Source organism: Pleurodeles waltl, chromosome 4_1, assembly GCF_031143425.1.
Source record: "Pleurodeles waltl isolate 20211129_DDA chromosome 4_1, aPleWal1.hap1.20221129, whole genome shotgun sequence".
In the NCBI taxonomy this organism is placed as follows: domain Eukaryota; kingdom Metazoa; phylum Chordata; class Amphibia; order Caudata; family Salamandridae; genus Pleurodeles; species Pleurodeles waltl.
In genome coordinates this window covers 788666543-788738631 of record NC_090442.1, presented here as the reverse complement: position 1 = coordinate 788738631, position 72089 = coordinate 788666543, and the positions used below count along the sequence as shown (strand labels likewise).

The 72089-nt window shown below is 43.2% G+C and overlaps 1 long non-coding RNA gene across 2 annotated transcripts; it reads right to left on the bottom strand.

Moving 5' to 3' along the window:
- Positions 1-28310: 28310 nt before the first annotated feature.
- LOC138288584 (uncharacterized) lies at positions 28311-57905 on the bottom strand. 2 transcript variants are annotated; one of them, XR_011202474.1, is made up of 4 exons: positions 57120-57189; positions 51950-52020; positions 49385-49429; positions 28311-29951 (listed from the first exon to the last, which is right to left on the bottom strand). It is a non-coding gene; the product is annotated as an uncharacterized lncRNA (long non-coding RNA). The 2 variants fall into 2 exon arrangements; XR_011202475.1 differs by lacking the exons at positions 51950-52020; positions 57120-57189 and adding an exon at positions 57831-57905.
- Positions 57906-72089: the final 14184 nt, after the last annotated feature.

Genomic DNA, 72089 nt, shown 5'->3' with positions numbered 1-72089 from the left:
GCAGGATTTGGGTTTGGTGAGTTATTTGATGATGGCAAAGAGTTCCTTGCTGTTGTGTGTGTTGTTGTCTATGCGTTCTTTGTAGAATGATCGTTTGGTGGTCCGGATGAGCTGGTGGTGTTTGCGCATGGCTGTTTTGACGACGGAGAAGTTGCTCATTGAGGGTTCTTGGCGCCAGGCTTTTTCAGTTTTTCGGCATTCACATTTGGAAGATTGAAGTTCAGTGGTAAACCTGGGGGCAGACTTGGTGGTGCGGGTGTTGTTGTTTGTTTTCAATGGGGCAAGGGAGTCTGCGCAGGTTTCTAGCCATCATGTGAGGACGTGGGCGGCGGTGTTGGGGTCATTGGTGATGGCCGGTAGAGTTTGTGAGAGGTTGGAGATCAGATGTTCCTTGGAGATCTTGTTCCACTTGGGTGTGGTGAGTTGTTGGTGGTGGGTGGTGGGTTTCATGAAGGAGAAGTGGACGCAGTGGTGGTTAGTCCAGTGGAGTTTGGTGGTGTGAGTGAAGGTGATGTGGTTGCTGGAGGTGAAGATGGCGTCTAGTGTGTGTCCTGCTGAGTGGGTGAGCACAATTCTGAAAATTATACTTTCAGAAATCTGACATTTTCTTGTGTAGCTGACAGCTGGGCTTTGTGTATGGCATCCTCAATGCAGGGCATTGCATCACAAGCTCACTCATCAATGGCCTTCTCGTCTGCGATGTGGGACTTCACATTATAGCCTTGCAGCTCCTCAGAACCGACAATGTGCAATGCATCTCCAAACAAGACCTTGCATCGCCTTGGGTGTGTGGCATATCCTTAATGCGGGACCTCACAATGCTCCACAAACAGGCTCTAGTGTACTCTAAGATTATTGATGATCTACACATGAAATATGGGGGAGTCATACCTGTTCCTGTACCTGTGTGTCAAACCTAAAAGGAACTTGCATAAACATGAAGGACAGTGCAGCTACATTCCAAATATTTTATTACCGATAGATGCTGGGAATGTGATAGTGACATCCCAAACTTTTTCCAGATCATGATATAGAACCATGAAAGAGTAGAAATGACATCTCAACATGTGTTTCTGTAAGAGTGTGAGTGCATTTAAGGGAGCATGGATAATTCAGCTGTTGAAAATGTATCTGAGCTATGGCTGTTTTAATCCTGCCTCAAGGTGACTGAGCCTCCCCCAGAGAAGTCCAGGTCATACCTATGTGAAATGGAATGACATAAGAACAATTACACTGATGCCCTAGATGCTGCAGGGATGTACGGATGCTACTCTATTGTTCCATGGTATTGTATAAATCATTACCTCTCTGACTGACCGTTGCACATTGTGGGTGTAGATGCCGATAAGGCTTTTGGTCCTATAGCTTAGCAGCTGTAAACTAGACGCCAATTTGCATATTTCAGTGAAATGTGTATTTTTTCATCACAGTGTACACATTTCATGGTTGTTAAACCAATGCTGCTCCATTAGGTCTCAATACATGGATACAGTGTAATTGGCATGAATGTGTGCAGCTGGACAACACATTAGTATTTACATGGTTTGGCCTTCAGATGTCAGCCTCACTACTCATATTTCCCGTTTGTGCCATTTCTGTGAGGCATTCATGCATTGCAAGGTGGGCAGTCAAGTTGCAGCTCTGTGTAAAAGTTAAAAAGCAGGAAAGCACAGTGTTAGCAGGATTCAGCGCCTTACATTACTTATCTACTGGATGGGTAATTTTGGCTGTCTGTCTGACACAAACACAGGCACCTTTGCATCATGATGTCCTGCATCATACATAACATAGTATTTTCTAGATGAGTACACCTGCAATGCATTTTTATTTGTGCCTTGATTAATGAAGGCCAGGAAGAATGATTGTACAGATTAGTGATTTCATGGTTTTGGTACACCAGTATACAAGATGCTTTATGTCAGCTTTCAATGTTTTCGACTGATGCTAAATTGGTGAGGCGTTCAAAAGTAAAGTCATGCAGGAGTGAGACACCCACATCCCATCTATGTATTGTCGACCTGACGCAGAGTAATTAAATTCAGGTAATGGATGCTGCCTTGTGTGACTCCAGATGAGTAAATGCAATGCAGAACCACACAAGCTGGACTACCTTTCCTTATCACCACTCTCATAAGTTTTTGACCAACTTCGCTCCCCCTTACATGATACAAGACCAACACCAAAAGTATACATATCTGGACTATGTCTAAAATTTCCTATTGACACATCATCGTGAGTGAGAATCACTGGTATGAGTGATATGCTTGTCATCATATTTTGACTACATTTCCACATTGAACACCTACACTGACCTCACTTGGGTCAGTTTACCATTTGTACCGAAGGAATACTGTCCATATTGTTATCTCAAATTTTGGTGTAGGTCTCGACTGGCACTTATGATTGTATGACTGTCAGCCGAATTTAAGAAAACATTATGTACATGTTCAACTTGAGGTAATATGTGTTTCCTTTTCCTCCATAGATAACATGACCACAGATATGGCAAGGACATTTAAGGTGAGAGGGAACTGCTATTGGCACATCTGCAAGACAGCGAAGTCCTAGAGGAAGGTGGCTTGCATATATGAAAGGGCAAAGGCAAGTGATTATGGAAGAGTGGAAGCATATCAGATCCTCCCCAAAACAACTGTACCAACACAAGCAGTGGGTGGCAAAGAGCAGCAGCAGGTCAGCACACAGGCCACAACGGGGCCATCAAGTGGATCTCACCAAACAGCCACACAGCAAAGGAGGCCCAGCTGTGCAGGACAACCCACATTTCATTATAGATTGGTCCAACAGATGCATAGATTAAACAGGAGGATGGCTGGTATAGAACAGGAGCAGGCCAGTATAACAGAGATATTGTTAACCTGCTAGGAGACCTTGGGAAGGATTGCCAGACAAATTTGACTTTCTCCTTAAGAACTTTCTCTTTCCCTTTATTTGTTTGGAAAATGATTATTATTTAGTAGTCATAGTGTTAGTTATGGGTTAGTATAGGTGTAGGTTTATTGTAGGTAAGTTTTAGCTGATTAATATTTTGTAGGTAGTAGTTTTCATGTATATTTTTACTATGATAGTCTTTTAATTTTAAATGGGTGGTGGTTTAACGTTCTGTGTGTTTAAAGAAAAAGAACAAAATACAAAATAAATATTTGTTTAGGATAATATGTGTAGTTAGTATATGTTTAGAATGTCGTTGATGTTTGTATTGTACCGAGCTATGTGTACGTAAGATAGATTGAGGGGCTGATTATGAGTTTGGCGGGTCTCAACGTGGGACCTCCAAACTGGCAGGGAGGATGCCACCACTATGGGGTTTGCATCGCCCCTGCCCTATTACAGCATTCCTACCAGTCTGACAGGCGGAAACATTGTGATAGAGCATTCCCGCTGGTCAGATCAGCAGGAACAGTGCTAAGGGATAGCACTCAGCTACCTTAAAGGACCAGAGTGCTATCTCATAGCACAGAGGGGGCTGACCAGCACCCTCTGAATGCACACTGTCTTTGAAGCAGAAAGTCTGCATTCTGATGGTGCTAGGCAGGGGGACCTCAGCACTGCCCATCCCATCCCATCCCATCCCATCCCCGTCAGCCATCGGGAACTATGTTATCTGTGGAGACAGCCATCCCCTGGTGGGTCTGCCTACCAGGGTTTTAAGTGGGGGGATCGGACCACCCAGAGTGCGGCAGTCCGAGGACCGCCACACTTGTAATCAGGCCCTAAGATAAGTTAAGATAGTATAGGTTAGTCTTAAGGTTAGCTACTGTAGGCTAGGTAGGTGTATGTAGTTTTAATAATTAACAGCGTTTATACATTTAATAAAGTTTGTTTATTCTATAGTTGGTTATCATTCATTTTGTAAGAGGCCGTACCATTGTGTCAGGTAAGTTGGGTGCATAATATACCAATTGATCTGATGCCTTTTCAGGTATATGTAGCTTTGTCAGAGGCCTTTGGACAATTGTAAATCTTCCTTGGATATGACATTTTTAGTGAACCATTTCCATACTTAAAACACAATAAGTGTGACTCACAAATTGCTGTCATATGCAGCACAACAGCGTTTTATTGGTATATTTGGCATATTTCACACACAATGCTGCTCCCTGTCTGCATTTTTGCTGAAACTGCTGCATAGCACATACAGTAACACCCTTGCACCATTGTGCAAGGAGCTTCGCTTTGTTGTGAGGATTTGTAATGGTGAGGCAGTATCATATGGCTGGACAACGTCCATCATAATTTAAAGTTTCTGCTTGCTTTGTGTGCCACATCATGCAGCTCTTTAATAATTTAGAAACACAAATGCCTTACTTACCATATGTCTACCATTCACCCCTCTCCTGGGGTGGTGTAGCATGTATATGGGCTCACTGGTATCCAACCGATGTTAAGAATGTATGTGCAAATATTTTGATATGTGGATGCACTCACACCCAACACATGTGAGGCCTCTCTGTGGCAGGGTATCAGCATACATTTATTTGAACCCATTTTGTGGTATACCCAGGTGAGGCAAAGTTCACCTAAATGTCTTGGGCATAGTCATTTACAGTATTGGCACATCCTTCTGTGGCACACGTACAGTGCTTAGTCATGTCTACCATAGGCATAGCTATCTGGCTAGTACAGGTATGACAGTCAATACTTTGTTGTTGTTTAGTATGATTTAGGAGACAAGTGATGTTTACACATTTTGAAAATATGTAGTACCCTAGACATTGCTACATTGTTGTTGACATTAGTCACATTGATTTTACTTCACATGCATCACACATCTCATGTATATGTGGAAATAGTGTGAGTACTTTGTGAGTAGGTTCTCACTGTGTGTTTATCCCAAAACTCCATCTTGTTGATACATTCTGACATGACATTGCTAAAGTATACATTGCTAATCAGGGCATTGCAATGGGTTGAATTGGTGCACATGCACATACTAAGGCACCAAGTCCAATTATGTTTAGATAAATTTTCTTTAAATTCACAAACGTCACATTGGTGATTCTATATCCAATATGTTTTGTAGAACTTTGGGGCACACCCATTCAAAACTCAATATGGTTATGAAAAACAACAGATTTATTATCGTGTGGTGGTTCTTATCCTCACATTACATCATGTGAGTAGGTTCAGCCTCATACAGTAGAATATACCCATAGTTAAAAAAGACAATTATTGGGTCTATTTACAATTAATTGCACCTATGAAATAAAAGATTTACATTTGTATCATGATTTCAATAAGGAGGCGAACATTGCCAGTAGGTGGGTGTTGCTTTGGATTTAGGGGCCCAAGTGGACAAAAACACAGCTGAACAAACAATGAGTACTGTTGCGGGTTCACAAGAAGGTGGCATAATATCTGATACAAGACCGATTTGAAAACTGGCCAGGCTGCAGTCACAAATTGGCATTGGGACTTTCTCCTTTGAAAACTGAGGAAATAAACATCTTTCCCCTCTGATGCAATGGTGTGCCTCCTTTTAACGCCTGCTCTGAGCAGATGTTAAAAGTGCAAAAAAAATGGCGCAAAGAAATCTCTTAAATTTCTTTGCACCATTTTTTAGGTGCCCCTAATGGGGGAATGCTCCCTTTGCATGCATTATGACTGATGCAGGCATAATGTAGCGCAAAGAGTTACAAAGCGGCACAATGCATGCATTGCGTCACCTTGTAAATTTGGTGTAGCGATTTTGACCTCGTTGGGCCACATTAGTATAAAAAATAAAATGATGCTAATGTGGTGCAAGGAGACACTAGGGGCTCTTAAATCTGCCCCTAAGTGTCTGAGCTGGGTGTCATCAGTGTACGAGAAGTACAGTCCCTGGTTCTCACTAATGATTGCCAGAAGAGTCATGCATATGTCCAAGAGAGTGGGACAGAATGAAGTGATTTGATGGACTCTGAAGATTAATCTCTTGGGTTCTGTAGGAATAGATTGCGTGGAAAACAAGCGGATCAGGCACAAATAGAAGGCAGCAGAGGGTAGAGGACTGCAGGCAAGCTGGACAATAGAACTGTCACGGGGGAGCTGGCACAAGGACTTGCTCCATTTTTGCACCCTATTGTGCCTTTTTCTGCTTGTTTGTTTTGCCCTTTCTGCTCGCTTTCAGCTCATTTTTCTGCTCCTTTTCTGCACTAAAGTTTGCCTTTTTCTGCTCATTTTCTGCACTTTATTTTGCCTTTTTCAGCTTGTTTTTTGCTTATTTTCTGATTTTTCTGTACTCTATTGTGCCTTTTTTCTGCTCATTTCCTGCTTGTTTTTCTGCATTTCTGGTCCTTTCTTGCCCATTTTTTCTGCCTTTTCTGCACATTGTTCTTCGTTTCTTGTCCCTTTTATGCACTCCATCTTGCTTTTTCCTGCTCATGTTTCTGCCTCTTCTGCTCCTTTTCTTCTTGTTTTGTTAATTTTTTGTTCCTTTTCTGCTCCTTTCCTGCTCGTTTTTCTGCCTTTCTCCTCATTTTTCTGCCTCTTCTGCTCCTTTTCTTCTTGATTTTCTGCCTTTCTGATTCTTTTCTGGTTGTTTTTCTGCCTTTTGTGCTTGTTTTTCTGCCTTTTCTGCCCCTCTTCTGCACTATAATTTACCTTTTACAGCTCATTTTCTGCTCATTTTTTTGCCTTTTCTGCTCATTTTCTCCACTCTCGTTTGCCTTTTCTCTGCTGTTTTTTCTGCCTTTTCTGCCCCTTTTCTGCACTCTATTTTGCCTTTTTCTGCTCGCTTTCTGTTCGTTTTTTTCTTTCTCTGATTGTTTCCTGCACTCTATTTTGTTTTTTCTGCTTTTTTTCTGCCTTTTCTTCTCCCTTTCTCCCTGGTTTTCTCCAGTCTTGGTTTGCACTTTCCTGCTCGTATCTTCCCTCTGTTTCACTCCCAGCACTCCACTCCCCCAGGGTATACATAATGGAGGCCACCCCATTGAGCAGGTCCTCGCCCCAGCTCCCTCTGAGACAGTTTTCCTGTCCAGCTTACCTGCACTCCGCTACCCTCTGCTGCCTTCTTTTTGTGCCCTCTCTGCTCATTTTCTGCTCCCTTTTTGCCCATTTTCTGCCTTTTCTGCTCCTTCTCTACTCATTTTTCTACCTTTTTTGCTCCTTTTCTGCATTCTATTTTGTCTTTTTTCTGCTCATTTCCCGCTCTCTTTTCAGCATTTTCTGCTCGTGTTCTGTCCTTTTGTTCTGCCTTTTCTGCTCCTATTTTGCTTCTTGTTCGGCCTTTTCTGCACTCAATTTTGACTTTTTCTGCTTCTTCTGCTTTCTGCTTTTGTGCACATTTTCTGCTCCTTTCCTGCTCATTTCCCGCTCCTTTTCTGCTCACTTTTCTACTCTTTTTTCAGAGTTTTTAGCTTTTTTCTGCTCCTTTCCTGCTCATTTTTCTGCCATTTTTTACTCTTTTTTCTATCTTTTCTGCTCATTTTCTTCTCACTTTTCAGCCTTTTTTGCGCCTTTCCTGCTCATTTCCCACTCCTTTCCTGCTCACTTTTCTGCCTTTTCTTCTACTTTTCAGCTAATTTTTCTGAGTTTTGTGCTCATTTTCTGCACTCTATTTAGCATTTTTGTGCTTGTTTCCTGCTTATTTTTCTGCTCCTTTTTTGCTCTTTCTGCATTCTATGTTGCCTTTTTCTGCTTGTTTTTCTGTCTTTTCTGCTCATTTTCTGCACTGTCTTTTGCCTTTTACTGCTAGTTTTCTGCTCATTGTTCTGCTTGTCTTTTCTGCTCCTCTGCTGTCTGTTATTCTGCTCCTCTTCTGCTTGGTTTTCTGTCTTTTCTGCTTCTTTTCCTCAGTTTTCTGCTCCTTTCCTGCACTCCATTTTGCTGTTTTCTGCTCTTATCTTCCCTCTTCCTGTTGTTTCCCTCCTGTCACCGCCAGCGCCCCACCCTCCCCCCTAGGGCCCACTTAATGGAGGCCGCCGTGCAACCCCATTGAGCAGGACCTGCTGCTAGCTCCACCTGCGATAGTTCTCCTGCCTAGTGGCCTGTGGGACAGGCTTTCAACCGAGACGTTTTTCTCCCACAGCGCCCAGATACCCTATGGGTGACAGTGTCGGGCTATACAAATGTGGATTTATTGATTGACCTTTGCTGCCCCTTAGCTGACTGGGGGAAGCTATCCACTGCTAAATTCTTTTAGAGCTATTGAGTGACATGATTGAGCTCTCAGTGCTAAAAGCTGGGCAGCTGCTCCTTGGGTGGCAGATGTCTTGGGTTGGTTGGGGGGGTTCCTGACCACAATTCGCTGGACATTTAGCATCGTCACTGCAGGCAGTTCTAACTATACTGAACTGATCAATTATTCTGCCATAGCCCACTAGGGAGACATATTGACAAACTATAGAACAGTTATCTGTGGGTACAGAAGGTGGCAGCATAACCAATGAGTACCAGGAAACATCCTTTATTTGTTCAGGCACCAAGAGACACCTCTTGGTAATAGTGCGCTCCAAAAATAAGCCTTTTGTGATATGTTATGGTGTGTTATTTTCGAGGCAAAAACAAAAATAAAGCATTTATATCACTTTCCCTTACTTTCCCTGCAATCTCCGTGAGAGGCATACGACACACGCGATGGCAGACAGACCTTGTGCTGCTACTTGAACCAAATTCACATTTATGTGCGAAAAGGGGCATCCTGCAATTTTTTTTTATAGTTCACCCTTTAAAATTCATTAAAAAGAAATAGAATTCAGCATATATAATTATATGTCATAATATGTTGAAGCCCACACCAGACAAGATAACAGAACAGCTGTTTGATAGAGCACCTACAAACTGTATTTGCATACCTCGATCCCGACCTGTCCCTTAGAACTGTGGTGAAATCACTGAACGGAAGAGGAGCTAAAAATCACCAGTGTATCTTCTCATCTAGATTGTGGTTTTGCAGAAAAGGCAACATTGCTGAAAATGCCTGCTATATGTTTTTATTGACTATCACTTAATATGAAAAGCAACACACACCTTGGCTTAGAGGGATAGAGTGAAAGGCTTGTTGAATGTGCCCTTTGCATCTCCTTACTGCCTCTGTCCTTACTTGTTTATGTGGCAGGAATGCTAATTACCTTTTCAAATGTTTGTTAAAGCTGTTTTTCTTAAAAATATGTTGTATGGTTAAAACATGCAAATTCAACTTACCAATGAGACTACACCTTTAAATGGAAATGAAGAATGATACATTTAATTTAGCGATTGATGGTCATTCAGCTAAACGTGCACCTGACAGAGCTTTGGTGCAATTTCCATCGCAAGCTGCACTCGAGGCTGATGGATCTTTTATTCCAGAAAGAGGCATGCAACAATTATTGAAATTAAAAAAAGCCAGTGAAGCACGTGGCTCCTCACTGATGACAGAGAATAGTAGATTTTAAACCATGAAAGTTACACCTTAAATCGTTCAAATTAGTCATGAATTAATAATTATTAAGATAAAAAGATAAAAAACTGGTTAATATAATTCAAGCGAGTCAAAATCAGGAAATGCAAAGAAGATCATAAAACGATTATCATACGCAAATGGAGTAACCTACGATTTCTTTTGAAGACAAGTTTCCTAAGAAATTGAAACTATAGTTCGGGGGACATTTAAGCAGGCGTTGTTATCAAAATCAGCTTCTACCAAAGAGCCAAATGAGGGTTTCACTAGATACAGAAGAAATATGTTTGTTCATGAGATTAATTATGCAAAGCAATAAATTAAGCATAGAGTCTCAACAGAGGGGCAGCTGTCTCAAAGGTGGACAGGAGCACCTCTGACTGACTAAGTTAGCAATGCACAATTAAAACATAAGATTCAACAAGTTGAAACTCATTCTCACAGTTCCCGAGAAACGGGAGCCAATCAAAACTAGGGGCCTGGTTATGATCTTGGCAGACAGAATTACTCTGTCACAAACGTGATGGATATTGCGTACTGTATATTATGATCCCATTATATCTTATGGAGAGTGTAATACGGCGGGCAGAATATCTGTCACGTTTGTGACGGAGTAGTCCATACACCAAGATCATAACCAGGCCCTAAATATTTGCAAACTCCTGGTGTTGGATCTTTTCCCATGGATCATACAATGGGATTTATTACAATGGAAGCTTTGTTACCTTCATGGATGCCTTGCAAGGGAGGAGACATCTCAGCCAGTCGGACTCACACACCTATGTTAAGATTTACCCCTCAGCTCATTGAAAGATCGATTCAATGACCTTCAAGCAGAATTTGAAAATAACAACACAGTCCTAATGAACACACTGTTATAAAAATAGATTCAGAAATAAGGAAAATAATATGCGCAGCGAGTAGAAACATAACATTTCATTTAACATGAGTCTTTTAAATCGAAGCATATACCGACTATGGCTAATTTAACTTGAATACACACTATCTTTGATTAACCAATAATGTAAAATTCACCAAATTAGGGTCCATCTTTATATAGAATCATACTTGAATTCCAGTAAACAATGAGTATATGTGATGTACATTAGCATGTTATCAAACAAAAATGAAAAATAGTGACAGAGTGTCATCTGTGGCAGGATAGGTGTTGCAAGGATACTTGGACAGAAGACAATGAATGCTGTAGCTTTTCAGAGCTCTATTTCTGTTAACCTTAAAGCCCTCTGAGGAGGTAATAAATAAGTGCATAGCCCAACATTTTTCTTAAGAGCTTGCTGCCTCCTTCTTCCACCACACTACAATTCCTGTCTCTTTATTTCACTTTACCAGGTTTCTTCTCTTAGCTACTTTCTCCCTTTGGGATTGCTTTCCTACCATTGTCTTCCTCCTTCATTTTCCCCTTTCCTTCTATTTCTTGCCCTGGGTCAACATCTGCTGAGGGAAAGATAAGTCCCAGTCCTCAAAAATCAGGGTCGAGTCCATCACCTGAAACTACCAGTACAAATTAAGTAATGGAAAGTTTACAGGCAGAATGATGACAGATGGACCAGCTTTGCCTTTGCAAGACCCCCCGTCCCTCTCAGCTATGTTTCATTTTGTTATTGCAAGCATATGCCCATCTTGATTAGACAGCAGCATGTTTTCTTTTTCTACTTGTATTCTTTTAAGTTATCTTGCATATTTGTTGTGTTTGTGTGTGATGTATTGCAATTGTGTCAAAGGGGGAAAGTAAGAATTAGTCAGTGGATGGATGAATGAATGGATGAGTGCAAAGATGAGTGCCAGAGTGCATGTAGGATGACTTACTGAGTGCCTAAACACACCGCCACGAAAGGCACTTTCATTCATAAGCCAGACATATTGGGCCTCATTGCAAGTTTGGCAGAGGGGATTACTCCATTACAAACATGACACATATTTCGTCCACCGTATTACAAGTTCCATTATACCCTATGGAACTTGTAATACGGCAGACAGGATATCCGTCACGCTTGTAATGGAGTAATCCCCTCTGCCAAAATCGTAATGAGGCCCATTGTCATTTCTACTGCTTGTTAGAAGAGTGCTCGCATCTGTAGCTCTCCCCCAATCCTGCTTGGCATTACATTCAGAATATATTTATTTTCTGTTGGAAATGTTTTCAGCTAGCCCTGACGTTTTTGTCATCAGCACATGTTTACAATGCTAGACAGCCAAACTACAAGTCCTAAAATGTAATTCACATTGCTGATGCCTAAAAACGCCAATGCTGGCAGATGTTGCTAAAGCTGGAGCCACAAGATAGCTATTCATGTTAGTGCTTGATCCTTATCTGCTTGGAAGAGGAAAGGTATTTGTAGCTCCAAATGTTCACTAACAAAAAAATGTTAATTAAATGGAAATGTTTTCATTATTTGATGTTCCATTTGAAAATGCGATAAATCAGTCAATGCCTGTTTATAATGTTAGTAAAGCCCAAACCATATCTGCCAAGTGGTCAAGTTTTCTATGACTGACAGCTTTCATCCCTAGCTTTCCAGACAATAGCCTTTTGTATTCATGCAGAACTCTTTAGGGACAATGCAGTTGGTTAAAGATAAATTTCAGGCTAATACTGTAAGACATTTCTGCTTTATTTGCCTCTTGATCATGCATAATTCATTGAAATGTTACACATAAACACATGTGAGCAAACTTGGCAACTGTTTACTAGGCATTCTCGAAACTGATTTCTTATTGGCTAGTGGCACTTGATGTATATTGTTGAAGAACAACTTAATAAAGAGAAAGTACGAAGTGCACAGTCACACACACTGAATCGCATCACAGAATGTATTGGCCGGCCCTTTATTTTGTATTGTTGCTTTAATTACTGTATATTCAGTTTTATCTTCGATGGTCGACATGTAAAATGGCGATAAATCATCTCAATTTGACTTATGCCTTGGTATCCATTCATCTTCACATTGTACAGACTGAAGGTGTCAATCCCTCCAGCTTCAGCAGGGAAAACTGTCCACCTCCCTTGATTTCCTAGCTTGCCAGAGGAAGTTCCATCACTGCAAAATATTTCTATATCCACCATACCACGGTTATTGAAATTGAATTTGACATTATGCACTTACACTTTTTTCGTATCAATCTCATGCAAAAGTCCTCCACTGTGATTTCCAACAAATCTACCCCAGGAGCCATTATAGAAGAATTTAAGCCCATCGATCAGATTCCACTCCCTCACATTTACCTGGGTGACCGGGTCCTCAGTGGGATTATCTTCATTTGGATATGAGACATAGCAGTTTTCGCCACAGTTTCCAACAATACTGTCACATGAAAATGGCCCAAAGAAAGCTGTCATCATGGAAGGATCTGGTTTGGAGGGATTGTCTTCACTCCCTGGCATAAAGTTATCCAGGAAAAATGTGGGCAACAAGGTTTGCAGTATTGCACCATTAGACTGATTCCACATCATTGTCTTGACTGTGTTGCAGATCGCTTTGTAGTAAGTGGGGTTGGACACAGTAAGATAGGGATATGCTTTAAAGTATCTGTCTTCCCCAGAGACCTTGTCATTCACAGCACCGGTGTAGACGTACCAGTAAAAAGGTGGAATGGTTGTTACGGTCTTGTACTCTCCCAAAGTCACAACACTGCTGTCGCTTCGCCACTTTTGCCATTTAGCATAGACCTCCTGAAAATCTTTCTTCTAAGTTTCAATCTCTTCCTTCAGTTCTTTCCGCCAGGTTGGTGTGTTATCCTCATCGTAGATTTCTTTACCATGCATCAGTCTTTCCTTAAGGTTAGCCAGATGCATGTAAGACAATGTCACTGTCAGAGGAACAAGGCTCACTGCATTATCTGAGTGTCAAGTCGGCTATGAAGATCATTGCAAACAGTAATGATGGGGGACATCAGTGACCCTTTCTCGTGTGGCTTTGCTGCCACATACTGCTCCATGGTTCGGCGAAAGCCATCGAGGCTATTTCTCAGCTAGGTTACCTCTGCAGCAAGGATCTTCTTGTCCATCATGTACTCCATTTGATCCTTCCTTAACAAGCTCCCAGATATCCACAGCAGTGCTTGGCCAGAAGAAGCTGATGAGCACACTAACAAACTTCCCAACTGGGATACCTTCCACGTTAATAAGACCAACCAGACCAGTAACCAACTGCGTCATTTGATCATTCCATATGTCTGTCAGTTTATCAGTTAGAATGACAGACGGGTCGTCCAGCATCAAACGAGGCTGCTCTGTAGAGAAAAGATACTAATGAGACACATGCTATGAAAAGACCAATACCTAGGGACAAGGTTTAAATTATTAATAGTAGCACAAACATGATAAGGCGGTATAAGGGCACCCACACAGATTTTTAACCAGAAGTGGAATGATGATGACTCCTCAATAGTGGCCTGCTACAATTATGTTTTATTTGTCAGCTGCTGTGTTTTGAGTGACCTTGTCCTTGTCAATGGTTTTAGCTGGGGAGAGGCAACACGTTGCTGGACTGGCATTCTATGCTCATTGTATTGCAATGTATCACATTGATAATGATCCAAAAGATATAACTAGTCAGCTTATCAATAGACTTGAGCAAAGGCTTGGCCTAGTATGACTGTTTTACTCCACAGGAACACAAAACAGACATGCGGTCTACAGTCTCTTTAAGACATCAGAAAAAGGCAACTGTGGTGTAGTGTAGTACTCCTCAACTGTGCCCACCTGCTCTGTACAAATTTCCTGTTAAAGGTGATTGTGTCTGGCATAGAGCACCCTGGCTCCTTATGGACCTTGATCCAACTGGTACTGGGCAGACCTGGTTGAGGCGTACAGTGAAATTCAAATAGTGGTCACTATCACATTTGCAGCCGAGTCTGGCAGAATGTTACTCTGAACAGAATAAAAGCTGAAAGAATAATCTGTCCATTGGCTCTCACTTGATCATTTTAATTCATGAATCCATTAATAAAAACCACCAGTTGAAGAAAGACAAAATAAGGAGAAACCAGTATTTTTCTATGCAAACAGAAAATGAATGGAATAGTCGTGCCCTCATGATAGAGGCCTCTAAAGTAAAATTCCTGCTGACATAGCACTTATTACACACTGGTTCCCTTGCCACCACAACCAGCAATACACCTCTTCTCTCACCTTACCTTCTAACAGAGCATCTGCTCCCTATGCATTAATCACGGCCTACGCACCTGATCCATCCTCATACTCACTCGCACTGCATATGCTCCTTCCCCAAGACAAACACTGCACCTGTGTGCCTCACATGACTATTGTCAGTACAACTATTCCTTTCCTTTAACTATTAAAAGAGATTATGTTCCTCATCCATATCCAGAAACAGATCTCCGGAGGTCTGATCATTTTTTATTCCAGTGTTGTAAAATCTGAAAACACACAGATTCAGGTATCCAACAGAGGAAAACATAGGTCCAAAGTGAGATGTCTTGCAACTTTTCACATGTTTAAACTTTTATTAAAAGTCCAAGAACTCCATAAAGTGAGAAGATTTACCTTTCAGAAAAGAGGGCAGATGTACCTATCCTTTATGGCAGAAGGAGACCCCTCCTATTGCACGAAGGCTGTTTAGTGCTGCTTAGCAGCCATCTCACATCAGAGCCTCTACCATAGGGCATGTCCTCTCCTCTTATAATTCTCTGCTTAATTAGAATGCAGAGATCTTGTGTTGTGCACTCTTCTCCCCCTTATCCACTCTGTCCGTAGAGCCCCAAATATGGCCTAGCCACTACCCAGTCCCTGATGCATCTTTCCATTTCCTCGCTACAGGACGTCAATTTCCTCGCTACAGGACATATGGGAAGCCGTTCATGTCAAAATTACAGCTCCCGATATAGGACAACTCCTGAAATACAGTTTGTTTCAAAATGAATATGATACACGCCAGAATGAATGTACTAAGTGTCAATATAAATATGATACCTGGCAGAGTGACTCTGACTTGAACCAAAACAAATATTAAACTTGGCAGAGTGAATGTGCTACTTAGTGATTAATATGAATAATTCACACTCCGAATTGAATAAGAGATATACTGAGATATATATCAATCATACGGAAATAAATTTGGCCCACGCTGTAAACAATAAAGCAATCACTGAAATAAACAGAATATTCATAAAAAAGAATGGGACATTTCTTGAAATGACTGACATATGCCAAGAGGAATATGACATACATTGGAATGGATATGACAGATTGAAATTAATATAAGGTACTGAAATGAAAATGTATTATTCTGAAAAGAATATATTGTGCAATGAACATTCAATTTCTTAAAGTGAATATGGCTTGCATTGAAAGAAATATGATAAACATTTACATGATTATGATATGTGTTGTAATGGGTATGATTCATGTTAAATTTAATATGATGTGTTAATATGAATGAGACATCCATTGAAAGGAATATGACACATGCTAATATGAATATGACAAACTTTTAAATGACTATGAGCCCCTTCAAAATTAACTCAACATGTCCTAAACTGAATATGACCAATGCTGAAATGAAAATGAAACTTGTCAAAATAAATATGTTATGATTTGAAATTAATATGATACACATCAAAATGGATATATAATATATTGAAATGAATAGGACCTATGTTGAAATGGATATGACCCATGTTAAAAATATTATGCCAGATGTTAAGGGGAATTTAACATCAATTAAAATGAATATGACATTCTTTGAAAGCAATATGACACATGTTAAGATGAATATGAACAACTTTGACATGAATGTGACATCTGGTGAAGTTAATTTGACCCATATCAAAATGAATATGAGATTCATTAAAATTAATATGACACTTTTTTAAATGAATATGAAACTATGTGAGATAAATGTAGTACGCTTCGAAATGAATAAAGCACATATCAAAATGAACACAAGCCATGTTTAAACGAATATTACCCCGTTTAAATGAATATGCATCGCATTGAACTGATTTTGTTTTGCTTTAAAATTAACATTACATTTTGAAATTACATATTCTGAAAGGATATGATATGAACAAAAATGAATTAACTAAAATTAATATATGTTTTTGACTGTGTGCTGCATTTAGTTTTTGACGGCTTTAGGACTCTGAGCACTTTACCACTGCTGACCAGTGCTAAAGTGCAAATGCTCTCTGTCTAAATTGTATTGACAATTGGTTTATCCATGATTGACATATTTGTTTTACCAGTAAGTCCCTACTATAGTACAACATGTGTGCCCAGAGCCTGTAAATCAAATGCTACTAGTGGGCCTGCAGCACTGATTGTCCCACCCACATGAGTAGACCGGTAAACATGTCCAAACCTGCTACTGCAGTATCTGTGTGGGCATTTTTAACCTGCCATTTCAACCTGGCAAGTGCACCCACTTGCCAAGCATAAACCTTCCCTTTTACTAATTGTAATTTACCCCTAACGTAGGCCCTTGGCAGCCCCATGGGCAAGGTGCAGTGTATTTAAAAGGTAGGACATGTACTGGTGTGTTTTGCATGTCCTGATAGTGAAATACTGCTAAATTCGGGTTTCACTATTGCCAGGCCTGTCTCTCCTGTAGGGTAGCATGGGGATTGCCTTGAAATATCTTTTAAGTTTAATTTCCCATTGGGAGCAGATAGAGATGTGGAGTTTGGGGTCTCTGAACTCACAATTCAAAAATACATCTTTTGGTGAAGTTGTTTTTTAAATTGTAAGTTTGAAAATGCCACTTTTAGAAAGTGGGCATTTTATTGCTTAACCATTTTGTGTCTCTGCTTAGCTGTTGAACATACATCTGGGTCAAGATGACAGTTGGGCTGTTTGTGAGTTCACTCTAAACAGCCACATAGAAGGATCTGAGGTGTGCCATGCTTAGCCCGATGGGTCTTCCTGAGCTAGACTGGTGGGCGGAGCTGTCACTTGCACCTGAATAGTCTGTGCCTGTCCTTATACAAATCAGTCTCCAGCACCCTGGAGTGTGTCTGGAGCCAGGGCAGGAATAGCAGAGTCTTGCGCACTAGAAAGACATATTTTTTAAGTTTTCCTACTTCAAAGGCAGAAATGGGTATAAGTACTGTACCTTTGATCCCACACATTTATGCTGCTTGCTGCTTCTGTCCTGGGAGTGAAAGAACTGGACTTTGCTTTCTATATCCTGCTTTCAAAGGTTCTCTAAGGGCTTGGACTGAACTTGCCGCCTGTTAAGAAGTCTCAGGGACATCAAAGACTTCATCTGCCAGCACATGGGCTCTCTTGCTGAGAGTCCTGACTTGCCAAGTGGTGCCAAATCCAGTACCTGGGCCCTTGGGAGTGAGTTCTGGTGCAACCAAGAAGAAACCATGTGCATCAACTCCAGAGCGTCTTCGGGATAGGTGCCGCTGTCTGACACCGTGCAGCTGTCTAGACCCGAGCCGTGGCATCCACTGAGTACAACGACCAAGACTGATGCCACAGGCCCCACACCGCCGCAGTGCCTGTGAAGTTCCACCACAGCGTGAGTCCCGAGTGCAGTGTCACTGACGCTCATGATACCCAACTCTAACTCCACCACAGCACCTGTGGCCCGATGGTGTGATCACAACACTGTGAAGTTGACGCCTTGTGTCTTGACCTGCTGGATTCATTAACCCCACCTTGTCAAAAGGAACTGATTCCTCGCCACTGATGCAGCATCCCCTCCTCTGCAACCGTAAGGAACCAATGCCTCACCTCTCCTACCTAGCAGTAAGGAACCAATGCCTCCCTTCCCCAGTGGCAGTAAGGAACCAACACCACACCGACTCCAGTGACGCCTCACCTCCCTGACTCCGTGCAAAGTTTTTGTTTCCTCATTTTCCAAGGTACTGTACCTGGGGTCCGTACAACTCCGTGACCAACCCACACTCCCACGCATGTGGCGTTGGACTGTTGGGAATGGCTCCGTCAAGACATCGTGATAGCCCCAGTTAGAGCTATTGTGTTTCTAAGTGCTATACTAATATTTAGGGCCGGATTGTGAGTTTGGTGGTCGGGCTGCCAGACTGCCAGACTGCCATTCATACAGGCAGGACCATCATCCACCAAGCAAAAAAGGCAGACCGCCAGCGGTGCGTCAGCTTGGATTTAGGTAATCTGACCTCCAGTGTCATCAGCACTGCAGCCAAACACCAAGCCTACCACAAACACACAGTTGCCGTGGCAGTCAACCACCGTGGTCCATGTTCAGCAAAGTAACAGACAAGTGCACACTGGATGAATTCAAACAAAACAGCTGACACACATAGGCCAAGTCAACACACTGGCAAAAGACACTATAAAACACACTACTTCACAGACTACAATCCTTTTCATTGCCACTCAGCACAGCAAGACTGACCACACATCATTTTGTAAATTTTTGTCATGTCAGCCCTTTTTTCCCCATCCCATTTTACAACTTTCACACACATCATCTTTTTTTCCATATTCACCTGTCTTGTTTAGTTAGTCACTGTCAACCTCTTTTGAACTTCCAGCTATGTCACGGGCCAAAAACTCATGATTTTCAGAGGATGAGTTGAGAGTCATGGTGGATCATTAGAATAGAGCCACAGTTGTTTGGAGCCTAAGTCCAGCACACTCCTCTCAGTAGGGAAATTAAAATGTGGGACAGGATAGTTGACAGAGTGATTGCTGTAGACACCATACTGCACACAAAGGAGGACATTAGGAAGAGGTGGAACAACATCAGGGACAGGGTCATTTCCCTGATCACCAGGCAGCAGCTGGGCCAGCGGAAAAGTCGTAATAGGGAACCAGAAATACCGCCAGCAGTGGCGGTATTCTGGCTCCCGCAGCCTCGGCGGTCTTTTGAAAAGACCGCCGAGGTTGTAATGAGGGCCAATATATGCTCTATCACATGCATGATGGCCACCTTCACATTTCCCTGATCAGCAGGCAGCAGCTGAAGGCCAAGAAGACTGGCAGTGGCCCTCACAGTGCCATGCTAAGACTCTTTCCCTGGGAGGAGAAGGTCTTGGCCATCTTGCATCCTCAGGGCTTGACAGGAATAACTGGGGATGTGGAGTCTGGCAAGTCACAACACAAATAATATCGCAAAACTGCAATGTCATGCATGCTCATAGCTTAGCTGTTGCCACTGTCTTGTTCATGTACCTCAACAAAATGCAATACCCAGAGTATCTGATTTGTAATCTGAATAACTGGATCCAATATCACAGCTACCAAGGCCCATTACATGCCATATGCCAGAATGTTGGTTGGAAATCTCACAATAACAAAAACACATTCCAGGTTTCATGGTATGTCCCAAAAATGAAAACCTATGCTCAAACCTAAATGCAGCCTGCATACAGATATGTAATACCAAACATTTGTCAAGTGTTGGGGAGTAGCGAGAGTGGCCTGACTGCAGCTCCCCGTATGCACTGTTCCAGTAACTCTAAACACCAGCCCAGTGGTCACTTGTCCAAATACCCGTGTTTGTGAACTCTCATTTAAAGTGTACTCACCTGGGAGGATCCAATTTGTCAAGTGTGTATAGTAGAGGGAGTGATTGGACTGCAACTCCCAGGAGGCATTGTTTCAGTAACTCCAAACACCAGCCCAGTGGTCACTTGGCCAAAGACCCCTGTTTGTGAACTCTCAATTGAACTTCACTCCCCTGGGAGGATACCATTTGTTTAGTGTGTGTAGTGTAGAGAATGATCTGACTGCAAAACACAATGGACCCTGATCCAGTAACTCCAAACACCAGCACAGTGGTCAATTGTCCAAAAAGCTAGTTTGTGAATTCTCAATTAATGTGTACTCACCTGTGAGGATAACATTTGCCAAGTGTGTATAGTAGGGGGAGTGTCGAGACTGCAAATCCCAGGAGGCACTGTGTCAGTAACTCCAAACACCACCCAGTGGTTACTTGTCCAATTACCCCTGTTTGTGAACTCTCAATTGAAGTGTACTTACCTGGGAGGATACCAATTGTCAAGTGTGTGTAGTAGAGGGAGTGACCTGACTGCAACTCCCAGGAGGCACTGTTTCAGTAACAAGAGTGATCCGACTGCAAAGTACAATAGGCCCGGTTCCAGTAACTCCAAACACCAGCCGAGTGGCCACTTGTCCAAATACCCTTGCACTTCCCCAGCACCATACCCCAGCTGATGTCAAAACTGCAACAAGAGAAAGCCTGACTGGTTGCTAAGTCACATCTGTGCTGAATATGTGTGAGCAATGTCAGGTGCTACAATCATGAAGTGAGTGACTAATTGTTGCAGTTATGTCCCAGTCCTTAACAGGAGACTTAGCATATCCAAACCGTCCTTAGTTATTGATGCCAAATGAGTCTGCATTTGGTAGGCCACATGCCCAGACATGCACAGGGAAGACACTTTCCGCACCCACCAAAACAGCCCTTTCATTGTCACTCAAGTGTATGGGTGAAGTCTGTGCTATGGTAGTTGTCTGTAGGGACTATATGCATTGAGTCAGTTTTGCAGTGTGTAAATGTGTTTGTCCAGTCAGGCCTAAGGAGATTACCCTTCAGAAACCACATTGGAGTGTGGTGCTTCATTGTGGCTCACATCACAGTACATGTTTCTGTAGCATAGGCTACCTGATGTCAGTAGGCTTGCTTAGTCATTGTAGGCCTTGAACAGGGTAGTCAGTTAGTGTGCAGATGAATCCAAAAGTGTGTAGTAATGTCCCTGTACTTATTGGCATGTGTGCTTCACACTTGTGGTATGTTGACAAATTGCTTTATGCTTGGTGTTTCTAACATGTGTGTCACACAACCATTTGGGCAAAAACTTGTGTTTGTAATCACTTGATTCGTCTCTTGAATCCATACAGGTAAGAATTAAATTTGGAGAGCCAATACCCAGAAGGTGCAGACTCTGGGGGTCCATAGCTGGCGCAGAGCCCACTGTTGCAAGAGGTTGGAGTACTTGAGACGCTGGGCCAGGAAGATCACGGAGGTCCAGCCTGGGCTGTCCTCCCACCGTGGGCGGGACGCACTTTGGAGCATGACCCCCCTAAGGGCCTGCATTCTGGCAGTGGCATACTTAGACCTTGATGGGCATTTGAGCTGAGAACAGCAGCCACAAGGGGGTGAGTGCAGGGCATATTCCTGTCACATAGCCAAGTTGATGTGTTAAGTTCTGACATCTCCTCCTGATGACTGAGGATGGGCCATGTGTGACACATAAGATGAGTTACTGTTTGTATAGATATGTAATTTGGTGCATACTGATGTGCCTTGCCTATTAGCCCAGGGACCTTGCATACAACTGAGTACAGTCCACAAAACAATTGCTCTCCAGGGACAACATAAGGCTGTGTACAGTGATCAATCAAGTGAGGTTTGTTGTTGTACTGGGTCTAAATTATACGCAACAGACCACTACTCCTTAGTGTTACAGCCCAAAGAAAAAGAAGAGGTGGATCACTGTCCTCAGCCATGTGTCTAGCCAAGTGAGTAAATTAGCGTCTGCTCCCCAGAGGCCACTTGTTTTCAGTGACGAGTGCTGGTGCCTCACTACCGTCTGTCATGTGAAGGTGGCCATCATGCATGTGATAGAGCATACATTGGCCCTCATTACAACCTCAGCAGTCTTTTCAAAAGACCGCCGAGGCTGAGGGAGCCAGAATACTGCCACTGCTGGCGGTATTTCTGGTTCCCTACTACGACTTTTCCGCTGGCCCAGCGGGAAAGTCACATCAACATTGCTGCCGGCTCGTAATAGAGCCGGCGGCAATGCTGATGTGCAGCGGGTGCAGTAGCACCTGTTGTGCATTTTACTGCCCGAAATTTGGGCAGTGAAATGCGCGACGGGCTATGCCTGGGGGCCCCTGCACTGCCCATGCCAAGTCCCCCTTACTCCCAGCCTTTCCATGGCGGTGTTTACTGCCGTAGCCACGCTTGCGGTTGGGGACTCATAATCCCCAGGGCAGCAGTGTTTGCACCGCTGCCCTAGGGATTATGTCCGCCAGGCGGAAGCCTGGCGGTATAGTGGAGGGGCGGGCGGTGGGCATGGCTATTGCTCCACGATCATAATAGCTGGCAGAACACCGCCAGCCTGTTGGCAGTGTTACCGCCAGCTTACCGCCGGCCACCAGGGTCATAATGAGGCCCATTGTTCTTTGGGTGTAGCTACAGATCAAAACTTTCCTTTGGTAAGTGGGGATTGTACATTGACATGATTTATGGCCTATCACTGTTGTCAAAATCCCTTGTGTCAGCATGTTAGCATGTGTCCCGTTCACTTTTGATAAAATGTGTACACTGCTTTTTCATGCATCATTTACCTGTGTTCAGGGGATGATTTCTGTATTCCTTCACATATATTTGCATGCCAACCTGTCTTTGGAATTGTACATATACAATGGCGCTACATTTCATTAGGTGACACAGACAGGAGTGTGTCATGATTGATTGTTGACTCACACATACTCTCACCCTTCATTGCAGGTCATTTGGCTGCAGGAGCAATGAGGGACATGACAGGTAGGACTGGAGTTTTTACCAGTGCTTAATTCGTAAATACAAATGTGCCGGTGCTCGAAGCCCTCCTCTTAGACACGCGGCTGCTGCCATTAAATGTGGGAACACAAATACTGAGACGGAATAATCCTGAAGCACTCTCGGGCCCTTTCAATCTATTTAAAGCCACTCTCTGCTCCATTAGCTCACTCTGGCAGCTTTCTGCTTCCTCCCTTTGTGACCCTTTTTCGTTTTTCCCTTCCTCTGTCTTTCTTATATGTGTCTTTTGCTCGCAGCAAATGCTTGAGGCAGAAGAATAAGCCCCGGCCCTCAAAAATAAGTGCCGGTGTTCCGCACCGGAAACAACAAGCAGAAATTAAGCACTGGTTTTTACACACAATGTCCATGTTCATGCCATTGATGTGGCATCATGTGACAAAGTGCACTGCACATGTGAAATGGGGAAGGTTTGTTGCCTGACTGTTGGCATGCTTCATGAGTGACTTGCAGTTAAGGTGGAATCACATGTGGTTGGGTACAACCATTCATTCATGGACATCTGGTTTTGCAGTACCGAAATTGAGACAGTGGTGTTACTTCCCATTGGGCAACATGTTGAAGGCCTTCTACAAGTACTTGCAAATCCCTGGGCCTCTAAAACATACAAATGATTAATGGCATCTACTGATGCAATGAGACTATGTCATAGTAAGGGGTGCCAAGCAGTAGTCTAGATTTCCCTGGGGTTAGCAGATTCATTGTGTTGTGGATTTTAGAGACATATCTCCCTGACAATTTGCTCATTTTGTTTACAGTATAAATTTCCATGCCAAATATGTAGAATATATGAGCAACTTTAGTACTACCTCCATGACTCCACTAGGACAATGTACACATGGTGAAATGTGCATTGTTGATATGTTTCCAGTGTGACATGAATATTTCCATGTCACCTTCTTCAGGATACTGTACTGCTGTCAGCAACATAACAGGATTTTGGAGAATCATTTCTTATTGTTGTGTTATTGTGTATGTGACAAATACTTGTCTGCACTACCTTTTGTGGGATCTGTTGGAATGAACATGGCATTGGCCTACTATTGTATGACAACAGGTATGCTCCACAAGGGAAAGCATTGAATGTGATATGGTCTCATACTTGTTCAATGGTTACTGAGATTGCACAACTTCACCCATGTAATTGGAGTTGTCTGAGATCCTGTTTTTCCTGTGGGCAACTGTTGACAGTTCATGTGGCATGCATGCATATGGTATGGTACATGTAGGAGCCACCTTGGTGTAGTTTGTTTCTGGGGCATACTTGACATCACGGAAATGTTTGCTAATCACAGGTGTTGTTCAAGTGTGATCAGTAACATGTGGTGACCCTTTTCCCCTTTGCATTTGCAGCATCATGCCAGACAAGTGAAGGAGACAGGGTGCAACCAAGTGGGGAAGAATCTGGCCACAGTACTTCCAGTCATGACATCACTGACACTGAGGGATCAGGTGGCCCACAGAGTGAGGGGAGTGCCACAGAGGACACAGGACTGACCTTGTCATCTTCATATTCTACCTCCAGTGGCCACTCCCTAGTGGTGGGGAACCCATCAGGACCTGCTCCTGTGCCATCCTTGTCTGCCAGCCCCAGTTCTATCACCACCCTCCCTGTTGTTTCTCGCCCAGTTGACCATGCCCACTCACCCAAGAGGATTGATGTCTCCTTTGCCCCAGCTACCACAGCACCAGCCCCTGTTACCCCTGCTGCCCTGAGTGAGAAGACTATTGACCTCCTGAGGAATATCTCTGTGGAGCAGACTGCCATAGCGAATGCCATCCATGGGTTGGCAAGCCAACTTCAGCAGACAAATGCTTTCCTAGAAGGCATTCATAGTGACATGTCTGGCCTACAGAGATCTTTTCAGCCTCTGGTCTCCTCGCTGATGATAGTCATCCACCCCCCCAATCCTCCCTCTGACCACCTCTCTCTTCTCAATCCAAATTCAGTATTCCCCTACCTGTCCTAAGCACACAGTCACATCTGCATGCACCTGCCTCAACACACACAAGCAGCAAACATTGACACAAACACCACAAGACATACCGGCATGCAGGCACTCATTATTCACCCACAGACACCACATCAGCCACCATTTCAACAGACAACCCCACCTACCCAAACACCACATCTACCATACCCACAGACACTACCACAGCACCCATTGACACATCCACACCACCCACCATACTCCCAGACTACAGCTCAAAACCCACAGACCCTCTCTCCTCAGACACCATATCAGCAGAGACCACCGCAACACCCACAGACACCACCCCAACAGATACACACACATCCACCACCCCATCATCACCCAGCACCTCCACCTGCCAGACCCCCTAAAACACACAAATGCCCACACCCACAAACACAATAGACACCACCCAAACACAGGCATACCTCACACATGCACACACACCTGGCATCTACACCCACAGACAAGCCCACCACTCCATCAGCCCCCAAGTGCCCAACCCCTTGTGATGACCCTACCTGTTTTCCCAAGGAGAGTATTCTTTTCGACCTTTCCCCTGTTACCTCCATACCCCCTCCCAAACCCAAAAGGCCCCCACCTACAGCCCAACCCATCCTTTCGACATCCAGGTCCTCCCCTGTCACACCTGTTCCCCTGCAAACACCCACACCCCTCCCCCCATAAGAAGACACCCACCCCTCTGAAGAAAAAGCCCCCCCTGCCAAACCCACCCATACCAACTCTGACCACACCACAAATAAGGATGAGCTCTGAGGTGCTGGCCTGACACTTGACCTTCCTGTGGAGGGTCCCTGGCAGTGATTGGAGTCTAGGTTGGGCACAGTAGTATGCATGGACTCACATAGAGTGGCCAATGGCCTTTGCTTTTCAGCATTTGAATTTAATCAACCCAAGCTGTTATTTTGTTGGGTGCACATTTGCCCTGCCATTACTTTTCTACCTTTATGTTGTTCCTGAATCACTTGTGCTGTATGCCTACAGTTGTGTGTGTTTCACCCTGATTGCTGATCCAGTTGCTGTTGTTTGCAATATCTGACTTAGTGGGCAGTGCTGGTCACCTAAGACAAGGGTAGATGTTCACTGTATGGATATGTGGGTATTGATCCAATTGGGGTGTCATTGCATTGTGTTATGTTTGCTAGGTAAGTATTTCATCTTGTGTTGGCCAATGTATGTATGGTGTTAGATTTTGTACTTTCGTCTCATGTGTGGGAGGTAGAGTTTTGTTTGTCCACACATGGAGGGTGTTCAATTGTGGTAGCTTCCTTTGCATTTGACTGTCCCTGTGTCAATTTGGATGTTTGTACATTACAGCTACTTCATCTAGATGTATTCCCCATGCTGTTGCTGTTGTGCATGCTTTCTTGACTTGCACTTATACATTTGCCAGATAGGCATGTCACTTTTCTCAAATATTGTTTGTTCCTGAGATACATGAAGGGCAGATTCCTGTGCAAATGCAGTTTTAGGGGCATTTGCACAGTGAAAGGTGTCCTAGAGCAGCCTCCTTCCATGAATGCTCCTGATGCGGCTATCCCTATTCTGCAGGTATTGTTCGCATTGAGCTTTGCATATTCGTTTCACAACCTATTGTGCATCCCATTGTCCTTCCATTGTGTTGCAATGTGGGTGCTGTGTTGGTCCATCGATGAGCAGCACCTGCTGCAGGACGTGTGTGATGGGCTCCATGTCGGTCTTTCTTCCATGGGACTGCCAACATTGTAATACGGTGGTCCAACAGCCAAGCAGATGGTGGTCGGACTGCCAAACGGGTAATGAGGACCTTAATCTTTGAAAATGTGTATCTTTGCTTGTGTATGTTGGATTTATTGTCGTTTTGGTCTTGGTTTATTCAGATAAATATTGGCTATTTTTTTATACTGGTGCAGAGTACTTTTGTGGTGTTTTCACTGTGTTACTGTGTGTTTGTGTAAAAATACTTTACACATTGTCTCTGAGATAAGCCTGACTGCTCATGCCAAGAAACCAAGGCTGTGAGCAGGGGTTATCTTAGCTGTGTGACTCCCTTACCCTGAACAGAGTGAGGGTCCCTACTTGTACAGGGTGCAAAACACTGCCAACAAGAGACCCCATTTCTAACACCTCCCTTTACCTCTATGCGCACATTAAAAAAATTGTTATTTAGAAAAATATTTACCTGTGTGATAAAGTACTGTGTGCCAAATGTGGAAATACTTACCTGCCTTGTAAATGGATGCATGGTAAAGGCTCATTCCTTGTTTTATATTCTATTAAATGAGTGGTATATTAATTTCAGCTAATTCATTTTAGTACATAGCATACCCTTTGAGAACATGTAATATTACAGTTAATATGTAATATTAATTTCAAAGCAAATCAATATAAGGTCAGTGCAAGCCATATTCACCTAAAAAGCAGTCATATTCATTTAAGCATGGATTCTGTTCATTTCGATATATGCTTAATTCAGTTCAAAGCATGCTACATTTATCTCACAGTTTCATATTTGTTTCAAAAAGTGTCATATTCATGTTACAAAATGTCATATTAATTTTGATGTGGGCAATATTAATTTCACCAGGTGTCATATTCATTTCAAAGTGGCTCATATTCATCTTAACATGTGTCATATTCCTTTCAATGAATGCCATTCATTTCAATGAATGTACTATTCACCTTAACACCTGTCAAAATAATTTTAACACAAGTCATATTCATTTTAACACAGGTCATATTCATTTCAATATATACAATATTTATTTTTTTGTGTATCATATCAATTTCAAAGCATAAAATATTCATTTTGACATGTTTCATTTCAATTTCAGCATCGGTCATATTCAGGTTAAGACATGTTGACTATATTTCAGTGGAGCTCATATTCATTTCAATGAATGTCGTATTCACCTTAGCATGTGTCATATTACTTTCAATGAATGCTTCATTCATATGAACACAATTTTAACATGAATCACATCCATTGCAACATATATCATAATCATGTCAATGTATATCATATTACTTTCAATGCAATCCATATTCAGTGTGATCAATGTCATGATCATTTTAACATTACTCATTTTCATTTGCAAACATGTCAAATTCATTTCAATGAAGGTCATACTCATTTCAACTCATGTTATATTCTTTTTAACATGTGTTATATTCCTTTCAGTCAATGTTATTTGTATTTCAATGGACGTCATATTCATATTAACAACTGTCATATTAATATTAAGCTGCAACTTATCAATTTTAACATATATCATATTCATTTGAATATGTGTCATATTAATTTCAAGGTGTGCCATATTAATTTAACAAATGTCATGAGTATTCCATCTTTGGTCATACTCATTTGAAGGCATGTCAGCTTCAATTCAATGGGGTTACATTAATTTCAACACAAGCCATATTAGTTTTCAATCATCTCATATTCATTTCCATCTGGGTAATATTAATTTCAACACTATTCAAATTCATTGCAACATGTTTAATGTTAATTTGAGTATATATTATATTATTTTCAATTTGCATTACTTTCTTTTCAGAATGGAATGTATTTATTTCAGTACCTTATATTCATTTCAGTCTGTCATATTCATTTCAATGTATGTCATATTCCTCTTGGCATATGTCAATCATTTCAAGGAATGTCCCATTCTTTTTGATGAATATTGTATTTGGTTTAGTGATTTTTTTATTGTTTACCACCAGGGCCATATTAATTTGAGTATGACTGATATATATCTCAGTAGATTTTTTATTCAGTTTGGTGTGTGTCTTATTCATATTAATCACTAAGTAGCATATTCACTCTGCCAGGTTTCATATTTGTTTTGGTTCAATTCAGATTCACTCTGCCAGGTATCATAATTATTTTGACACATAGTATATTCATTCTGGTGTGGGTCATTTTTATTTTGCAGCACGCTGTGCATTTCAGAAGGTTTCCTATATGGGGAGCTGTAATTTTGACATGAACGGCTTCCCATAGGGACATCCGGTGGCTAGAAACAGCCCAGTTGTCCCTGATATCGGTCAGAAAATTTCAATTTGGTGAAGTGGGGTAGTGTTTTAAAACTTTGCCAAGGTAAATGCTCTAATTGTGTAACTTTGCAGGCAAGGGCTTTCACTTCACCTGCCCATTGTACTCAAATAAACCTTGTTTCAAATTGGGACATTCCATGTAATTATATTTAATTTTCAAGCCATGTCGTGGACTACGATCTCATTATCCTTTAATTGAATGTAACAATATAGAGGTAATCTTTTTTTTAGGATAGGGTAGGTTATGGGCTTAAGGTGAAGAGTTTAGGGGTAAAGGATTTAAGGGCAAAAGATGGAGTGTATATTGGTGAAGGATTGATGGGTGAGGGGTTTCGGAATGAAAAGTCATAGGAAGCATTTTAAAGGTGAATAGGTGATGGGTAAAGGGTTAGGAATGAAGGGTTTAAAGGTGAAGAGTGAAGGGTACATGGATGAAGAGCATAAGGGTGAAGGTTAAGGAAAGTTTAGAAGGGAAGAGTTTGAGAGTAAAGCATTTAAGGGTGAAAGGTATAAGTTTGATGGTTGAATAGTCGAGAGGTAAAGAGTTTAGAGTAGAAGGTGTTTAAGTGTGTGTAGAGGTTAGGAGTGAAAATAGAAGGGTTTGGGATGGAGAATTCAAGGGTGAAATGTTGTTAAAATAAGTGAAGAAAAATAACTCCAAAACACTAGAGGAAAAGCAAGCATACATCCTATGGTATATCTAGGCTGTACATTGAATTCAAGGTTGTCAATCTTTATAAATGGCATGGCTTAGTTTTGGAAGTATTTTTCACTCAGGAAACTCTGAACAGAATTTAAAAAATAATTCAGAAGTGTCAGAATTCAAATCAAAATGCTTGCAAAGTTCTCATCTACTTTCCACATGATTCAGCCATTTGGTCACCTGGGCCTCCAGAGATGTGTCATGCTAAGTACACCTTTTCCTCAGAATCCTGCTGAGTAGGTGCACCTCCCTGCTTCATAAAAGCCGTTGTGTGTCAAAGCTTGTGTTTTCATGCAGTATTTGGATTGCAGGAGCTAAAAAAAAAACAAATCTTAAAATCTGCTTTTCAGCTATACCCCAGTAAAAATATCCTTGGGAAACAGAAGAAGAAAGAAAACAAAAGACAAATACAGAAGAGGAAGAGGAAGATAAATCATCTCATAAGAAGAATGATAGTAGCAAAAAAAAGCCTACAAATGGTAAGGAATCGGTAGGCTGCAAGCCCACTGTAATTTAACAAAATGTCTTTCACAATCAGACAACTTGATGGCAACCAAATGGAGTGAGTAGCAATTTTCGACCCACCTCATTAATATTCATTAAGTAAGCTCAATTATGACCCACGCGAAATTGGAACATTATGGACTGACATATGAATGCATGGGTTGGGTAGTAAAATTCTTTACTAGATTCAAAAATATTGGTCACAAATTCAAACCATGACCCGGCCCATTATTCCCACAGGTTCTCGTCTTTGTAGATTCCAGAAAGATGCTTTAAAACTGAACCATGATGTTTTTATCTGCTTTAAAGAAATTGTAATTATTAGCACAGAGTAGCATATTGTGGAATTTTACCCTGAATCCTCACACTCTGAATGTCAGCTGCAGAACGCCTTCATGGTTATCTGTTAGGAAGCTTCTACTTGCAAATAGAACCAATGTTACATCGGAGGATGCCCAACTCTAGAATAACTTTAAATAATATTTCATATTCAGTGTTGAGGGGCACTACTAGCCAAAATGAGCCACACTAATTTTCCACCATTCCTAACTTCTAAAAGCTGGCGATAACAGTTGGGGGTGTAACACAGGCCCTGCAGCCACTTATGTGGGGGTAGGTGTTGGGTAACCCTTCAGGAGGTCCCGACCCCTTCAGGGAGGCCATTTTCTGTCAAATACCAATGCATATCTTTGAGATAGGGGAGATTCAGAGGCCCCGCTTCATATCTTCATAGTCTACAGGGGGGCTCCACTTTACCTTTCTCCACTGGCCACAGTATTTTGTACTGTTCAAATTTTCAAACAGTTATACTACTAATGTTTCAAGTAATGTGTAAAATTCAACCTCTGTCTCATTTTTCTTGGGAGTCTTATTGTTTTGTAGTTAATAAATAGCAGTAAGCGAATTTGTGAATTGTGAAACAGGTGAAATGTTCATTGTTTTCGGCTTTCAGAGCGGAATTAAGGTTGTACCGCTGCTCCACTGGTGGACACAAAGCACAACATAATTACATTTAAAAGCAATGTGGGGTACTGGGTAATGTATTTACCTTAATGGTAATTTCAGTAAGGTATATACATTTCCAGGACCCCCAACAGTACTCTTGAAAGTTATTTCCCAAGCAGGAAAGCCCTGCAGGCACTACATACAGGCTCTCTTCCTATCTTACATGGTGGAAGAAGAAATTCATGTGCTGCAGGACCATTCTCTCTTTATTCCACCTTTTTGAATTTGGGGCAAGTGGATGCCTAGTCAGCGGAAATGGGCAAAATTGCCCGACGTTTTGAGTCAACTTACCACTGATTTAAGAAAACAATTGCCCATCCCTTGGTAAATTGCCTGCTTCACTGCTTTTATAATGTAATCAGTTAGTAGGGTTTTGGCAACTCTGCTATCAATTAGAGAAATCACTGACTTAATCTACAAATCGTCATTACAGAGTTACTCATAAAGCTGCATGGTTATACAAAGCGTCTCCACTGCCTTATTAATATACTCCCCCATATTGAGGTCTTTTATCATACATCCTGGCAGATCTCCCCACCATCTCTCCCACCAACCAAAGCTTGCACAGGACCATCAACTTTAAACAACAAATTTCAGAATGGACATCCCAGAACAGTAACTTGGATAGTGGTCTATGATAATGGGAAATACCACAAAGGGTCCTAAAGAGCAGTTCAAAGCTGCCAGCTTACTGGAAACCACACACTGCGTACACTTCTTCATCCATCACGCTGCTAAGCAATGTGTCCCGTAACATGATATCACCATGGACATTGAAACACCTTCCAAATAGGATGAAAACAAACCACCCTTCCAACCACACACCCTACAGCGTTATTTAAATACCACCTTTTCTTGTGTTTCTAATATTTGCATTCTGAATACTTATTTAAAAACTAGGCTATGATTACAAGATTTCTGGTTTTTGGTGCTGGGATACCAAGGGATTGTACTCTCCAGTTCCAGCCAGTATCCCAACACCATAAACCAGCAGTAGTGAGTGTTGTTGCCGCAATGGGAAATAACTAGCGAGACATAGGAATACCTGGCCCTTTTCCACTAATTACACTTGAAGATAAATCCACAAACATTTTTCTCAGTAAGAGGGCCAGAGGGGTCATGGAATGAGAAGGGGGTCACAGAATCAGGAAAGAACATGGTTAAAGGAGGCCGTGAATAGCACTGTCTGCTCCCCCTGTGGCACTGCAGGGGTTGGATGTGGGCTAGCTTAGTGTAAGAAATTGGGTTGTTAGTTGATTGGGATGTGAACCCTGGTCACGTAGAAACCACAATCCTTGTCAGGATAAGACACAACCACCCCAGATTAACCTGTGCTCAACTCCTTGTAGCTGAGCACAGAGCAGTCACACTAAACTAAAGTGCAGGTGCTCTCTCCCATAAAAGTTGGTATGATTAGCTTACACTTGTTTGGCATATTGCATAACCATGGCCTGTAAATTTCAATGTTACTAGTGGGTCTGCAATGCAGATTACACCATCCACAGAAATAGCCTTTCAAACCTGTCTCAGCCCTGCCACTGCAGTGGCTGCGTGTGCAATTTACTGCCATATTGACTTAGCATTTCAAACTACTTGCCAAGGCATAAACTCCCCTGTCACTACACCTTAGTCACCCCTAAGGTAGGCCCTAGCTAGCCCTATGGGCAAGGTGCTGTGTATGTGGAAGGTAGGACATGTACTTAGTAGTGACAAACAGCCTGTTATGTTTTTCACTAGTGTGAGGGCTGCTCCTCTCATAGGTTTGCATTGAGAATTCCCTTATAAACTTGTAAGTGGTATTTTCTGATCTGAAAGGAATAGCCGGGGCATGTTTGGTATGTTTGGAATGGTAGTGAAAATTTCTGCTTACTGGTGTAGTTAGATTTTACATTGCTATTTTAGAAATGCCACTTTTAGATAGTGGGAAGTCTCTGTGCTTAAAACTCTATGTTGTTTGCAGCCTGACTCCAATCCACATCTAGGGCAGAGTGGCAGTTACAGTTTGTGCATACTTTCCACACAGCCACAACACAGGAGGGGTTGGGTGTGCCAGGAGATACATCTTCATCTTCATCCATCTGTATGGATGTATCAGTTGCATCAACTGATAGTTTTCCTGGGCTGGGAGAGGGAGAGGTCTTTCACACCCAACATGTCAATAGGGTGTGTCCAACCCTCACACAAAGGGTTGAGCTAACCACTACTGATGTCCGAAATACAGGGCTGCAGTGAAAGAGGTTTGTGTTGCACTTAAAAGGATTCCTTTTGAAGTGACATCTTACATTAAAGACATTTTTGAGTACTGGCACAGGGGCCCTGACCCCATGTATGTAGAGCACTTCTGCAACTGGAGCTGAACCTCTGTCAGAAGGACTACTGAGCTGCACAAAGGACTAATCTGGACTGCTCTTCTGTTGTTGCCCTGCTGCCTTCTATCTGCTGGGCGGCATAAAGGGCTTCCTGGATTGCTTTTCTGCGTGTTGCCTTGCTGCCAGATACTCCCTGACTTTAGTTTCCCTAGGCTCTGCTGCTTCTGCCAGAAGGAACCATCATTGAGACTACTTTCTTTGTTGTGCCAACCTGCTTGTCTGCTGGAGCAACTGCCACTCTGCTCAAGGAAACTCATATGCTGGCCTACTGCATAGCTGCCCTGCTTTGTGCCCAAGTGTTCTCCCAGGGGCCCCAGTGCAGGGTGGGCACTGTTTACTGCCCCTTGGCTGCCTAAACCAATGCATTGGGGGACGCTTTATATTTCCAATTCACTTTTTATCACTAGTGGATAGTGTGCACTTTTACTTTCCCTCAGCGCCTGGTGAGCACTGTTTTACTGCTCTTTCTCCGGCCCTGCATGCTGATTTCGGGACCACACATTGCCTGGGACATCAAGGGAGACTACTACAGACAGTTGCACAGTGCTGTGTGTGCATCCAAAGTGTGGCTGGTGCTTCCCCCAGAGTTCATAACAGCGCCAAAGTGAGAGGACTTAGGGCCAGATGTAGGTAGAAACCAATTTGCGAGTTGCAAATTGCGAGTCTGTCCGACTCGCAATTTGCAACTCGCAAATTGGTATGCAGAAAGGTGTCTCAGACACCTTCCGCGACTCCCTATGGGGTCGAGTAGCGAGTCTAGGCACTCACGGGGATGGTGGCCTGATGTAGACAGCAGACCACCATGTCCATGACTGCTTTTAAATAAAGCAGTTTTTTTTTCTCTTTGCAGCCCGTTTTCCTTAAAGGAAAACGAGCTGCAAATAGAAAAAAATACTGAAACCTTTTTGTTTCGGTTTTTTTCAGAGTTTTCAAAAATACTGAAACCTTTTTGTTTTCGTTTTTTTTCTCTGAAAAAATATTATTGGGAGCATTCACAAAGGGGAAGGGATCCCATGGGGACCCCTTCCCATTTGCGAATGAGTTACCATCCACTTCAGGTGGATGGTAACTGCGGGTTGATTTGCGACCGCTTTCGCGGTCACAAATCAACCCTACATCGCGGTGCAACTCGCAAATAGGTAGGGAACGCCCCTTCCTATCTGCGAGTCGGAAACACATTTTGCGAGTCAGTACCGACTCGCAATATGTGTTTCAGCATCGCGTGAGGGCATTAGCGTCTCGCAAACGGCGTTTTTCGCTGTTTGCGAGGCACTAATGCCTTCCTACACCTGCCCGTTAATCACTCTCCCTGGACATCAAGATCTGGAGCACAACATCGTTATGGTGCTCTCACTAGACCCATGCAGCAGCTCTAGAGTTCAGAGACTCAAGTGCACTCCCTGCACGCTGGCAAGGGCTTGCCTGTATTTAACTTGCAAACCTCTGAAGCCCTGGCAGATGCTCTGTGTGTTCATGGGCAGCTGCCCTTGGAATTTCTGCATGTGGGGAGTCGCAGGGTGTGTGCACCCCATAATATCGCAGGTACTTACTCGGTGGCCTTTTGTTGTAGGTCAGGTCTGCAAAGGAGGCTCCGATCACCACCAGAGAGTGGTTCATGTTGCACTTAGGTACTGATTACCATACTCTAGGCACTAGGTGCACAGGAGCCGTCTTAAGAGCATTTGCTCTAAAAACAACTTCTAATTATTACCACATTCCTGCTAATAGGAGTGCAGAGCTCACTGTGCCTGTGTGGGGTTACCGTCTACTTATGGGATGGTTGATGATTCATGCATTTGTGGCAATTATAATGTTACATAGGTTTGGCCTCTGAAATCAGGTAAATTACTTGCTCAAATGTAACAATTTATGTACATGCTCTTTTTAGAAAGCCTGATGTGCCTCAGTAATTACTGATCTAATGATGTGTAACGTATACAGTTTTAGTTCTTGCATTGCCAGGACAAAGAGTATTGACAGAGTATTTATGAATCATGCATAACATGGTCTCACAATATGTACAACAGAGAAACCTATTTTTTATATGATCCTATGTGAAGTCTCATTTGTGATTCATTTACTGTGTCACTGGTGAGAGTGTGTTGTGCAAACGCTTCACACATTGCCTCTGGGGATAAGCCTGACTGCTCTATGCCATGCTACCAGTGGATGAGCACAGGTTATCTTTGGTGTATAACTTACCTGCCCTAACTAGAGGGGTGGGTTCTTCCTGGCTGTAGTGCATACTCTAGCCAACCATAAACCCCATTTCTAACAGGGGTACAAGTTCTAACTTCCCTCATTATTTTGGGTAAGGAATGCCAATTGTGTCTATGCACCCTGCAGGAATGAGCATCCCACTGCATGGATGATGGGTAGAAGAACAAAGGGGCTCATCTACCTTCTCCTTATAAAATAAAAACATGTATTTATTGGATGGATCAGAGTTATTAATTCCCGCATGCTGCTTAAGCACAGCGACCATGAGGCCCTTAAAATGTGTTAGATTGGCTTATACACAGTTGCCATATTTAATTTACTTGTAAGGACCTAGTAAAGTGCCACCACCTGTGCCTAGGGCCTGTAAATTAAATGTTACTACTTTGCCAGCAGCACTGGTTCTGCCACTCACTTATGTAGCACTTTAAACATGTCTCGGGATTGCCACTGCAGTGTTGTGCTGTGTGTGTGCAGTTTTAAACTACCAATTCATCCTGGAAAAGTAAACAAAGTAAACATTTTGCCAGGCACAAGTCTTAATTTTGAATACATATAACTCACCCCTAGGGTAGGCCCTCGACAGCCCAGAGGGCAGGATGCAATGTATTTAAAAGTGGACAATGTACTGTCTAGTTTTACATGTCCTGGTAGTGATAAAACTCTTACAGTTGATTTCACTTCCGCAAGGCCTGTCTCTTCCATGGGATATCATTCGAGTGGAGAAGTGTGCACAATGGTTAGAGCAGTAGACCCTGATGCAGAGGTCTGGCCCGGGACCAGGGTTCAATTCCTACCTCAGCAGGTTTTGGGCTCAATTCCCTTGGACCAGATAGTTCTTGCCTAGGTGCCTAATCTAATTAATGGATCCCACTCTGTAACTCTGGGCAATAGCTTGCTTAATCTCCACAATGGCCCTGACAGCGCTTGCATGTCTGGCTTCACCCTGGGGGTGCCCCGGAGTGGGCGCCTCACAGGGAAAAGCTAGGAGGGGGTTCCACAGCAGTATGCATACAGTGCCTTGAGACCCTAACGGGTGAGTAGTGTGCTATACAAGTGCGAAGTTTACAGTTTTTATTACAAGTACTATTAAAAGTGTAATTTTCAAATGGGAAGAGATAATTCCTTCAAGTTTGGTGTCTCTGGAACAACAAGTTAAAATACTAACTTAGGGTGGAGTTGGATTTTAAATCACAATTTTGAAACTACCACTTTTAGAAAGTTGGCGTTTTCTTGTCTTAGCCCTTTCGTGCCTGCAGCCTGGCTCTCATCACATGACTGAGTGTAGTTGGCAGTTGGGCTTTTTGTATTCCTTCTAGGCAGTCACACACAGTGGGAGCTTAGGTTTGACTTGATGGGCCATCCTAGGCAGGATGGGAAGGAGGAACTGGACACAGCCTCACCCCTTGTAATTAGTCCGGAGCCAGGGCCAAGGAGGCAGGACACCTGTGCATTTCAAAGGCATGCCTCTAGAAGCTTTCCCCAGTTCAAAGCCACAACTGGGTATAAATGCTGGACCTCAGACACCACAGTCTTCAGTAGTCTTCTGAACCTGTGAAAACTCTGCCAGGATGAAGGACGGCTGTGGTGCCCTAAGGACTGCCATTCTGCTGGACTACTGATCTGAATGAACTGCTACCCTGCTGTGCTGACTAGCTACTTTCCACCCTCTTGGCTGTGTGAGAAAGACTGGATGTGCATCTCTAGAAACCAGAACACAGAGTGACTCCAAGGGCTAGTTGTCTGGCCTACTGATCTGAAACCTCAGGGACACAACAGGCTTCCAACCACCTTGCACCTGTACCTGAACTCTGCCATCTGTGAGTCTACGCTGCCAAGTGTTGACACCCCAATCCTGGACTCTTGGAAATGTTCTTAAGGTGCTCTACCAGCCTCTGTGGATCCAGAGGAACCAACACATCTCCTCTGCTGTGTGGCTCAAACCCAAGCAGAATGAATGCATTGCCGCTGCTGCATGGATTGACCCATCACAAAGACCCGCATTGCATCACCTCTCTTGAAAACAGATGCAATACTCAACTGTGTGATGCATTCTCGCCACCGTCTCTTGCATCTCTCATCGACAGCACCCTGAACGATGATGAGGGACTGCGCATCACAACCCTTTGGTACTGAAGCATTACTGCGACTGCTCACCATATCCCCACTGCAAACCTTCACATTACAAGCCTTATTAAAGGGCTCCAAGCCACAGGTCCTTGACTTGCAGCGTCGTTAAAATCTCGGCACTGATGAATCGCTTTGGCTGTGTAATGCATCTTCAACGCTGATCCTCACAATGCTGTGTAAACCATGATTTAAGGTACTCTGTTCAGTTGGCCTATCTAGGTCCCTGTAATCAGCCCATGCTCCATCACGGTCGGCCTGAACTTGTGACTTTGTCCTAGTTTGTGCTTTGGGATTTTTGGCACTTTTTAAAATAAAATCTTTCAAACTTCATATCTACTGTTCCAACTGATTGTATTTTTATGTTCTGTTTTTCTAAGTTTGTATGAGATCTTTTTGTGTGGTGCTTTCACTTTATAACCGTTTGAAGTGTTGCACAAATACTTTATACATTACCCCTAGGTCAAGCCTGACTACTCTGTGCCAAGTTGCCAGAGGGTTGAGCAGAGGTTAATCTGAGGTCGCTTGTGCCTTACCCTGTGAAGGATTTTGGTTACTGCTTGACCAGGGCTCACACTCCAGCCAACCATCAACCGTGAGGTAAATAGGTATTTATTATTCTTCACTTCTTTCTAGTTACGTTCCAAGATACTTATGGATGGAGTTAATAACAATAAATACGTCCCTTAAAATGTTGTTTCTTGCTCAATGCAGTGAGCACTGTATTAATATAGGTTGATACTTTTGATCACATATAGTGGCAGACATTTTGTTTCCTTCCTTTGCGGCTCCAGTGATATGTGAAATGCTATTTACTGTGGCAGACAACTTTCCTTCCGCCTGATGGTGTATCATTGCCTGAACCCACCTCATGAGTTTAAAGAGTGGCAAACCCCACAGAATCAAACACAGAGACAGTATTTTAAAATGCTTGATTGGCCTGCATTGGTTTCATGTAGCTAAGAGGGCCCTGTATAAAATCATCTGCATTTGCAATCCATCTGTCTTCAAATCAGCATAATTTCTAGTCAATCTTGTTTCAGTCAATGCACATTTTCTTGCTTTCTTTGATCTTTTTATGACATCACAGATTAGGTATGATCTTTTCCTGTCTCAACCCCAGCTCATAGAACAATTCAAGGCCTTCTCAGAGAATAAGGGCAATGCTGTATGAAGCAAAATTAGATGGCCTGGCACTTCTCCATGTTGACACTAGTTTTGATCCGGTGGTGATGCACTAACATTACCTCCGCTTTGGAAACCATTACTGGAGACTGGTTGTTTCTTGGTGACAAACACAATGGCATCCCTGTGAAATGATTGCCATCAGGAGTTCTAGCAGCCGCTAAAGTTTACAGGTCTCACCAGGAAAGGCATTTTTTTTCTTTTCGTAATGCCTTTAGAATCACTTGAGGAATCTGCACAAAATTTTGCCCACTTTCAGTCTTTCATGGCAAGGTTAATGCAGATCCATTGAAGAAAGGGGCAAGGAAAAAGAGATTGGCAGCAGTGACAAGTCTTGGCTAGCCCTGTGCCCTATTGTCAGTGGGCCAACAACCCACACACAATACAGCCTTTGAGGCTATACAGCAGGAATTGGCCAAAGAGCCTTGTTTTAATCAGGCCTTGAACCCCACTCTCTGTGGATGTCCAAGCCTATTGCACATGTCCTTTGGCTGTGCACCTTGAATGTTCGTCGCAGGACCAGCCCGTCCCCGAGGAGGCCAACGTCAGACTGCACACGATCTGCAGCCTACTGTGGGCAGCAAACCCCAACTGCACACAACCTACAGTTGTGGATAGCAGGGGTTGGCAGCTCATGGTCTCTGGCCAGGCCCTTTGCTTTACTCTCTGTGGGGAGCCAACCCCCTCTGCACACAGCCTTCTTGCTAATGATGCTCATGGCCCTGGCATATGAAGTTGGGTGTGGTGGCAGGGCCTTGACACTGGCCAGGCCCTGTGCCCCACCCTCCACTGGCAGCCAAACCCCACTGCACACAGCCTTTGGTTGAGTGCAGCTGTAGATGGTCTCAGGAGTGTAACCTCCTCGATGAGCACTGAACTTCTGCCAGGCCTTGTAGCCAACCCCTGCTGTGCAACACTGCAGACCATGAGCATTAATAGCAAGAAGGCCATGCGCAACAGATGTTGGCCAACTGCATGCATCAATGTGCAGGACCTGACTAAGGATGGTCTCAGTGGGGTTTGGCTGCTTAGCCTAGCAACTGGCCATGCTCAGGGCTCCAATCTCTGAGGATGGACAACTCCCACTTCACACATCCATCATCATTGCCTTGAATGTGTTGGCCAAAGGAGATCTCATCTTCTGTGGGCAATCAACCCATGCTATAAAGGTATTGTAATATTCTGTTTCATGAGGACAGACTATTATAAAAATGACAATACATTATAATAAAGTTCATTACCACTGTACGAGGCTATATTAACCTATATTAAAGGCCTTCTACAGCATAATAGGTGTGGTCCTATGGCACACCCCTATAAAAAGTGAGCTGACCCTCAATGGTCAATATGCATGGTATGGTCCACAATTATTAATGCTTTTCATTAGGTTTGTGTTTCTATCGTAATACAGGCCTAATGTAAAATGTTATTGTGAGATTTAATACTCAATGCAATTGATGACTAGCGTTGGATAGTTTCTCAAACTAAAAGAAAGTGATGTTATTTGCTACTTTGCATTATTTGATGTGAAGTGGGTATTGTATAGGTGGTGCATGGCCTTTTACATGGAACCATCCAGGTATTGTGGTAGAATCACAATCTCCTATCATTGTGAGATAGAGATGTGTATCAAAATCCTGTGCCTCCTCAAGGCAGGCACAATAAGGGGACATTTCTTCATGTATCCTAATAAATCCTCCTTAGTATGTCTGCTCTTTTTTAAAGGACTCATGAAAAGAAGGAAAAGTGTCAATAACTGAGAAGATCCATTTCCATCAGAACACCTAGGGCCTTATTTAGAACTCAGTGGACAGGTTACTCCATCACAATGGTGACGGATTTCCTGCCTGCCAAAATCTAAATGCCATAGGATAGAATGGGATTTAGATTACCGCGGATGGGATATCCGTCGCCATTGTGACGGAGTAATCTGTCCGCCGAGTTTTTAATCATGCCCCTAATCTTTACAGAACACATACACCTTTGCAATTAAACTATCAATGAAAGTGTAAATCAACACCAGATATGTTTCAGAAGAGCTATCTAGTTCTGAGCAGCAGGGGCTGCCACAAAAGGGCGCCAAGGCGCCACCCACCTTATTTTTTTCAAGTTATGTGGATGTTCATTGCAAAGAGCAATTACCATCCACATAAGTTATTTTTTAAATTAAATAAGGGCTTTAAGCCATAGGTTGCTGCTTTAGTGCCCAGCTGTCTCACGCATTTGCTGCATGACAGTCAGGCAGCCAGGCACTTCCATGTGGGACACATGATCTAGTGAGCATATGTCCCTCAGCATTTTCCTTTAAAAAACACGGCTATTCTATGCAATGTTTGAGGGGCTGAAGAGACCTCCCATTCATGACGCCAGCAGTGTCATATTTACAGGCAGTCCTGGGCGTCTAAGGAATAAGCCCTGTATTCTTCGGACTGCCTGTAAATTACTTTCGCAGGCTGTATGCAACACCCTTTCCCAACTCGTCACCTGTGATGTGTTGGGAAAGGGTGTTCCTTGAAGCCTGTGAAAGACTGCAGGCATGTGAGTCACAACTCTGTGACCTCGAGCCACATGCATGCTTTTGCATCAGAGGCCGAGAGGGAACGCTTGCCACCCTCCAGTCTCCCATCCTGTACTAGAAGAGCAGCAGCAAACCCTGTTGCGGGTTGCCCTGCTTTTTTCTAGAGCAAGATTTGCCAGGAAAGTGGGACAGGGAATAGAGGCCTTCTATCATGCCTGCCAGCCTGTGGTTTATTTTTTTACTGTTTTAGAAACAATAAAAACAAACCGCAGGCTGGCACAGCAGAGTGTACGTCTGGAACTCATGTGTTTATAAGTTTTTCTTTTGTGCGCTATTATCATGCGAGTCATATGACTTTAAGCCATTAGTTTATGTCACTATATTGTGAAGCATTTATTAAAACTGTTAATAAATGCCACTCATTATTATAGTGATATATACTAATGCACTAAAGTCAAATGTTCCTGCATGTTAAAAGCATACAAGAGAACACTTTTAAAATGTTAGCTCAGGGTGTGTGCATCCTGAAGTGACATATGTAATAGTGTTCTAGTCTCTTTTATGATTTTAACATGGAGGAGCATTTCACCTTAGTAAATCAGTTAATATCTCTATACTGAAAGGCATTTATTAACCGTTATAATAAATGCCTCTGAATATAGTGGCAAGCCTAAGTTATAACGTGAAACGCTCCTGCATGTTAAAGGCATACAAGAGGGCACTTCTAAATATGTGAATTCAGGATGCACGTATCCTGAACAAAAGAGCTTTAGTCTCTTGTAAGCTTTTAACATGCAGTAGCATTGCACTTTAGTGCATCAGTTCGTATCACTATAGTGAGAAGCATTTATTAACAGTTTAATAAATGCCTCTCACTATAGTGATATAAACAGATGTACTAAAGTGAAAATTTGTGTCGTGCATCTGGATTGTATTTATTAACTGTTAACCACTTTCCATGTATTGAGTATTATACACCACACGTTCGAAGTGAAAAACCTTGGAAGTTACACTAAACATGGTATTTTCTAATGGAGGAGTACTCTTCCAGGAGGAAACCTACAATAAACATAATGCTCACTCCTTTTTACTATGGTAGAACCTGTGTGCATAGTACTAGTTAGTATGAATGCACACCACTACTAGTGAGAGAGGACAGCAGTGCTATATATTAATAGAAGATATAACAAATTCCTTCTCTGACTCTTATTCAATGCTATATTTTTATAAATATTTCTGTTTCTGTTTGGGATGCCTTGTACACTAAAGTAAAGATGTGTGACATCATAAACTTAAAAAGAGTTCAGCATAGGATGAAGGCCAAGTGTAATAGAGTTTTGGCCACCTAAGGGGGTTTGGGCCTTTGGAAAGAGTGGGTTGTAAGTTAGCTGCCCACGGGGGTTTGGGTGCGCACAAAGAGTTTAGAACTGGGCAAACGCTGTGTGTCAAAGTGGTTGGCCATCTAAGTGGGATTGAGTGTCTAGAGGGAGTGAGCTCTTCTTGAGGGTTTGTGCACAGACCAAAGACCATGCACAGCAGGGGCTTGCTCCTCCATGTTTAGTAAGTTGTCCACAAGTGGTTGGCTGCTGGCAAAGGGTTCTGAACTGGGGAAAAAAAAAACATGTATAGTAGGTGTTTGGTCACCTACGGTTGACCAAACACCGAAGGGTGTCTTGGATGTTTAGAGGCAGTGAGCTCTCTGTGAGGAGTTGTGGACAGGCTCAAGACCATGTGCAACAGGTGCTTGTCCACCCATATGTGGTTAGCTGTCCACAGAGGGTTGGGTGTCCACAAAGAATTGAGCACAAGGTGAAGGCTGAGCGTAGTAAGGGTTTGGTCACCTAGTGGGCTTGGGCATCTGGAGTTAGTGAGCTATTCATTAGTGGCACTCCTCAGGGCAAAGACGATGCACAGCAGAGACCTGCCCACAGGGGCTTGGGTTTCTGCAAATAGTTTGGAACTGGGCAAAAACCATGCATAATAGGGATTTGGCCACCTACGAGAGCTTGGGTGTCTGGAGGGAGTGGTCTCTCCATGAATGGTTGTGCACAGGGCAGGACTATGTATCACAGAGGTTTGCCCACCCACATGCAGTTTGTTGTCCACAGGGGATTGGCTGCCAGCAAACGATTCGCATTAGTGTAAAAGCGGTGTGTAGTAGAGGCTTGTTCATCTAGGGAGATTGACTTTGAAGAGAGTGGGCTGTCCTTGAGTGGTTCTAAAAATGGCAAAGACGGTCTGCAACAGGAGCTCACCTATCCATCTACAGTTGATTGTCATGGGATTTTGGCTGTCTTCAAAGGATTTGGTATAGGGTGAAGGCCGTGCGTAGTAGGGCTTAGTAGGGTTTTGCCCACCCATATGCAATTAGTTGTCGAAAGAGGATTGGGGCTCTGCAAAGGGTTTGGAATTCGGTAAAAGGCATAGACAAAAGGGTTTCTATCTCCAAAAAGGGCTTGGGTGTCTGGAGTGAGTGGCTCTCTGTGAGGGTCGTGCACAGGGCAAAGACTGTGCACAGCGGAGGTTTGCCCACCCATATGCAGTTAGTTGCCTTCAGAGGGTTGGATCTCTGCAAAGGGTTTGGAACTGGGTGAAAGCCCTACGTAATAGAGTTATGGCCTCTAAAGAGATCTTGCATGTCTAGCGGAATTGGGTTGTCAGTTGCCCATAGGAGGTAGGGTGTCCGCAAATGGTTTAGCACAGCACAAAGGCCCATTGTAGTGAGTGTTTGGATAGCTAAGAGGGATAGCATGGCTGAATATCTGTGAGGGACCCTGCATATCATAAAGGTCGTGAACATCAAGGGCTTGCCCATCCATAAGCGGTTAGTTGCCCATAAGCAGTTGGCTGTCCGCAAATGGTTCAGCAATGGGCAAAGGATGTATAGAGAAGAGGTTTGGCCACTAAGGGGTGTGGGTGTCTGGAAGGAATGGGCTGCCCCAGAGGAGTTCTACACAGGGCAAATACAGTCTTCAGCAGCAAACTGACCAACCATATTCGGTTGCTTGCCCACAGGGGTTGGATGACTACAAAGGATTGTGCACGTTCATAGGCCATGTATATTAGGGGTTTCGTACCGAAGGGGGCTTGGATAGCTGGAGGGAGGTGGCTCTATGTAGGAATCTGTACTCAAGGTGGTGGAGACCATGAGCAGCAGGGGTTTCCCCACCCATATGACCTAGCTTGTCCACCGGGGATGGATGTGATCAATGGGTTTAGCACAGGCCAAAGGCAGAGCGTAGTAGGCATTTGGCCACCTAAAGAAGATTGGGGATCTGGAGTGAGTGGGACACCCCATTAGTGTAGCTCCACAGGGCACAGACTGTGTATAGATGCTTGCTTACCCTATGCAGTTAGTACCTACATGAGGTTGGGCCCCCAGAAAGGGGTCAGAACTCAGTGAAAGTCATGCTTAGTATGGGTTTTGCCACCTAAGGGTCTGGGATGCCTGGAGGAGTGGGCTGGCTGTGAGGAGTTGTGCACAGGGAGAAAACTGTGCAGCAGGATCTTACCCACACATATGCTGTTGATTGCCCACAGGGGGTTGGATGTCAGCAAAGGGTTTAAAGCAGAGTGAAAGCTCCATAGTGGGGATTCAGCACCGTAAGGGGACTTGAGAGTCTGAAGGTAGTAGACTGTCAATGAGCGGATATCCAAAGGGCGAAGACGGTGCACAGCAGGAGCCTGCCTATCAGTATGCAGAAGGCCACCCACAAAGGGTTGGTTGTCTGCAAAAGTTTCAATGCAGACTGAAAGCCATTCACAATAGGGGTTTGGCCACCTACTGGGAGCTTAAATGTCAGTCAAGTTTAAGTTTATTGGATGATTAATTAAAATATTTACAATATTGTGCTCACATAAGTTAACAAAAACATTAAAATATTATTTTAAAAAATCACTTTACACAATAATCTACAATGGAATGCAAGGAAATTTGTCCATATGGGGGCTAAAAAGTGCTTGGGTGTAATTGAGGAACTAGACTTAGATATTTTGAAGTGCATGTAGCTGGTAAAGTGCTACTGGCTGAAATAAAGTGCTGGTGAAGGATTGACTGGCTGGAATAATGTGTGCAATCCATTCTTGTGGTTTTACATGGAGAGTGTGAACATTTCCTGACAGTTAGCTCACTACTGAATGAGGAAGTGTGAGTGTACTGAGGGAGTGGGCTTTCTGTGTGGGGTTGTGCACAAGATAAAGACTGTGTGCAATAGGAGCTTGCCTACCCGTCTGCAGCTGGTTGTCCGCAGAGGATTAGCTGTCCCCAAAGAGTCTGGAACAGAACAAAATCTGTGCTTAGTAGTAGGAGAAACTGTAACTCACGCCCAGCTATGCACAGTGTTGACACCAACGAGGTAATTTCATTTGTCATCAGTGATGTTATCAAGGAAGCCATAGAACATGTAAGGAGTGTTGTAATATGTGAGTTCATAAGCAGTGCATGGTGAGGGGGTGAGTTACAGTTTCTTGAGTTAAATGCAACTGGTGAATTTCTGTTTTTTTTTTTACTTTATAATGATACGATTAAACTAATATTAGGACCTTCGGTTTTTTCTGTGAATTTCTAAGGAATATTTTATTGTTAAGTAAGTTGTTATTTCCACACCCAAAAATAACTTCACTTTAACCTTTGCCTTTTTCAGTTAATTTATACTGTTTGTTAATGCAAAATAAAATGTTATTACCATATGTAACTATGGCCATCTCCCACAGATCCTGGTGTTCGGCCGTGTACGGCATGAAATTGACACCACGGCGTGGTCTATGGTCAGGCCTTGCTCTGAACACTTCACTGGATGCCAACTCAACACCTTGCAGGTTCACCATTTGCCAGGCGTTTACACATGTTATTTTGTGTTGGCATATGGTCTGTGCAGGGATCAAAGGTTTCATGTGGATCTCCTAAAGGATGGGCAAACTTGTTGTGTGCAAACATCTGAAGTACTTGTGTAACTGAAGGCAAGCCAAGACTTGTAATTAAATGTAAGTACCTTAATAACAGGTTCCTTGATGAAACGCTAGCAAATCAGTAGATCTATTGGTGAAATCAATGGTAATGTCCTAGGTGATGCTATCAGTAAAGGCAATTCAAAGAACAGTATTACAGCTTTAGCTTGCTAAAATTATATCTAAGCCCACGTGGAATAAGTAAAAGCAGCTACATATACACACACACACATTATGTCAGTGAAGATAAATATAAACGTGGTCCCAACAATAACATGTTATAAACATCAATTATACATCCATTAACAATTACACATTCCTCCATTCATTACAACAGCATGAAAGTCACATTTCATGTCATGTACACAATACACTGAAGGAGAGAGGAGGTAAAAATCTGTTCACTGCCTCACAGGGAAGCAACCCTGCTCATAGTCAAGGGCCCTCTTCAGTGTGATTTTATCTCATTCTATAATCTTTTTATCCTATTTTTGGATACGTATGGCATATACCATATATGTAGATGTACAGAGTGCACTATGCTATGTATTACTATTATTGATGGAGAAAAGGGGCATCATGACCCACTCGAAGCTTTGCCTCTCATGCACTGTGCACCCTCCCCACACTTCAAAAACATAAAAGGAGGAATGCTTGCAGGAACTCTAACCACCAGCAATTGCTCAGGGTAGCATTCAAACCCACTGTTATTTTGCCCACCATGCCACCTCAGTTTGGAACATGCAACAAATCAGTCTTGGCCCTCCCCACACTTAGGGGCTCATTATGAACCCCAGCAGTTCAGACCGCCATGCCACACCACGATTTACGGGCAGTGATCTGCGCGCCGGGTGCTGCTGCACCCTCCGCACTGAGGGATTTATGATGGCTCCATGTGGAGCCGTCAGCAATGTCCCGGCCCTGCATTCTGCTGGGCCTGAAGGCAGAAACCCAGCAGAATGTTCGTAATGCGGCGGTGGGTTCTCAAGGGGGCTGGCGGTCTGTGGAAAGACCGCCAGCATGAACACTGCGGTGTTTACCACCGTGTTCATAATGACCCCCTTAATAAAGAAAATAAGTAGAATATTGAGGTCATCCCTTTTCGCCTAAACTCTTCCATTGCACCAAGGAATAGACTGGTGGGAAGCTTATTAGAAGTCACTGAGACATACTGCACATGAGCCGAGACATATCATTAATAATTCTTACATCTAGGCACCTTGAATAAATGTAAATCTCTAAGTCATTTTCACTTCGATCACTGTCCATTGGGAAGCAGCCTTTATCACACAGCCTTTATCATGCAGGACCTTTATCTGGCAGTCTTTACCATGCAGATAAGTACCATGAAGGTAAGTAATTGTTATAGGTTTTAACATTTAACACGTATCTTTTCCCAGACTATACTTCACCAAGCAGGTAAGTATTTTTTCAGTAACATACTTTTTAAGTTACTTATTTAAAAAAAGGGTAAAAGTGCAGGTAGAGGTAAAGGGAAGTATAGGTGTTTTTAGGGTTTAGGGATGAGAAGAGGTAAAGGGGTAAGTGCAATTTTATGGCTTTAGAGAGGGACAAGGTAAAGGGAGGTTAGAAGTAATAAGGTAAAATTAAAAAAAAGAATATATATATATATATATATATATATATATATATATATATATATATATATATATGTATACATGCATAGTCACATATAAACGTATACATATATACATAGTAAATACCATAAAAATGTGTGGTAAAGTTCCACAACGCAATGCAATGCGTTGTTGCAAAGGTGTAAAGGTCAACGAACTGTAGTACATGTTTGGTGAAATCATGCCTGGTAACTCTTATATTCTGGAATTGGATTGTCTCATCTAAGTAATTTGAAAATAGCTTTACAGAAGCTGAGTTTTGATATTCTCAAGTGAGACATTCATTGGGAGAATAAACAGAAATTCTATAGTATGAGATCAAAGAAACTGGGACTGACTTTACTTAAAGTAAAGTGGAAACCCGACAGGCCGTCCAAGGACCACTACCCTTGCATCTGCCTTGCCTTAAATTTTGCATAGCCTTAGCTTGTGTAGCCTTTTGCATAAACTCACAGTCTTCGAAAACACATTTAGGGGGTCATTCCAACCCTGGCGGTCATCGACCGCCAGGGTGGATGACCACGGAAGCACCGCCAACAGGCTGGCGGTGCTTCATTTGGGATTTACAGCCGCGGTCGCCCAGCCGGGTCCGGCATTCCCGCCGGATTTCCCCCGGCTGGGAGAATCCTCCATGGCGGCGCTGCAAGCAGCACCGCCATGGGGATTCCGACCCCCTTCCCGCCAGCCTGTTTCTGGCGGTTTTTACCGCCAGGAACAGGATGGCGGGAACGGGTGTCGTGGGGCCCCTGCACTGCCCATGCCACTGGCATGGGCAGTGCAGGGGCCCCCTAACAGGGCCCCAGCATGATTTTCACTGTCTGCATAGCAGACAGTGAAAATCGCGAGGCACCCGTCGCACCCCTGCAACACCGCCGGCTCCATTCGGAGCCGGCTTCTGTGTTGCAGGGCCTTTCCCGCTGGGCTGGCGGGTGCTCCCTTGGCGGGCGCCCGCCGGCCCAGCGGGAAAGTCTGAATGGCCCCCGCGGTCTTCTGACTGCGGAGCGGTCATTTGATGGGGTAAGTTTGGCGGGCAGCAATCGCCGCCCGCCAAACTTGGAATGACCCCCTTAATCTTTTCGAACACTCAACTTTAGTTCACTTAGTCATTTTCAAAAGAATAGGTGCATATTTTGGTATGTGGTGGTTTTTTGTGTTCATCAATGAAAAAGTGATTTCTGCGAGTTAAAGCAGGATCTGTGCTTCACGGTGGGGTGGGTTATGGAGGGTTTATTACTTACTCAGTAGGTGGAGCAATGACGTATGATGTTTTGGTTCTCCATCACCTAGGAAAACACAACGTTTAAGATTAACAAATATAGATAGCAAATTTTGTCATTATAGAGGCAAAGCTTGTAGAGTTTGCACCTGACATAAGACAACTGTTCTGAAAAATAGCCAGACATTTAAGTTACAAAACCTCTAAAGAATGCTAAAGAATGACACCTGCTGGACATGCACATTTAGCCTCTCCGATTAAATCCTACATTTACAAAAAATGTGCAGTGGAATGCTGCATGCAAATCTACCACGTTCAGTTGCGCATACGGGAAAAAAGTGCAGGCACCATATTTACTATGTGTTGAGTATCAATGTTGTGATTACCCGTGCTAAAAGGCTGTGTGTGCAAGGCAGTGCTTGAAATGGAAAAATAGAAGTGCAAGTACTCTGTATCGAAGTACCTGCTTGTTTCTGAGACGTGCCGGTACTCTCCAATTAAAAGTATGACGTTTTTCCTGAGAAGTGCAGGTACTCTCCCTCTCAAATTAAAAAAGTGCCAGTACTCAGTACCGGACAGTACCGGCCGATTTAAAGCACTGATACAAGGTTAAAAATAATTTAGCATTGCACTACATCATACAGGTGAACGAGAGGTGGCTTGTGTGACTTCTATACTTGGGGCACACTCTCCAGTACAGATCTCCGCGCATAGGCAAATCTGCAAGAGCAAGCTGTGGAATGCATGTCCTTTCGCAGAAACAGCTTATGTTATGCATAGAAACATGCGATATTCCTCTTGCCCACAGTTTGTACTGGTTTTCATTTGAAGCTAGAATTCCCCGTTAAGCCTGGCCATGAAATGTTGGATGACTTTAGTAGATTATTCTACACAGGGAATTCTTGAGTTCTTTATGCTGCTCCAGGAAGATTACGCCCCTCAATGCATAGTTTATGAGGAGCTTGGTGGCACTTAACATTACAGTGTCAGGCGCTGCACCTGCATCAGCTTTCGATGCAAAGGTTCCTTTTGTACATGAAAGATCCTTGGTGCTAATGTTTGCCATGACTGTCACATTTGCATTGCCACTGAACATTAGGACATCTTTGCCCATGAATGCATGTGTCTAGAATGAGGCTAACATGACGAAGGGGTATTTCAAACACAAGTCGGAATCCGCAGCTGTGATCAAATTCCTATCTAAGCACGGATGGAGGCCTTTGCCTTAAAATGTGTAGAATTATAGATGGATAACAGTGAATTACACAGATGTAGTTCACCAAGGGGTCCTGAGTGATTAGGAATAGACAATGGGAGCAAAGCTCGAGTTGTCTATGATGTCTCTCAGTACCCTGGGGTGAAAAACATCCCCTTAATTAACTTTTTGCCAATCTATAATGTTATGCTATGTATGGCCCCCAAAATCATCTAGCCCTGATTTCACCTGCTACACACTGGCAGAGTAATAATGGGAGAGCCATACATAACATGACCTCTGCTATGCATGCCTGTCCAAAATGTTAAAAAATAAATTAAAACATGCCTTACTAGACATCATTGAGGAACGCCCTCCTGCAGCTCAAAGCAGAGAGCAGGGAGCAGAGCTGCTCTGACAAGCTCTTCGAGAGCCCTGTCAGCCTGGGCTTGAAGGGCTTTATGATGTAGCAACAAAGGGTAAAGATTTTTCTTATGAACCGTTTCTAAGTCATAGCAGTAAATTATCAAAATAAGAAACTCATTTAAATGATAGCGGCTCGCTATCACAGCCAAACACATCAGTATTTTAACTGTTGAATCTTCTGCGGTTAAGCTTTCCTAAATATTTTAACAGGGAGGGTGGTGATTCATAATTGAAGTGTGGGTAATCCTTTCCTTCTGCCAGGGGCATAGCTTGGTCAGTAAGATAAGGTGGGTGAACCCCTTCAGCCTCTCTCATACAGGTCACATGAGAGGGGCTTAAGGGGCACTGGAAAGGGAGAGGAGTGCATATTGTTAGGAATACTAAGTGAGAGAAACGCAATATTTTGTAAAATAACCAACATTTTTTAAGACTTTCAAAAAAGAGATGAGGGAGAACAGCGCTTAATTTGAGCAGGTGGTTTACGGTGCAGGGCACCGGCACGTATTGTTGAGGGCCAGCACTTCTGCCTCAAGCATTTACTGTGAGCAAAAGACACATATAAGAAAGACAGAAGAAGGGGAAAAACACAAAAATCATCACAAAGGGCGAAAACAGAAAGCTGCAACAGAGAGCTGAAGGGGCAGGGAATGGCTGTAATTGGATTAAGGAGGCATGAGATGGTTTTAGGATTATGTTGCCTCGGTATTCTGTGCTTGCACATGTAATTGCAGCAGTCGCGTGTTTCAGAGGAGAGCTTTGGGCAACACCATGTTTTTATTTACAAATTTAGCACTGAGGGAGAGTATGTGTGTTTTTGTCAGTGTGTGCTACTTACATCGCCTCTGTGACAGTCAGTAAAAGCTGAAGCTTAGAAGCCCAATTTTAGTGGATAACATCTGTTTACTACTTCATATTTTTCTTGTGGATGCGTATTGTACAAACAAAATGCTACAAAGTTAAACATACCTCATATAATGGTCACTTTCAAACATACAAGCAGGAGAAAGACGATGCTTGTGCAGAAAGAAGCTTTCATCCTGGTAATATAATAAAATATAAAGACAGTAATGCCAGTCTGAATCGCAAACAGGACAGGTATAACGTCACATAACCGCTTATAAAAGGGAAAGCTTCCTCTGCATTCGAGTGTGATTCAATGACTCAGAACTGCAGTGCAGGACAGTCCCCTGTGGTATCATGTCCATGCTCTTATTATGTTGCAAGAACTAACACTAAACTAATATTCTAACTGCATATGTTCAGGAACCATCACTATAAATTAATACTACATGCTGCAAGATGATCTAGTCAATGCCCTTGTTGAAATACACAAAATCCTGTTGTGGTAAAAAAAAAAAATCAAAGAAATGGCTCATCAGGTCCAGTCCTCTGGCAAAGGTTCATGAATCATTGTCTTACATATGATGTAAGGCACTCAGGAGCAAACATTATAATCCACAACTGTGGGGCAACTATCATTTTTTTAAGAATGTGCAGGTGCCACTCTGTCAATGTGTCCAGTAAGTTACTAGTTGGCAAGTGTGAGGATTGTCCACAGGTTTATCATTCTTTAGCCCAGTCCTCAGAAAGCCCCAATATTGTTTTTGAAGAAAAGGGGAAAAAAGGCTAGTCAGAAGAGTTCCTTAAAGTGTCACTTGTGTACGAGGGAATCGTTGAAGGTTCAGAAATCAGTAAGCAAAACTTAATCTCACTAAAGACACTTAAGGTCTAGAAAAGGACTTGTGTGTAAAGCTTCACCAGAAGATACTAAAACTTTAGAAAATGTCTCTATGTCCAAAATAAAACTTTACCATTTTACTTTAAGTTCATTGGGAGCTGCTGATAATATAGAACCATCGAGAGGTATTAAAGTCTTTGTGGACAGTCAGAGTTTTAATAATGAGTGAATTCCATTGTCACACTGTTTGCTAAAGAAGAGGGTCTTGGGAAAAGCTACAAAATGAGTGAACGTTGTCTGCCTAAAACCGGGGGTCCTGACAATTTGGGACACTTAACTTCAGCATGAGTCTTTATTATCAAGGATATAATCTCTGCAGGTTAATCGAGTAGATTTTTACCAACCATGGACCTTCTTTCTAGAGGGTTCCCTGGACGAAGAAACTAAAAGTTAATTGAAAGTGCAAGGTGGGGAAAAGCTTTTGATGGAGGAGGTTTTGTCAGATTGCTATTGTTTCTTTGCCTGGTTAGCTGTCTGATTTCCCCGGATGTGGAGCTCAGCCAAGTGCAGAAATGTATGTCTTAGGTGTGACGGTGAGTAGAAGTGAAACAAGCTCTGATCAGGACGAAGTGTTTAGAGTAACTCGATAAGTCTATCTTTCCTGACTTGGCAGGCAGGTTGTTCCCAGATAGCTTAGATGGACCTCAAAGAACATCATTTTCTTATTTGGTGGGAATTATGTACCACATAAGAAGGTTTGAGTGGCTTTCATTCTATTTATTTATTTAGCTTTCAGATAAAGGAGATAATTACAATCTATTAAACACAAAACTTAATACACCAGCCCTAATATTTCACAAAATCTAAAAAATGAGTTAGTTACGGTGCATACATTTAAAACCCCATTTAGCCTCTCTTAGACTTAAAGACAAAATCTAGAAATCTAATATATATATTTATTTATATATATTTACTGAAAAAAACAAAGGTTACAGGGACGTTAGAGTTAGGTTGATGTTTTACCCACACAAAACCATATAAATGCAACACTTAGAGTTATTCTTATAGCTTTACTTATGTTAAGAAACTCTAATTTGTTGCCTAAAGTTACTTTCTGGCACAAATTATAGTTTTTTTCAGATAAGTATAACCATAAGTATAAATATAACTGCTGAATTTCTATGGTTTTGTATGGGTATAACATCAACCTAATTATAATGTCCCTGTAACTTTTTTTCAATGAATGTCTATGGAATTTTGTGAATGCACATGTTAATATTTGTGTCGGGTTGCGTCAAGCCAATCAGGACCTTGTTTTTTCCCCAGGATCCGAAGAGGATCCATGAAGGATCCTATAATCCACAGATAAACCACAAATGTTTTTTTGCCTAAGGAACCCCTTATGGGGTCAGGATACCTGTACCCAGATCCCTTCTAAGTTTTTAGATTGTCCCCCTTCCCCCAGGCAATGCAGGAAACAAAAAGGCAGCCACAACTTTTCTGTCAGGTTCCGACCAGTCAATCAGGGCCTTGCTTTTCCTCCGAATCTGGAGAGGATCCAAGAAGGCTCTGTGTCCCAATATATACACACATTTGGTTTTCATTTAATACCTAGAATACTACTGAATGGATTTACACTAAACAACAACAAGTCCTCTTTCTGGGCCAAGAGCTAGCTTTCTGCCAAATTTGGTGTAATTCCGTCCAGTAATCTCGGCACTATCCCTTTTCCAAATCCCTATGGAAAAATGAATGGGGAGAAAATGTGTTCTTGGACCCCCTCCCCTACCTTTTTTCTCGGCCTCCGCTTGATGGACCACCCTGAAACTTTCAAGACAGCAGCTGAAGTGACCACCAATGTTTTTCGAAAGCTTTGTGAAGATTCATCAAACAACTCCAAAGTTATTAGCAAAACAATAAATGCTTTTTTCTACAGAAACCAGATCCTAATTATAACGACATAGTGCTGACTACCACTAGATTTTATATATATATATGTTGCTGTGCAAGTGGAAACAAAAGCCGTGCAGCTTCAAATTCACAGATCCTTTATTCTTTTAGTGCAAACAGAACAGACCTACGCGTTTCGGCCATAGCCTTCGATATATATAAACATCTATATGCATTTTTTAATGGCTTGAGGTTTATGTGTAGCTCATAAAGTCCTAGACAAATCATGACGTTAGGGACTTTAACTTGAGTGCCCTCTACAAAGCAGGATAAGTAGGAGACTGAAGTCTTGTTATTTGCCAAACTCGTAGGTTCGATCACATGTCACATGTCAGAATTGTATAGCAAGAAAATCCATACTGACCGGAGATGGCAATACATTCGAGAGATAGGGTTTTTGCAAACTTTCCAGTTTAATTTCAGAATATGAGTGCAGGAATTTCTTACAAGAGTCATTCGTGTGATCTTACATTCTACATTTCCTTAAAAAAAGGTGCACTTGCGTTTTTACCTTGCGGTACTGAAGTACAAACTGGAATTCTGCATCTAACCTGCAAATCATTGTTACAGATAATGTATTTAGTGTTTCTCTCAACCCACTCACAGCTAACACATTCCTTAAACACCTATCCACCGATAAGCAGTAATGGCTGCCGCTTATTTTTTTAAGTAGACATTTAGGCCCAGATTTATGAAGCTTTTGCATTGTCATTGTGTTGCACAAAGCATTGAAAGGACAGTGCACAAATTCAAAGTTCTCAGTAATATTTACAAAGCATGTTAGGGTGCAAATTGTGCCACCTTGTGTGGCTTTGTAAGGAAATGTAAAGCAAAGTAGCTGCTTGCACTGCATTATGTTACATTTCAACTTAAAAGGCGTTCCATGGTTGGAGCATGGGCGTTTTCATGCATCCGCCCATGGATTTTGGTGCACTCCCACATTTTATAAAGCTAGTAAACCTTGTAATGTGTCAAAATGCTTTGCCTTCACAAGTGAGGCTAACTTGGAAAAATATGTTTATTCCTCCTCAATATTTCCTCTTTCCACGCCTGCTCCATTCCTCTTAAGGATTGTTTTTGTGTAAAAAGGCACCCTATCCCTTCTGCACGAAAACCTGCCTATAATGCACAAGTGTGCATGCATTGGTTCTAGGCAGCACAGGGTGCACCAGCACAAGGAGAGAGCTGAAATGTTTCATGTCTTTGTAAATATGAAGTATTTCTCCTCTCTCTCTATCTCTCACCCAACGCAGCAGAACAACTTCGCTTGTTGCCCTACGTTGCATGAAAGATTAGTTAAGGTGCCTCTGTATCATCAGGCTTCGGCATTAAACCTATATGAAACAGTCAAAGCTACCCCCTAATTGCAGAGATTGCAGACTGGAGTCCCCAATCGACCCCATCCTTGCTCTTAGCATCTACCTTCTACCACCTTTATCTTCTGCAGGAAGGAGTCATTTGAAATCGTGGATCTGTACAAGATTGGAGCGACTTTAGCCTCATAGGTATTTAACAGAATGAAGACTGAGTTACCTCGAAATATGTTGTTAAACCTAATATGATTCTTCCAAACTCTGCGATATAAATATGTTGAAACTACCTCTAGGATTTGAGATCCTAAAATGCAAACAATGCAGATCTTATTTTTGTAACTAAGGATGAATAATATGGAATCATGTGTTGATTTCCTTGTGTTTTTAACCCTACATCTCTAGGTTCTTAGCTCTTTTATAAACTACATTTGATCTACTGAAAGGTGCTATTTGCATATGACATGACACCTATCCTGATCTTTCCCAGTTTAGGTGAATATATCTTTTTCGTCACAAGCTCTTCAGGAAGATCAGCAATAAACAGGTTGAACACAACTGACTCCAATATTCAGAGCGGTTCAGGTCCATTATGCATATGAAGATTTTCTTAGGGTCCCATTTGTGGAATTCGACCCAGGAATAGAGTACAAAAGATGATAACATGGTTTATAGGATTGATTAATATTCATTTTATTTCAATATTCACTAGATGAAAAATGTATTCACGAGTTCAAATGCTGCTCATAAATCAATGTACACATGAGGTTGGTTAGGCAATCCCATTAACAGTAAGGGTAAGACTAAATTTAGGTTATACATGGCACAAGTAAAATGAACTCAGCTGTTGAGGTCCTCCTCAAACCCACTTTCCTCTCGCAAACACTCCTGCCACCCCTTGGACTTATTCTGCTTGTGACTTTGTCATACCTTTTTAGTTCAGTTGTCTTCGTTTACCTTGCAACCGTTTATATGCATGTCAGTGAGAGGAAGTGATTCGATTAGTTTCACATAACTTGATAATCAGGAAGTTCACAGTTTGACTCAAATCTCCAAGCTCCACAGATGACCACCAAACAGTCCATAACATCTCATTCCTATCTGACATTCTGTGTTTTTAGCATTTGTATGTAGTTTCTGTAGAGTGTTCTGGTCGCTACACACGTACCCACATTTGCTATAACATTCCTGCACCTACCTGCTGTCTGCAGTATGGGGAGAGGCTCTCTCTTCCGCCTTCTCTTTTGCTTCTATCCCTCTTGTTTCACGTTTTTTTTTTAGTACTGAGATGTGAGTTACGAAAGTCAGGCTTTTAATGAGCTCTCCATGCCCCAGTCTGCTGAACTCACCTCCCACTGTTGCTCAATCCCTGCTGTGTTACTGTGATCATTCTACAAGCACCCATTCCAAATTTAGGAGTTCCAGTTTTGGAGATGGGAAATGATCCAGCGAATTACTGTAAGAGTTGTGTGCTGTCGGGAAATGTAATCCCTCCCTCCCCGCAGGGTCACCCCACAACAGTCTATGTAAGTTCTTTATCGGGGGTCATTTCGTACGCCAAAATGAAGGTTATGTAAGTAACCATTGAGAAACACCCATTTTAAAATACATCAAAAGAAAGACATTGTTCAAATATGTGCGGCTACTGCACTGGGTTGACTGGAGACATTATTTGATATTAACCGCCTTCGATGCCTGATTTTCAGCAATATCCTGCAGAGTACTGGCACAGACGCGTGTACAATCCAAGCATAAAAAGGGACATACAGAAAGGCACAGGAAAAACGTACAGTACAGGAGAACAGACATGTAGCAAGTGGTAAATGCATCGCTAGAGACACATGCAGCACAGAACAGAGAAGAGCCCAAAACAATCACTCAAAGGGACGATGCCGGATAGACATATTACCTGAAGTGCTTGTGCCACCTTTTATAGATCGCACGGTTGTTCAAGCTGCCTCTGGTCTCCCTGAGCAAACCTTCAAGGTAAGTCTGCGCTCACCAGATGTGGATCAGAAATTGCTCGCTGCCACTCAAATGGAAGACATTTCTGTAACATTAATTTTCAGATCGGGTCTTTCCAACCTGTCTGAGCTATCATTGTACTGTTATTTTCTCTCTTTGTTTAGAAAATGTAATTTCCTAAACTTTACGAGGTCTGAGGAGGTAGCCTGCTGTGTTCGTGCATATGCTGTTAGTGACTCTGGCTTGTAAAACGCACATTCACCCAAAAGTAAATCTTGTCACTGAAATAACAGATGTTTATTATTAACCATCCTAATGGTGCTAATTTAATTGACCTCGAAAGGGTGAAAGGTTTAGTGAACCCATGGCCATGAGGTTAAACACAGACTCCTGGAACCAGCTTCTGTCTATGGAGACAGCACACAATTGCATAAGTGTAGCTAAAAGCACGCTAAATCGAGCATTAACAAAGCCAATAGATTTTGCTTTTGGTTCCGATTGATTTTGCCAAAGCCTTTGACCATGCTGTACACTATAAGTTGCAATGACACAGCCGTGTCATTTTGTAGGCGTGCATAACTGCAGATGCATCACTAGACATGGCCCTTTAAAAATTACGCAATCACAGTTTTTTATTTTCTGACCTGAAATATAGCCATTGAAAAAATAAAACAGTGACGGGAGAGCGCTTTCCTTTAAAATTGAGGGGCTGACAGCAATTTGCTGATTGGTCCTCTCTCAATAAAAGAAAACAAAGATGGTCGAGGGAGGGAAACGAAGCTGCAGTTGGATGGACTTTGAAGGAGAGGGTGGGGGAAAGCTGCACACAATGGAGAACACCAAGGGCATTTGGGGGGAAAAGAACACGAGCGAGAAAGCAACACTGATCATAGGAGGACTGGGGTGTTTAAAGGGGAAGAACATGAGCGAGAGATAGCAGCATGTGGGAGATAGCAACACGAAGCAGAGGGTCGTGGAAGCACACGAGGGAGAGCTGATAAACACATGCACTCTGACAGAGTGCTTAAAGAAAGAAAAAAGAAGTTCCATAAAAGTGAGCAGTGGAAGGAGGACAGTCGTCTTCTTGCACGGCCCATATACCCTGCAAATATCCCCCAAGAAAGGATAGATACCCGTCAATCAGATGGTAAAGAAGCTAAACTTCAAAGGAGTTACACGCTGGGCTAAGGAAACCCATCAAATAAGAAACAAGCAAAGGAGAGTGACAGTAAAGCCAATCAGTGTTAATCAATAGGCAGCTTATAAGACCCTGTAAATTCTTGGTAACTTTCGCTGTCTGGTAAGCCTAACACTCATGATTTTGGTTTTGAGACCTCTGGTAACCTGCAAGGCAGAGATTAGTCTCTTGGACTGTCCGCTTTCTCATAAACACACTCTGCTTTCCTACCGTACTATTTTCCTTCCTCGCTTCACTCACTAGAACATTATTGTATACATCTTGGCAGAGAAGCAGTAAGAGCTGGAACTCACTGCAGAGCACCCCATTCTGCAAGACAACCCTATGTTCGTCCTGCTCCTAATTAGATTGGGCAAAATGACTGTAAAACTATTATGCTCACTCAGTTACTCCACTAGCAAGGCACAAACAAGCATTGGCAAAGCCAATAGATCGCACCTATTCAAGAGCTTTTGGCTTGGCAATGTGTTTTTGCCATGTTCTACACCAGTGTTGCTGCTGTTCAGCATGGCTAAAAGTTAGTGGTGTGGAGTGTTATAGAGTAGAGTGGGGGAGTAGTCTGCTAGAGTGGAGTAGAGTATCATAGAGTGGAGTAGAGAGAATTAGAATTCTGTGGTTCAGTGATTGAGAGTGTTGTAGAGTGCAGTGTCGTAGAGTGAAGTAGCGTAGAGTGGTGTGGAGTGGAGATGGGTGGAATAGGGTGGAGTGGGTTGGATTGGAGTAGAGTGGGGTGGATTGGATTTGGGTAGAGTGGGGTAGATTGGAGTGGGTAGATTGGATGGGGTGGACTGGAGTGTGGTGGACTGAGAAGGTGTGAGGTTGATGTGAGTGGGGTGGATTGGAGTGGGTAGATTAGATTTGAATGGGGTGGGTGGATTGAATTGGAGTGATAATCTAGGGTGTATTGGATTGGGGTAGGGTGTATTGGCTTGGGGTGGGGTGGACTGTATTGAAGTTGCGTGGTTTGGACTGAGGTGAATTGGAGTGAGGAGGAGTGGTAGGTTAGATTGGACTGGAGCGGGGTGGGTTGGAATGGACTGGAGTGGGGTGGATTGGAGTGGGGTGGGGTGAATTGGATTCACTGGATTGGAGTGGGGTGAATTGGACTAGAGTGGGGTAGATTGGATTGGGGTAGAGTGGGGTGAATTGGATTGTGGTTGAGTGCGTGGATTGGAGTAGACTGGATTGGAGTGGGGTAGAATGGATTGGAGTGGGATGGATTAAAGTAGTACAGAGTGGATGGGGTGGACTGGATTGGAGTGAGGTAGACTGAAATCTGGTGGGGTGGGGTGGCTTGGATAGGGTTGGGGTGGATTGGATTGGATTGGATTGGAGTGGGGTTGGGTAGATTGGATTGGGTGGGTTCAATAGGAGTGGATTGGAGTGGGGTGGATTGGAGAGTGGTGGATTGCATTGAGTTGAGGTGGATTGCACTGGAGTGTGGTGAATTGGATTGAGTGGAGTGGGGTGGACTGCAGTGGGGTGGACTAGAGTGGGGTGAAATGAAGTGGGGTGGAATGGAATGAAGTGCAGTGAATTGGATTGGGGTGGGGTGGATTGGAGTTGAGTGGATTAGATCAAAGTGAGGTGGATTGAATTGGAGTGAGGTGGATTGGATTAAGTGGGGTGGATTAGATTGTTGTAGATTGGATTGGGTGGGATGGATTGGATTGGGGTGGGTGTATTGGAATGGGGTAGATAGGAGTAGGGTGGATTGGGGCGGGGGCGAATTGGGGGCAGATTGTTTTGGATGATTGGTGTAGGGCAGATTGGAACGGGACAGATTGGAGCGGCGGGGATTATTTTGGATTGGGAAGGGACAGATTGGACTGGGACAGATTGTTTTGGATTGGAGTGGTGCAGACTGTTTTGGATTGGAGTGGGGCAGATTGTTGTTGGGCAGTTTATTTTGGATTGGAGTGGGGCCGATTGGAGTGTGGCAAATTGCTTTAGATTGGAATGGAGCATTTTAGAGTGAGGCAGATTGTTTTGGATTTTAGTAGGGCACATTGAAGAAGGACAGATTGTTTTGGATTGAGTGGGGGATGCAGTTTTGGATTGGAGTGGGGCAGATTTGTTTGAAATTGGAGTGGGACAGGTTGTTTTATATTGGAGTTAGGCAGATTGTTTTGGATTGGTGTGGTATATTGGAGTGGGGCATATTGTTTGGGATTGGATTGGGGCAGATTGGGATTGGAATCGGGTACATTGTTTTGGATTGGTGTGGGGCAAATTGTTTTAGATTGGGGCAGGGCAAATTGTTTTGGATTGGGGTGGGGCAGATTGTTTTGGATTGGAGTGGGGAAGATAGGAGTGGGGCAGATTGTTTTGGGTTGTGTGGGGCAGATTGTTTTGATTGGAGTGGGGCAGATTGTTTTGAATTGGTATGGGACAGATTGGAGTAGGGCATGTTTTTTTAGATTGAGTTGGCAAGATTGGAATGGGGCTGGATGTTTTAGATTGGAGTGGGGCAGATTATTTTGGATTGGCGTGGGACCGACTGGATTGAGGCAGATTGTTTTGGATTGGTTTGGAGCAGACTGGAGTAGGGCAGTTTGTTTTGGAATGGTGCGGAGCATAATGGAGTGGGACAGATTGTTTTGGATTGGCATGGGGCAAGTTGGAGTGTGACACATTATTTTGGTTTGGAGTGGGGTAGATTGGAGTGGGAAAGATTGTTTTGGATTGGCATCAGGCAGATTGGAGTGGGGCATATTGTTTGAGACTGGGGAGGGGCAGATTGTATTGGATTGGAGTGGGGAGGACTGGAGTGGGGGAAATTGTTTTGGATTGGAGTGGGACAGACTGGAGTGGGACAGACTGGGATGGGGCAGATTGCTTTGGATTGGAGTGGGGCAGATTGGACTGAGGAAGATTGTTTTGGATCGGAGTGTGACAGATTGTTATGGATTGGAGTGGGGCACCTTGGAGTGGTGCAGATGGCTTTAGATTTGAATTGGGCAGATTGTTTTGGATTGGAGTTGGGTAGATTGTTTTCGATTGGAGAGAGACAAATTGATTTGCATTGGAGTGGGGCAGATTGAAGTGGGTAGACTGTTTGAGTTTGGAGTGGGTAAGACTGGAGTGAGGCAGAATGTTTCAGATCGGAGTGTGGCAGATTGGAGAGGGACAGATTGTTTTAGATTGGAGTAGTGCAGATTGTTTGGATTGTCATGGGGCAGATTGTATGTCACTGGAGTGAGGTAGAGTGTTTTCTCATTGGAGTGAGGCAGGCTGTTTTGTATCAGAGCGGGGCAGATTGTTTTACATTGGAGTGGGATGGACTGGAGTGGGACAGATTGTTTTGGATGGGAGTGGGGCAGTGGGATGGGAGGATTGGAGTATGGCAGTTCAGAGATGTTTGGGTCGGGTGATTTGGTGTAGAGTGGGGTGGATTGAACTAGATTGGATTGAGTGGGGTGGTTAGGCGTTGGGTGGATTGGCGTGGATTTAAGTGGGGCAGATTGGATTGGAGCAGGATGGATGAGGGTATGCTGCACAATTATGTGTTAAAGCATATTTCAGAAATTGCAAAAAAAAGGCACAATGGTGCTTTGCTATCTTTAGAACAAGATAATCATCATGTTTTCAGAACACCGCCCAGGCGCGAAAATCAAAACCTGAGGGCTAAGTGAGAAAAGACGTCTTTGCAAAAGAAAAGAAAAGAGTTGTAGGAAAGTGCCACTGTTGGCATGGCCACCCTCCACTTTTTGCCTGATATTGATGCCAACTCTGATTGAAAGTGTGCTGGGATCCTGCTAACCAGGCCCCAGCACCAGTGTTCTTTCCCAAAATCTGTACCTTTGATTTCACAATTGGCACACCCACGGCACACAGTTAAGTCTCCTGTAAATGTTACCCTTTGTACCAAGGGCCCTGGGGCCCTGTGGCCAGGGAAGATCCCCAAGGGCTGCAGCATGTATTATGCCATCTTGGGGGTCCCCTTACAAAGCACATGGACACTGCCTTTGCTTGTGTGTGCTGGTTAAGACAAAAAGGCAAAGTTGACATGGCACCCCTCTCAGGGTGCCATGCCCACAAACCACTGCCTGTGGCATAGGTAAGTCACCCCTCTAGCACACCTTACAGCCCTAAAGCAGGGTGCACTATACCACAGGTGAGGGCATAGCTGCATGAGCAATTTGCCCCTACAGTGCCTAAGTCCATTTTTAGACATTGTAAGTGCAGTGCAGTCATATTGAGTGTACAGTTTGAGAGTTTGTCATTACACACTCCACAGCTCCTGAATGGCTTCACTGAGTACTGGGAAGTTTTGTATCAAATTTCTCAGCACGATAAACCCACACTGATCCAGTGTGTGATTTATTGAAAAATGAACCTAGAGGGCATCGTAGAGAGGCCCCCTGTATGTTAGCCAAAGTGCTAGTGCAGTTTCTGTCCACAGGGGGTGAGAGCCTTAGTGCTCTCTGTGGCCAGAAACAAAGGCTGTCCTGGGTGGAGGTGCTTTTCACCTCCCCCTGCAGGAACCTTAACACCTGGTGGTGAGCCTCAGAGGCTCAAACCTTGTGTTACAGTGATTCAGGGCACTCCAGCTAGTGGAGTTGCCCGCCCCCGGACAAAGCCCCATTTTCGGTGGCAAGTCCTGTGGGAAAATTTGGGAAAACATGGAGGAGAGACCACCCTAGCTAGGGCTACCCCTAAGGTGTTGGAGCTGAGGTGACCACCTCCCTGCAGAAACCTCCATCTTGGTTGGAGGACAGGGACAAATAGGGTAAAGTTTGTGCCCCCCTAAACAAAGGGAGTGGACACAAGAACGGTATAGCCACCCTCAGTGACGGTAGCCATTGGCTACCACCCTCTGACCCCTGAAACGCCCATAAATCTAGGATTTAAGGGCCTCCCTGAACCAGCTCACCAAAATTACTGGTGACCTGAAAAGAAAAAAGAAGGACTGCTAAGCTGAACCCCCAGGAGAGAAGAAGGAAGACGACAACTGAATTGGCCCCAGCCCTTCCGGCCTGTCTCCTGCTTCAAAGAACCTGCACAAGACCAGTGACACATCCAGTGGGACCAGTGACCTCTGCCAAGCTCCAGAGGACTGCCCTGCACCTAAAAGGACTCCTGTGAACAGCGTCCCTATCCAAGAAGAAACAACAACCAAGGACTCCAGTCTCACTCCGAATGTGTGAGTCCTGACCATTCTGCACCCGACAACCACGGCCTGTGTCCAGGTGGTCCAACCAGCTAGAGAGGATCCCCATGCGATTCTAAGCAAGTGCCCACCCTGGGTTGACCTCTCCACGACGACGCCTGCAGAGGGAATCCTGAGGAACCCCCTGACTGTGAAAGCTCTGGACGAAGATATCCAATGCCTAAAGACACACTGCAACCACAGCCCCCAGGCCTTGGAGAACCCGACCTCCAACTTTTAAGAAAGATAATTGCCACTATTTCAAAAACTGTATATCTTATTGATTTCATACAAAGTGCTATTGATATATGTGTGACATATTAATCTATTGAAGTACTTACTTGCACCTTGAATCTTGTGTTTCTAAAAATAAATTAAGAAAATATATTTTTGCCATATAAAACCATTGGTCTGGAGTTAAGTCATTGAGTGTGTGCTTCTTCTATTTTCTGTGTGTACAACAAATGCTTTGCACGACCCTCTGATAAGCCTAACTGCTCGACCACACTACCACAAAAGAGAGCATTAGTATTATCTCCTTTAGCATCTGTCAAGCCTCTGGGGAATCCCTGTGGGTACTTTATCTCATTTTAATATAGTATAGACAGAGCCAGCTTCCTACAAGAGTTAACTATAGAAAATAAAACTTAGCATTTATGTTTGTCCTGCTAGGCGTGTTTTTGCCCCTCACTAGCCTTCTGTTTGCAGGACCCTAGAAGTTAAAGAGAAGTACCTTGATCATGTCAGGGGCAGCGGACGGGCACTGATTAAGTTGAATCAATCAGTGCTTGTTCTCTGTTCCACAGACAGGAATGGAAATGACGCTATTCCTGCAGTTATGAATTACAAGGCTGTAAAGAGTGCCATGCAATCCAGCAAATTATAAATGACAGATGGGTTCCAAGTCCTTTTTTAGCTAACATAGGCTTGACCCTAAAAAGGAGCCTGACACACATTTTTAGTTCAAGAGAACATAGTGTATTTAAACAACATGGTATTAAAGGGCCATCAGGTTTTCCAGGCTCTTAGGCGTGAAAATGAATTTGAATACTGATGACATAATTGGAATCGATGTCTCTCAACCTATGGCATTAATGAAGTCAGGAAGTCACACTTGTGAATTGGCGAAAATGCTCAAAATAAATGCAAAATTAATACAATTATAAAAAACTTGCTTAAATAGGCTCACAAAGAAAACTGTACTGTGTAGACAATATGTCATTCATAGGAGCCCCACTGTCTCGAGACAGGCACACACAGTCAGAGCCTGCAATGCCGCAGCAGTTCGGCACTGTGCAGTTTTACCAAACTGCCAAACTGATATCTGCGCAGTGCACCATTGCATGGATCGTCCTCTCCGACAGGCAAGGTAGTGCTGATGACAGTATCTTAAGTGTTCAAATTCTCAGACACTATTTATTGACAAAACAGTGCAGCTGGCTCCCACAAGTCTCGCCTCACTGTCATGTGCCACAACAGTCTCAAATGTTGTTATCCTTTCAAGAGGCAGGTAGTCCAGACTCACTACAGCCATGACACGTTGGTCCTCTCTCTGCTGCAGTCTCTATATATGAACAATTTAGGATGATTTGGCTTCTTTTTCACATGTGTTTACGTAGTCCATGGCTATGTTTTGTCAGCAATCTGTGCTGTTCTTCCCACCTGCATGGCTGCAGATGTGAATCACAATGCTCAACAATGACGGTGCATGAGAATAGGTTGTTTCAGAGTTACGGTTTATTCTTAGACTAATTTGAGTTATTCTCAAAACCCACCTCTCAATCTCATCCTGATACCCCATGAGACACACACCTGTAAGGCCATCGCCTTTACTCCTTCTGTCATTCTGACTTTAACCCAGGTCCGACTGTTTGCAAAGTATAGATAAATATTGTTTACTTTGTGATTTCTGAAAACTAGCTGGTCCATTTGGACTCTGATCCTATTAGCTTTGACTCTCTTACTGTGCACTGAAAAACGGTTTGTGTTTGCTGAAGTCTGTAAAAGCCCCTTCCTTTCCCTCTTTGAAGCCTCTATGCTTCTGTTTATATTCCGCTTTGCACCCTCTTCCCTCTCCCTTAGTTTCCTGTGTGATCCCACAGTCCACATTCACTCCAACACCATTTAGAGGCTCTGCCTCCTTTCTGTGCTCTGCTTTCTCTCTTTGCAGCCTCTGTGTGTTTTGTCTTCCTTAAGTTCTATCTGCCCTCTTGCATCCCAACACACATGGCCCCTGCTATCTTATTCTGCTTATCAACCAAATACTCTTTTGTCTACAATCAAAGGGCATTTTGAGCTACAAAGCAACTTTTATGTGAAGAACTGTGCGTGTGGTTATTATGAAGGTTTATGAAGTTTGTGCAATTCTGCTCACCTTTAACACAACTTCATTGCTGAAAGACCCTGTTTCCCTCTCCCACTATCCTTCTCTCCTTTTCTGTTCTCCTCTTCCTACCTGGCCTTCCAGACCCAGCTAGTGGATTAGAAGGCTGATGCTTTCCTCCTCCTGATGCTCTCATCAAGGTGTGCAGCTGAGCCTAAGAGGCTGAGAAGGGGTCACATGACCTTGTCACCATCCTATAAAAGCCCTCCAATCAAGGGTATCTCTGCATGGCATTGAGGCTAAGAGAGGAGAGGACAAGTGCAGAGGAGACAAACACCTTCTTAGCTAAACTCACCCCTCCTCCAGGTGCACTCATTTGCTGGTTGATGGGCAACCACTAAACTAGGCCAGTATGTGAGCCTAAGAGGGTCATGTGACCGCACCACCATACTGTACCAGTCCTTCCTCCAGGGCGTCTCAGTAAGGGCATCTAAGGGTGGAGAGGGCAAAAGCAGCTTGCTTGTTTGGACCTATTTCCCTATTGATACAATCAAACCAGCAGACATGCACAACAGCTAACATGCACAGATTCTTTCAATAAACACACACCTACCACTCCCAGCAAACAAAGCCACTCCCACCAAACTTCTTCCACCAATCAATCTCCATTTCAACAAAACACTTCTTCATACCTTGTGCCCCTCCAGTCACACAAGCCCCTTTCACTTCTGCCCAAACCACAACTCTCACCTTAACCCCAATCCAAAACAAGTATACCCAGTATGCTACTACACCACACAGTACAATTCAGTACTCTATTCAATGTAACACACCTTTTCCCTGCTCACACTAAATTCTTCCACTTCCCTCTGACAACTCAAAATACTGCCCATATCACCCCTTGCACATCTTTTTTGAACCCCCTTCTAATTTCCACTCAAAGCCCAGGACAAGACTCTTTCAACACTCTTCTCCTACAATAAACTTAATACCTCTACTCCTTAGTAACCCTGAAATTGAAAAACCTGATCCCTGATTTTCAACTTTCGCACTTCTCAGAGACTTGGCTTTAACCCCTTCTCTGCCAGGCCTTTTCCCCCTCAGGTGCCAGTTTTTTTTTTGGCTATTTGGGGCAGTTCACGCTTAGGCCCTCATAACTATTTGTCCACATAAGCTACCCATGCCAAATTTGCGTCCTTTTTTTCCAACATCCTAGGGATTCTAGAGGTAGCCAGAGTTTGTGGGTTGCCCTGGAGGAGATAAAGAAATTAGCCAAAATACAGCTACATTTCAGTTTTTTTTTTAAAGGGGAAAAGGGCTGCAGAAGAAAGCTTGTGGTTTTTCCCCTGAAAATGGCATCAACAAACCGTTTGCAGTGCTAATATCACCATATTCCCGGCTTTCAGGAACACGCAGATTTGAATCAGAAAACCACATTTTTTAACATAATTTTGGCATTTTACTGGGACATACCCCATTTTTACTATTTTTTGCGCTTTTAGCCTCCTACCAGTTAGTGACAGAAATGGGTTTGAAACCAATGCTAGATCCCAGACAGCTAAACATTTCTAAAAAGTAGAAAGAAATCTGAATTCTGCAAGGGGTCATTTGTGTAGATCCTTCAAGGTTATTTTTACAATAAGTAACAGGTAAAATAAAAAAACATTGAAACTGTTTTCTTCAGTTACTTTTTTCAGCTATGGCAGATTTTTGAAAGCAATATATTGTTACATCTGCTGGACTCTTCTGGTTGTGGGGATATATAGGGCTGGTAGGTTCATCAAGAACCCTAGGTACCCAGAGCCAATAAATGAGCTGCACCTTGCAATGGGTTTTAATTGTCTACCAGGGATACAGCAATTCATTTGGTGAAATATAAAGAGTGAAAAATAGGTATCAGGGAAACCTTTGTGTTTCCAAAATGGGCACAAGATAAGGTGTTGAGAATCAGTAGTTATTTGCACATCTTTGCATTCCGGGGTCCCCACACTAGTATGTGAATTACATGGCATTTCTCAAATAGATGTCTTTTTTACACACTATCTTACATTTGGATGAAAAAATGTAGATAAAGACAAGGGGCAATAACACTTGTTCTTCTATTCTGTGTTCCCCCACGTCTCTCAATAAAAATGGTATCTCACTTGTGTGCGTAGGCCTAGCGCTCACGACAGGAAACGCAACATGGACACATCACATTTTTACATTGAAATTTGATGTGTTTTTTGTAAAGTGCCTAGCTGTGGATTTTGCCTGTAGCTCAGCGGCACCTAGGGAAACCTACCAAACCTATGTATTTTTGAAAAGTAGACACCTGGGGAATTTAGGCTGGGGTGACTTGTGAGGCTCTCACAAGGTTCTGTCACCCAGAATCCTTTGCAAACCTCGAAATTTGGCAAGAAAACACTTTTTCCTCACATTTCAGTGATAGAAGGTTCTGGAATCTGAGAGGAGCCATTTCCTTCCACTTAACATTCCCCCAAGTCTCTCAATAAAAAGGGTACCTCACTTGTGTGGGTAGGCCTAGTGCCCACGACAGGAAATGCCCCAAAACACAACATGGACACATCACATTTTCCCAAAGAAAACTGACCTGCGTTTTGCAAAGTGCCTAGCTGTGGATTTTGGCCTTTAGCTCATCCAGCACCTAAGAAAACGTAGAAAACCTGGACATTTCTGAAAACTAGACACTTAGGGGAACCCAGGATGGGATAACGTGTGGCACTCTCACCAGGTTCTGTTAACCAGAATCCTTAGCAAACCTAAAAATTGGCAAAAAAAACATTATTTCCTCACATTTCGGTACTGCAAAGTTCTGGAATCTCAGGCGAGTCACAAACTTCCATCTACCCATTATTCCCCCACATCTCCCGATAAAAATGGTACCCCACTTGTGTGGGTAGGCCTAGTGCCCGCAGCAGGAAATGCCCCAAAACACTGCGTGGACACATCAAAATGATCATATACAAAAGTACCTGTTTTTGCGGGGGCACCTGCGTTTTTGGTCCTGGGCTCAGCAGCCATCTTGGGAAACCTACCAAACCCAGACATTTCTGAAAACTAGACTCCTGAGGGAGTCCAGGGAGGTGTAACTTGCATGGAACCCCCAGTGTTTTCTTACCCAGAATCCTCAGCATACCTCAAATTTAGCTAAAACAATCACATTGTTCCCACATTTCTGTGTGGGATCACCACACCGGCACAAATTTAACTATCACCCATCGTTCCCCTTAGTCTCCCAATAAAAATGATACCTCACTTGTGTAGGTGGGCCAAGTACCTGTGACAGGGAAGAGCCAAAAACATGTTGAAATTGAGGGGGAACGAAAGCGAGTCCCAGAGGGCAGTTTGGAAAAAAGCATTTTTAGTTTGACAAGTGGGGCAGAATTTCTATCGTTATAGATGCGACAATGCTGGGTGGTAGGAATTTTGTGGATTCCGGCAGATTCCCGAAGGTTCCATCACAAACATGTGGGGAAAATGTGTGATTTCAAGCAAAGTAGGAGTTTTGCAGGATATTGTGGGTAAGAAAATGGTGTGAGGTGCATGTGAAGCACGCAACCCTGGACTCACCCAGATGTTTAGTTTTCAGTTGTGTCTAGGTCTCATAGATTTTTCTACATGGCAGCGTCCCAAAGTCCAAAAAGTGCAGCCCTCACCATTCCAAGTGGGACGATTTTCAGAGTCAGACAAGCTTTCAAGGCCCTAGTGTAAAACCAAACCCAAAATAATCAAATGTCCTTTTGCTTGCCATTGGGATAAGATCTTTTAGTTTGCGTGGAGAGAGCTGAAAGACTGTTACCCCCTTCAGTTGGGGTGTGGGCATAACCATGCCCATAATGGTTGGTAGCCACCACCACATTATTATTATTTTTTGAATTCCCTGGCATCTAGTAGGCTTTCTGTCCCTCCAGGGAATGGATCGGGGTAATTGTCACACCTGCCCACCGGTGGGCAGAACAAATTTGTCCACATGTATTGAAGGTGTGGTATGGCCATACCCCGCCCTCTTTTTTTGAAAAAAATCTTCACTGGTGTCTGGTGGGCTTTCTGCCCCCCTGAGGGTCAGATGAGCCTTACAAAAATAGGCCAATTTGCCCCCAAAGGGGGCAGAAAATACCTAAAATAAATTTGCCCCCCAGGGAAGCGATCCTTGCCTAAGGGGTCGCTCCTCTTTTTTGAAATTGTTGAAAAAACACCCTTGTGTCTAGTGGCTCCTGCCCCCCCAGGGGCAGATAGGCCTAATTAATATAGGCCCAATAAAAAATTGCCCCCTAGGGAGCGAACCTTGCCCAAGGGGTCGCTCCCCTTTTCATTGAAAATTAATGAATAAGAAAATCCCTGATGTCTAGTGGCTTCTGCCCCTCTGGGGGCAGAACAGCCTAATAAATATAGGCTGATGTGCCCCCGTGGGGGGCAGAAAAGGCCTAATAAAAGAATTGTCCACTGGGGAGCGGCTCTTGCCTAAGGGGTTGCTCCCCTTATAAATGAAAACAAACAAAAAAAAATCCCTGTTGTCTAGTGGCTTTCCTGCAGCACTATCGCTATGCAATCGTACTGTAGGAATGCTCAGAGAGACATGAAAAGGAAAGGAAAAGCCTTTCCTTTTTTTCATGCCTCCCTGACCTCCCTCACTCTCGTTCCGGGGAGAAACTAATCAGTTTTGCCTCAGTCGCGCTGGAAGCTGAGCTTCCAGCACGATGGGAGGCGTCCTCTGATGAGGTTAGCGTTCAATCGCACACTGACATCAGATGTCACTGGGGGGGGGTTTAGAAGGGTGGGGTGGAAGGGAAAGTGATTCCCCTTCCATCCCTGCCCTGGGAGGGTGGGTGTTAGGCCCATGGGGGAGCGGTGCTGCCCAGGACGTAACCGTTTAGTCTCAGGCACCCAACGGGTTAACATCCAATCCTACCATCTTCCTTCAACATCCACAATACCACAATCCTTCACATTCATGTCACACATCTAAAGTCTGTACACCTATGTAATACCAAATTAACCAGCCAAAACAAACCCAAACACCCACACAGCCTTTCTCTGCAAAACAACTCGGACCGTCAAAAATTCCTATTCATCCCAAAATAACAAAACATCTCCACTATGTATATACAGGGAGTGCAGAATTATTAGGCAAATGAGTATTTTGACCACATCATCCTCTTTATGCATGTTGTCTTACTCCAAGCTGTATAGGCTCGAAAGCCTACTACCAATTAAGCATATTAGGTGATGTGCATCTCTGTAATGAGAAGGGGTGTGGTCTAATGACATCAACACCCTATATCAGGTGTGCATAATTATTAGGCAACTTCCTTTCCTTTGGCAAAATGGGTCAAAAGAAGGACTTGACAGGCTCAGAAAAGTCAAAAATAGTGAGATATCTTGCAGAGGGATGCAGCACTCTTAAAATTGCAAAGCTTCTGAAGCGTGATCATCGAACAATCAAGCGTTTCATTCAAAATAGTCAACAGGGTCGCAAGAAGCGTGTGGAAAAACCAAGGCGCAAAATAACTGCCCATGAACTGAGAAA